Source organism: Lissotriton helveticus, chromosome 11 (assembly GCF_964261635.1).
Source record: "Lissotriton helveticus chromosome 11, aLisHel1.1, whole genome shotgun sequence".
NCBI classification, from domain to species: domain Eukaryota; kingdom Metazoa; phylum Chordata; class Amphibia; order Caudata; family Salamandridae; genus Lissotriton; species Lissotriton helveticus.
In genome coordinates, this window is record NC_136072.1 from 295,746,542 (window position 1) to 295,818,630 (window position 72,089).

Below are 72,089 nucleotides of genomic sequence, written 5' to 3' on the forward strand. Positions count from 1 at the left end.
TCTATCATGTTATTTTGTGAAGTTGCTATGTGCGCCCTGAGTATATAAGGGTATGCCTAGACATGCATCCCATGCTTGCTGTACCACTGGATTCAAGCTAGTCTGGCTGATGAGGTGTGACACCCTGAAACCAGTCCCAGAATGCTTATTTCAGTCCAGGGAGGACCTAGCTTGGCAGTTTGGGATGGACTGTTCCCAGGGTAGCTGGTGCAAGAATGACTTGCACATGACTGGGGTGACATACCAAGGATGATAACAATGGATAAAACCCAGGACTGTGTCTGTAGGTGAGTGTTTAAAATGTTCCAACACTCTGTCTATCATGTTATTTCGTGAAGTTGCTATGTGCGCCCTAAGTGAATAAGGGTATGCCTAGACATGCATCCCTTTCTTGCTGTACCATTGGATTCAAGCTAGTCTGGCTGATGAAAGGTGATACCCCGAAACCAGTCCCAGAATGCTTGTTTCCAGTCCAGGGAGGACCTAGCTTCGCAGTTTGAGTTTGACTGTTCCCATGGTAGCACTTTCAATACTGACTTTCATATGGCTGGGTCCCAACTGGAGTGACATACCAGGGATGATAACAATGGATTAAATCCAGGTCTGTGACTGTAGGTGAGTGTTTGAAACATTCCAACACTCTGTCTATCATGTTATTTTGTGAAGTTGCTATGTGCGCCCTAAGTGTATAAGGGTATGCCTAGACATGCATCCCTTTTTTGCTGTACCACTGGATTCAAGCTAGTCTGGCTGATGAGGGGTGATACCCCGAAACCAGTCCCAGAGTGCTTGTTTCGAGTCCAGGGAGGATCTAGCATGGCAGCTTGGGTTGGACTGTTCCCATGGTAGCAGGTTCAAGACTGATTTGCATAAGGCTGGGTCAAACTAGGATGACGTACCAGGGAATATAACAATGGATTAATCCCAGGTCTGTGACTGTAGGTGAGTGTTTGAAACTTTCCAACACTCTATCATGATTTTTGTGAAGTTGCTATGTGCACCCTAATTGGATCAGGGTATGCCTAGACATGCGTCACTTGCTTCAAGCACCACTGAATCAAGCTAGCCTGGCTGATGAGAGGTGATACTGATAGAGATCGCAGGTCACCCGGCCAACAATTTTCACCATACACGTACCAGGCCCATATTTTTTCAATTTATCATATACATTATTCGGGTGACCTAACAACTCTACTACCAGCAACCCTGGTTCCTTCTTACTTATTTCTATTGTACCCGACTTACCAATCCACTGTTACGGGTACCTATGATCCACAATGGATCAGGGAGCTAGCTGTAAAAGAAAGGCAGGCAAAAGACGAAACCCAACTTATTCCTTTGCATTAAATGATCACAGACAACTGGGAAGTTTTAAAAGTTTATCTAGGAATTAGATTGGGAAATCATCAAGTTTACAGTTAAAAGGCAGTCAATAATCAAGATAACGAAAAGAACATAACCATAGAGAAACAGTGTCAGGGCAACCATTTATGAGTCTATAAGAAAGTTATAACAATGCGATCTACTAAATGGATTTTTAGAAATTTGGATCACGAACTAGACTTTACTGTTTTGGGAAAAAAATACTGCAAGGTAAGGATTGGAAATCCTATACATCTATAGGAGGGGGAAAAATGGAACACGCTATAGTTCTAGCATCTTTACGTAAAATCAGATTTCAGGAGAAATTTATATACCACAGTTAAGTTTCATAAACAGTATGGAGAGAATGTGTTCTAAAAGGTAGGGAAACATAGGAACATGCTAAGGAAAATATACTGTATGACTTTTATAATAGGTTGCGGAAAGCATGGAAAATTAACGTATGCAAAGAAATGTCTTTATTAAAGCAAAGACAGGAAAATAGAAGATGCAGTGAAGAGTTTCGCACTATATTTACCTAGAAAGGTGTGCAGACCAACCCTGGCCACGGATCAGTCAAGGACAGGAAATACCCCAAGGAAGGACAGTCATCTATGGGACAGCAGGTGCAGATTGGACACCACAGGACAGGACAGGAAAACCAGATTAGGATCAGGACAGGACCACCAAGGCACGACCAGCACCCGCAGTTTGGAAGCAACGCCTGCGCTCCACCCTTTCTGCAGCTATCAGTCAAAACCCCGATTGGGTTAGCGAACTCCCCAGCAAAGTGCTCCGCCAGCACTTAAGGTTTAGTAAAACCTTAGAGTCTATGTAAAATTCGGACAGAGTGCTCCGCAGCGCTCTGTATTCAGTCACCTATTGAGTGCGTTGGGTCAGTGACAGGTCAGCTATTCAGACAAGTCGGACAAATTGTCGAGCTAAACCTAGGCTAGTTATACTGTTTTCGGGTCAGTGTACCACCCCCCAAATGTTGCAAGTGTCAGAATCCCCAATTTCGATTGGTCCCCAAGTAGGAAAGGTCAACACACCAATCAGAACAAACTTCTACAAGCTCGTATTTGCATGTTATGGAACCGCCTAGCAGATTTGGGGTTCCCATGACCTATTCTGCAGAATACAATAGGAAAATATACAATTGTATCGAGTTAAGGACAGTTTAGCTCCATCCTTCTGGGTCAGAGGTTGTTTTCTCAGGAGCATCTTGACTGTGACTGCCAGCTGGCTGAGTTCTACTGCTCAAGGTTGCTTTCTCCCTGGCTGCGCGACATGCGCAGTAGGGACCTTCAAGATGGTTCACGTCTCACTCCGACCCCCCATTTATCGCAGTAGATGAAAAGTAAGCGAAAACAAATTAAACATAGGAAATAAATGTTTTGACTACATATCATGAGTAGCTACTTTATATTTCTTACTATAAAAATATACTATGCTATTATGAATTAGTGCAACAGACAATAACACGAGAGCATCTGCGCAAGCTTCACCATGTGAGTTTTCAGACAGCCATTTTAGAGGCGAATACGCATGCGCACATTTTCCCACCAGAACTGCAACTACGTCACTTCACGTGAGTGTGACTAACGCATGCGCAGTAGAAAATTCCCAAGCGGCGGCCATATTAAGACAAGGGTTATTCGTATTAGTGAAAAACATATAAGCAAGCATCACTAAGATACATGCATATCCAAAATAAAGGAAATTAGTAAAACATACGAGTTGTATTACAGGATTATAAATTATTCGAGGTTCTTGACTCAAGCAAGTCGCGTAATATGCGAAATCTTGCTCTATCAATCCTCTCTTTGATGATATTTACTATTTACTATCATCACAACTATTGGAACCAGATGCCAACTTTTCTCACACATGCATTTCTATTTCTTCCAACATCCTATTCAATTTCTCTTTCACATCTTTGTCAGGGTGAGAATTTTTCACCCTTTTGTAAATCTGATTATTCAAGTCTTCTAATTCAAGTTCATCCACACTCCGTTTCACACCTCTCTTATTCACAGCGTATTTCTTTGTGTGTTTGCCGCATTTGCAACAGACAAATATGAGAAAGATGATGAAACCTATCACTCCAATTGGCATCAGTACCTTGAACAATAAACCCTTACCTAAATTAGCAAACCAGTGACCTACAGCGGAGAGACCATCAGTAAGTCTCTTCCAGGCACTATCAACCCCCAATGGTTTGAGTTCCTTTTCCAAATTAGTAATGTTCTTTACGTACTTTTTGATTTGTAAACTTTTGTCCGGTATGTAAGTGCAACAATGTTGCGCTTTCAACATCCGGCAGACTCCGCCCTCTTTTGCTAATAAGGTGTCCAGCTCAAGTCTGTTCTGCAAAACCATTGATCTGATCGCAACCATTTCGGTATTGACCAGCAGGAATCCATGAGCTGTGTCAGTAGACAACACATCCACTATTGTGGATAATTTACAAATTCTGTGTGTATTCAGAACCACTCCCACTCCAGGTATCAGTGCACTAAAAATACTACCCATTATTTCACCTACGCTTTTTCTTTTACTACGCACTAAGCCATTAGTGTTTTCATTGCTTCCAGCAATTTCTTTCACATGGTATATTTTCGGGAAAACAATGCCAAAGTAGCAGCTTCCATACCAGTGATCCGGCAATTTGAAATAAGCCTTGTTTCCACATATATAATAAATTCCGGGAAACACAGGTTCTGACCCATTTTTGAAACCCCAACTTCCAATTACCTTGTAATTGTGCTCACATTGACTGGAACCAATGAAAATGTTAATATAATAACTAGTCTTCTCGCGGTGAAGACAGAGTTTCCCTTTTCTTTCGAAATCCAGCAACAAAGCAGGACCACTCCCACCATTTGAGGTGCTTTCCATGTTTTCAGCCCATTTTGGAGTTTTCTGTCTTTTATCATTTGCCTTTCTTTGGAAACTCTCCCTTCCTTTCTCTGCCATGTTTAAAAACATTTTTTCTTGTTCATGTAATGAGCAGGTCAAGTTATCTCTGTGTGCTTCATTTAAGTCTATAGTACCTATTGTCAGGAAGTATTCTCCCATATAACGTGTAACGTCATTTTTAGTATGTACAGGATTCAGATTTCCACGTATGGGAAGTTCAGAAAATATCACGTCTGAGTTAGAATAGTAGTACTGTAACGGTCCTCTTTTGTAAAATAAACTAGCTAAAATGCTACAGGAAATTCCATAGGTCAAAGGTAGGTGATGATACGTCACGCCTTCAGCTACAGAAGTAGGTAGCTTCATGCAGACATAGCAGTCTTCTATTTCCATAGTTTCTACATAGTGCACTAAAAGATTAGCGAATACATTTAACTGTGTCTGGTTTTTAACTCCATGATAGTGTAGTCCTTCCTCATCTGATGCTTCTAAGTCTTGTTTTGTTTGTCTGAGTGCTTTTTTACGTCTTTCTACACTTCGTGTTGTCAGTTCTTCAGTGTCAGTGGTCACAGTCTGAGTAGGGTCAATATTAGTATTTTTGCTCACCATATAAGGAATGAAAACTGTTAGTCCTATCCAAATTATTAATACTATTGCTATGCTACATATACATACTCTGCAGCACGTTTTACAACAACTGCGTCTAGGCCTTCCATTCACATTTGAATCAGACATTTTCGTTCAGAAGAAGATTTTCTCAACCCCTCTTTGTAACTTTGCACAGGTAGCTTACCCTGCACAACTTCAGGTTGGTTCGTCTTCCTCGGCAGAAAAATCAGCTGTCTGTTCTTCGTCACTTTCATCAGTAATATCAAGATCTTCAAATTCCTCCAACACTAAATATGTCCATTCAGGATCTTGGTATTTTTCGTTCAGTCTTTTTATTCGATCACTCCTTCTTTGTGAACTTTCTCCAACTTGCTCTGCAATACGAGGACTTTTCCTTCTTTCTGCAAGTTTTTCCTCTACTATTTTTATTCTCAGTCTCAGTCTCTTAATATATCTTGGTTCGATATGTTTCTTCTTCTTGAGTCTTTTAGTTGGCACTGTGATTTGGCTGTCTTCTAATGCTCTTTTACTTTCGTTTGTTTGTGGCACTTCTGATTCGTCCCTTCCTGTCTGACTAGTTCCAGGTCTTGTCTCTATTTCTTCTGCCTGGGTACTAAGCTGGCCTTGTTCAGGTGTATTCTTATTTTAACTTTCGAGCTTTTCTGTTTCTGTGTCCTGAACACGTTCTTCTAGTTCTGTCTGATCCTGTTCAAGCACCTCGGTCCTTTGATTTTCTTCTGCTTGAACCTTTTCACTAATTCTTGTCTGTCCCTTTTCAATTTCAGGAGTTTGTGGAGGTGTGTCGATCACTTGTTCTGTCCCTGTCTGACCTTCTTCTTGCTCAGACTTGACGTGAATCTCAATAATCTGAGGATCTTCGCCTGTGCCTATCTCTTCCTCTCTATCCCACTCTCTATCTGCATAGGTTTGACTTCTTGTTCTGATTGGGTCATTAGTCAGGTCGATTATGGGTATCCAATCATCTTGACTGGTGCTCGGTTGTTCGTCATCAGCTACTTCAGGACCAACTTCTGCAGACCCCTCAGCTGGACAACCTTCAGCGTCAGTTTTCTCGTCTGGAATCACCTTTTGTGTATGGCTGGCATGGATCCACTTTGAAACGCCGGCACACTTCACCGCTGTCGTGGTCACCAGTATTATTTGGCGTTGTTTTCCCCACCTCGGTGCAAGGCAACTCGAACGAGTATGTTTCTTGAGTCTAACCCAGTCGCCAGGAACCAATTTGTGGACTTGGAGTTGTTGGATTGGCGACGGCGTCTTCCCCAATCTGGCGAGAGATAGAACGCACTTGGTCACCCAGTTGCTTGCAGTACTCAAGTACCAAATCATCAGAAATGTTTAGCACTTTATGTCCTGGTACCCATGCTTGTCTCATCACTCTTCCCATCAGGATCTCATGAGGGCTCAGGCCTTTTTTCCGATCTGGAATACTTCTAAGTCCCATCAGAACAAGAGGTAAAGCATTTATCCAGTTCATGCCCGTAAAGTCACACATTTTTCCTAACCTTGATTTTATAGTGCCATTTATTTGCTCCACCACTCCAGAAGCCTCTGGACGATATGCACAGTGTAGCACCTGTGTGATCTTGAATGCTTTACAGAGTTGCTCAATTATATCATTCTGAAAATGTCCGCCTCTATCTGATTCAATAGTGACTGGAACCCCAAACCTAGGTATTAATTCTCGTAGTAACAATTTAGCTACAGTTATGGCGTCACTCATTTTAGCAGGGTAGGCCTCCACCCATTTTGAAAACAGGCAGACAATGACAAGGACATATCTCATTCCCTCACAGCGAGGCATGGTGATGAAATCAATCTGTATTCTTACAAAGGGACCTCCTGATTTTCCAATTTTTCCCAATTCGACTACAGTCCTTTTCCCAGCGTTAAACTCCTGACATGTTTAGCACCTCTGGCAGAGTGCCTCTGCTACCTTCCTGAACTTCGGATTGTACCATGTTTGTTGTAAAACCAGAACCATGGCGTCCCTACCAGTGTGTGAATCTCCATGAATCAGTCTGGCCAGAGAAGCAAGCAGATGTCTAGGCAACACAGGCATACCATTTGGGCCCACAATGTCACCATCCTCACTTCTCGGTCGACAACCAAGTTTCTTCCATTTTTCTTTCTCTTTTTCTGGCACCGCATGCTGCCAATCTCTCAACTCTTCCCAGGTAGGCACCTCTTCCAACACCATATGTTGGCAGCTGTTTCCAGGTCCCCCCAGTTTAATATTTACAGACATGCGATTTCTGGCACAATGTTTGGCCACTTCATCAGCAAAGTTATTTCCCAAAGTTACATGGTCAATGCCAGATTTATGAGCAGCGCATTTGACCACTGCCAATTCTTTTGGTAATTGGATTGCTTCCAGTAAATCTTGTACAACTTTCCCATTTCTGATGGGAGTACCTGAAGAAGTCAGAAACTCCCTCTGTAGCCACAATTGGCCGAAGTCATGCACAACTCCATAACAGTACTGACTGTCAGTATATACTGTTATTCTTTTGTTTTTCCCAATTTTACAGGCTCTTATCAATGCAATCAATTCGGCTACTTGTGCAGACTTTACTCCATATAAACAGGAAGCTTCTTTAATGGCGTCTATAGTAACTACAGCATAAGCAGCGCTTAGGCCTACAAGTTCGTGTCTCATACATGAGCCATCCACGAACAGCTCCTCATCTTCTACAGGCAAAGGTACTTCTTTAATGTCTGGGCGTGGTTTAGTGCTGAATTCTGTCAGATCAATGCAGTCATGTTCATCCTCTCCCTCGGCTTCCATAATCATTGAGTCAGGGAGCAGGGTAGCTGGGTTTAGGATATTACACCGAGTAATAACCAAATTTGCAGCACCCACGAGAATCCTCTTGTATTTAGTCAGCCGACTAGGGGTGAGATACTGGGTCTTAGTTCGGGTCAGTAAAATTACAACTGCATGTGGAACATACACAGTTACAGGATGTCCCATGACAATAGATTCACTCTGTTCTAGACTCGTGCAAGTTGCAGCTACTGCTTTCAGACATCCGGGTAATCCAGCAGCCACTGGATCCAAAGTGGCAGAAAAATAGGCCACTGGACGTCTAGTCAGACCATGCTCCTGTGTTAAGACTGACAGTGCACAATTATCTTGTGTGTCACAAAATAGTGCAAATTCTTTAGAATAGTCAGGCATCCCTAAAGCAGGTGCTGTACACAGACATTCTCGTAATTTAGTGAATGCTGTCATGCCCTCATCATCCCATTCCACTGGGTCCTTTGCTCCTTTCTTTGTCATTTTTATCAAAGGTTTTGCCAGGACTGCAAATCCCACAATCCATTGCCTGCAGTAACCTACCACTCCAAGGAACATTCTGATTTCTTTCTGAGTTCGGGGTAACTGCATGTTCCGAATTATTCTGACTCTCTCAGAAGTGACTTTTCTGATGCCTTTTTCTATCTGGTGCCCCGATATTTTACTGATTTTGTACAGAACTGCAATTTGTCTGGGGAAACTTTATGTCCTTTTTCACCTAGGTGATTCAGTAAAGCAATGGTGTCAACAACACAATCTCTATGACTTTTAGATGCCACCAAAAGGTCATCTATATATTGCACCAAGACAGAATTTCCAGGTAACACTAAAGATTCAAGGCACTTTTTCAAAATCTGATTAAAAATAGAGGGACTTTCGGTGTACCCTTGGGGGACCCGATTCCAAACGTACACGTGACTGTCGAAAGCAAATGAGAAAAGAAATTTGCTATCTGGATGCAATGGGATCGAAAAGAATGCATGACATAGGTCTATAACGTTAAACCACTCAGCATCCCAGGGAATCTGATATAGGATCACTGCTGGGTTTGGAACAATAGGACAACAAGGAACCACTATCTTGTTTACCTTTCTCAGGTCCTGCACTACCCTGTACTTGCCACTAGGTTTCTTGATTCCAATTATGGGTGAGTTACATGGGCTACTCATCACTTCTTGTATGATGTTCGCTTCTAGCAGTCTTTTTATTTCAATGGCAACTCGTGCTCTCACTTCTGCACTCATTTTGTATGGCTTGGTATTGGGATAAACTGCATTTTCTTTCATGGCTATTTGTATTGGGTCTACATATGCCATTAATCCTACATCCTTTCCTGTAAAGTCCCATACTTCTGGTTTCAGTGTCTTTTGGAGTTCTTCAGGTAAGTCCTGTATAGTCATTTGTTTAATTTCTGAGTCTGGCCTAATTAACATTAATTTGTATATGCCATCCTCGTCTGGGGTTTGAATTTCGACGCCTTTTGGTGTGCAAAAGATGGTGCAGTTCATTTTGCACAACAAATCACGTCCCAGTAAGTTTACTGGACTGGTATCACAAACTACAAATCTATGCATTTCTTTGAAATTCCCTATTGTGATCTCCATGGGCTCGTTAACTGGGGTACTAATCAATTGATTAGATACACCCACTACTTGGATTGCTTCTCCCGAGAGGGGTAGGTTTGGAACGTCCGCTGTTCTCACAGTAGAACGGGTAGCACCAGTGTCCAATAGAAAGGTGACATCATTTCCATCAACCTTTCCTTCAATGTATGGCCCTGACTGGTCTACCGGCAAGGAGGCGCCAAGAACACACTCCTTGTCCTCCCCTCTCAGGCCCCGTCAGTATTGGTCGTCACAGAGAAAGGTATCATTCAACAAAAACTGCGGAGTTGCTGCATTTCTAAACTCATTGCCTCCCCAGATCTCTATGTCATCACCCTGTGGTGATTTTCCCTTATAATTTGGTTTTGGCGCTCGGGCAATTGACTTGCCTTTACCTGATGCTGAGTCTTTCTTGGTTTTTCATTCTGCGTCTGTGGAGTTAAATCAGGGGTTTGGGTATTATCATGCTGTAAATATGGACACTGGTCTCTCCAGTGCCCGATTTCTCCGCACTGGTGACAGGGAAATTTCTTTTTAGCTTCTTCTCTGCTCATTTTTACCTTGGGCTTCCCTCCACCCCCAGAGCCTTCATTTTGGGTATTCTTATTCATCTTATTCAACTGCTTTTCCTGTTGTTCTGCTAGCTTCACTTGTGCCCACATAACCTTCTCCTTGAGTGCCATTTTCTTATCTGCCATCTCGTCCTCACAGTACTTTGCATACCGTAGGACCTCATCCATTTTCTTAGACTGCCAACAAATCTTATTGTCTTTGATCCACTGGCAAATTTCGGGTCTTAAACCGTTTACAAACCTGTAAATGAAGTGGGTCATGTCCTTCATCTCGATGTTATCTATTCCACTGTAAGTTTTGAACACCTGTAACAGTCTCTCATAAAAGGAGTGCACAGACTCATCCCTTTCCTGCGTAGTTCTATCTATTTTAGTCCAATCAGTTTCCTTTGCAGGCACCTTCATTTTCAGATGTAACATGACCTGGTCATATTTTCTCATTACCTCATCAGAGGGTCCCTATCATACTCCTTGTTGGGCCAATCAATGGCAACCTTGCATTCGGTCCATAAATCCACAGGAACCACAATGTCGAAAAACCCATCCAGGTCTCTCCACAAGCACTTTTGCACCTATACAAACCTTTCCACCTGCCTGTACCTGTCCACAGGCTATTCTCGTAATTTTGGAAAGTCATTGGTAAAGGACACAATATCTTGTCTGGACCATGGAACGTGCACGTATTTTCCACCTGGCACTTCACGCATAGGGTATAACTGCTCAGGTTTGTCAGCTTCTTTTAGAACGAACTCAGAAGTCGTTGTTTAGATCTGGCCTCATCTTTCTTCTTTGCCCATCTGGCTTTCCACTTTTCTACATCTCCCCATTTTTGCAACACTGTCAATAATTCTTTAACCTGCGCCTTTTTTCTGACACATTCATATTTTCCAGATCTTTGTCTGAAAAATCAGCTCTATAGGGTTTCTGCAGTGGCTTTGATTTTGAAATATCGATTCCCATACTGGCTGCAGTGTCTGTTAATTTTTCATGGAGCACTCTGGTGTTTCGGGTAAAACTTTTGCCAATAAACAGCAACTCTTCTTCAGAATAGGTATTTAATCTGTCTAAACCTACATTTCCTGCCATTAGCTCTTCCATTTCTATTCTAAGCTTGAAAATATCTAAAGGTTTCGACTGAGGAGTTTGTTTTTCTAACTCTCGACTCCACCTTTCAATTTCTTCAGGAGTCACCAACGTGACACTCTTGGTACCCGAAGTCGACTCCATTTGAATCTCCCTCGTGTTAAAAGGATTATGTCTTTTCTGTAACCTTTTTCCTGCACCCCTAATAGGCAGATCCATTAGCGAGACCTCGGACTCACATTCACTGGTCTGGTCATCCACAATTAAGGGCTCCGGTCTTGGCTGTGCTACAACTGGAGTAATAACTGGAGTCTTCGGACTTCCCTGTCTATCCCCATACAGCGGAACCACTGGTCCAATAGTTTCCGGGATTGTCAAGGCTTCAGGACTTGTATTTAACTGGGAGATTTTCTGAATTATCTCGGCTCTCTGTTTAGCTAGAGCCTCTCGTTCCCTGTCCTCCAATATCCTGTCTAAAGAATTATCATGTAATACCTGCGGGGTCAAAGTTGGGGCATAACTCGGGGCAGTAGGATGTGTCTCACTTGGTCCTTCACCGTAATTAGGTTTTGGGAACAGACTTCCTGTGCCTAGGGATCTTGGTTCTTCCTCAGACGGGGGTCTTGAGAACGGAATTCCCGACGTTGAAGGCCTTGACTCACCCTCGTAGGGAGGTCTAGAGCAGAAGTCTCTTTCTCCTGAATATCTTGACTCCCCACAAAATGGTGCTCTTTGACAGCTATCTCTAGCACCTAGTGGTCCCAAACCCTCATTATACGGAGGTATTTGACGACTCTCTCCTACACTTACTGATCTGGCCTCTTCCCGGGGAGGAGGTCTCCGTGAATTATCCCCTTCACTAGAGGGTCGGTGTCCTTCATTATAAGGAGGCGGACTTCTCATCAACATGTCATCTAATAATTCATCATCCGACTCCCCAATGGGCACCCAATGTTTGCATTTTTCTGTTCTCTTCTCTCCTGCAGGAGGACCACCCATTGGCATCATGGGAAACAGCCCTTCTACAATCATATTCTGTCTCCATTGTTTCATCTTTTTATCACGGGTCTCTTGTTTTAACTTTGGATACAATTTTGTTAACCCTTTATCCATTTGGGGCTTGTCTCTCTCAAAAGCTTCGATCTCCTATTCCTCTAAAGCTTCGTACTGCGTTAATCTAGGTCTGGGATGTAAGTCATTCATTCGGGTTCTCAAATTAAATAGTGAATGTACCCTCTAACGGAAAAGCCAAAATTCCGTCATCCTTGGTGTATTCCGCCCAGTTTTCCAACCATACACACGAGTGGTACCCTTTATCAAACATCATGAAAGATGTGGGAGTATTAGGTGGCGGAATGACAACACCTTCTCTGGTTTTAATCGGCTTGTCCTTTTTGAAATAATTCTTCACCTTATTTACAAGTGAGTGAGTGAGTGAGTGAGTCATTTTTTGAGCGCTCTTATGCCGAGGCGTCTTGGCGCTGTAAGACGGAGAGATGGGAAAAAGCAGAGTTTAGGGTAGCACAAAGAGCCAGGTCTTCAGCTCTTTTCTGAACTTAGCTATGCTCTTTTCAGAACGTAGTGAAGATGGTAAACTGTTCCAAAGCTTTGGAACTTGATGGGAGAAAGATCTGCCACCCCAACGTGCTCTCTTGAACCTGGGGATGTGAAGAAGATTTTGAGTGCTTGATCTAAGTAGGCGTTCAGGAGTATAAGGTAAGAGAAAATTAGAGAGCTGCTTGGAAGTCTGCCCATACAGAGATTTGTGGGCCAGGCACAGAACCTTAAATTGGATTCTTCTCCTAACTGGAAGCCAGTGAAGTTCTCCTATTGATTTAGAGGTAGGGTGTCGTTTGGGGAGATTAAGTAGAACTCTGGCCGCCGCATTTTGGATGGACTGGAGTCGGTTAAGCTGTTTCTCGCCGGCACCAATATATAGGGCGTTACAGTAGTCTACCCTGGACAAGATTAGAGCTCCGACAACTGTTTTCCTCAAGGTGAAAGGGATGTAAGGCAAGATCTTACGGAGAACCTTCAGAGTGAAAAAGCAAGATGACGTGACCTGGTTAATTTGGGCTGTGCAAGAGAGGTCATTGTCCATGATGAAACCAAGGTTTCTAACCTTGTTGACTGGGGTGGGACAGACACCGGCTTCTGGAGGCCACCATGTATCGTTCCACATGGAAGGATTTTGACCAAACTCGATCACCTCTGTTTTTCCGGCGTTAAGTTTGAGGAAGTGAGAGTTCATCCATGTCTTCACATCCGACAGACAATTCCTAAAGCTGGTGGCAGTGGCTTCTACTGTCTGAGCCAATGAAACCACCAGTTGGGTGTCGTCAGCGTATGAAACTAAGTGTAGGCCATGGGATTTGATTAGTGCGGCCAGTGGTGTGACATAGAGATTAAAAAGGGTGGGTGACAAGGCCGACCCCTGGGGGACTCCACATGGCAGAAAAAACTCCTTGGACATGAGCCCATCCCACTGGATTTGGTGAGTGCGTGCCTGCAAAAAGGAATGGAGCAGTTTTAGGGCAGTATGGGAGATGCCCAACGTTGTTAATCTGTTTAACAGGACGTCGTGATTCACGGTGTCAAACGCCGCTGTCAGATCTAGTAAAATTAGGGCGGTTCTGCCTCCTTTATCCATAGTTTGACGAATGTCCTCAGATGCTACAATCAGAGCAGTTTCCGTTGAGTGACATGCCCTGAAACCATGTTGCGTAGGATCTAATAGCAGGTTGTTCTCAAGGTGTTTTGTTAACTCTTGATTCATTGCAATTTCCAGGATTTTAGCAGGTAAGGGTAGGCAAGATATCGGGCGATAGTTCTTGGCTTCCTTGGGATCGAGGGTCTCCTTTTTAAGTAAGGGTCTGACGCACGCCTTCTTCCAACTGCAGGGAAATTGTCCGGAGTTTATCACTGAGTTGAGAAGGGGGGTTAAGGCTGCGCTAATGATTTCAGGGATCATATGTAAAACCTGGGGAGGACATGGGTCCATCGGTGAGCCCGACTTGGTCTGAAGGAGCAATGTCTTAACTTGGTCACAGCTTAGCTGGGAAAAGCTAGGAAATTCCAGAATTGGTGTCCGTGAAGCTGGTTCATAATGAGCCGTCTCACACGGGGGTAGCGCTCGCAGGTCATTATACACCATCTGAACTTTCTGTTGGAAGAAAGTAGCAATGTTTTCTACAAAATCTTGGTGAGGCTGGAAAGTGATTTCTCTGGGGCTTTTGGCTAAATGAGTAATGGTCTTAAACAATTCCCTCGAGGAGTTTGGTGAGTCTTGAATTTTCTTTGTATAGTACGCCGTCTTAGCTTTCTCGATGGCAAGCTTGTATTCATAAAGGGCAGCCGTATACTCCTTTCTAGACTGAAGGTTGTAGCCATTTCGCCATAGTCTCTCGGCCCTCCTACATTTCAGTTTTATTAATTTAACCTCTGGAGTGTACCATTGTGAGGTTGCCGAGCGAATCCTAGTTTTTTTTACTTCTTCTGGAGCTAGTTTGTCTATTGCTTGTAAGAGCCATACATTAAATTTATGGGCTCCTTCATCGCTGTCTGTGCTTACTACGGTATGTAGGTCTCTATTAAGGAGATTTGTTAGGGAAGCGACTTCTAATTTTTTCCATGGGCGGTATTTAGTCGGAGGTACGAAGTCCTTTCTCCTAGCATTAGACAACGTGGTTGTTAAAGTAAATTTGATAGCAGCATGATCAGACCAAGGTAGGGGTGTTGTAGCGGTGACCTTGATGTGGCGATTACTAGTAAAAATGGAGTCCAAGGTATGACCAGCTGTATGGGTAGGTCCTGTCGTTAGTTGGGTTAATCCATAACTACTGAAGTTATCTCTTAATGTGGAGGAGTCAGGCGAATTACTGTCATCAAGATGAAAGTTGAAATCCCCCAATACTGTAAAGGAGGGGTGATTCGACGTAGACTCCAGGAATGTTAAAAGGGCAGTAATGAAAGGACCTCTAGGTCCTGGGGGGCGGTATAGCAGAAGACCGTTAAATATTTGTTGGTTATTGTATTTAACCGAAAAGGATATGGCCTCAGACGCCAGTCCTGTCTGATGAGTTATATGTAGTTTCAAATTTTTACGGTAAATAATTGCTACTCCACCGCCAATGACTCCTTGTCTATCTACGTGCACTACAGAATAGTCTGGGGGCACTGCGATGTTCCAGTCCGGTCCAGAAGAGTCTGAGGCCCATGTTTCGGTTAGGAAGGCCAGATCAATCTCATTTTCCACAATGAGAGATTCAATTTCATGTTTATGCTTTGGCATAGACCTAACGTTAATGAGTATATTTTTAAGCGTTTTGCTAATAGGTTTAGCACGACAGTGCACGGGCAGTGATTGAGGATTGAAGGAGGTGGGTGGGTGTAGGGAGGTGGGCCCAAGGAATGGGGGTTGTGGTATTTTGTAGCCACAGGATCGACATTTGCTGATGTACAACATACTACTCACAGACGGTTGTACTCTGTGGTGGCAATCGTTACATCTTAATTTCAGAAGTGTTTCTCTGGTGTAACTATATTTCGGGGAAACCGTAGAAAAAAGGCCAGGGGTTATGGCACTGGGCGCTGGTCTGGCGCGGACGGGCGCAGACGGGCTTGCCTTAAGCGCGCCTTCGGCGCGCTGTCGGCGCGCCCGCTGCGCTCGTCCGCTGCGCGTCCGGAAAAGCCTGGGGCTAAATAGGCACATGGGGCTGGTAGGGCAGAAGTCGCGACAACTAGAGCGCGTCTGACCACTCACGCAACACCTAAGATGTCGGCTAGATGACCTGGTAAAATATTAGACAGTGAGTCACCGTGTTATCCCTCCGCAACAAACGGGACTTCCCGCGGCGGACCAGGGATTAGGGTGTCAAGTAAGTAAGCAAACAATTAGTAGCTCAATTGCGTGCAAAATACATTCAATGCGCAGTCAGAATAATACACTGTTAAAATAAAATGATACCAAGTGCATGTTTAAAATTCATCAATTTCCTCAATTAAAAACGTGGTAAAACGTAGCAGTCACGAATTACAATGAGAAGAGTCGTAGCGTTTTAGAAGCGCTGACCGCACTGCTTCTCCGTCTTAGTTAGGGATATTTTTCTCTTATTTCCGTACATAATGTCGGTTTTATGCCCTTTCCACTGATCGTTCTCAAACCCTAAATATCGTGGATCAGGTCTAGTATGCGGTCTATACGAGTGCCACATACGATTTCTGCTAGTGACTCTGTTTACAAATTACTTCCAATCCAAGTGCGTTTTTTATTTTTGTGCAACCAATGAAGAGCATGGTTTCAAATAATCTCGACCAATGGGTGCGCGGCCTTTCGCGAGACAGGTTCTCACGCTTCGGTACTCACCCCTCCTTTACAATTCCAGCTTCGCTACACACCCGCTGCGTCTACCAATCCCAGCGCGGCACAGAGTGACGTCAGAGCAGCTCCGCAACTGACTCCCTCCCTCACAAGGTAACGGAAACTTAATTTATCTCTAAAAGTGCAAGTGCTTTGTTATTTAACAACGAATACACATTCGCCACTGTACCCAAGTGTCTAAACAGCAAAGATTTGTTTCACTGCAAGTAAACTACTTCTATTTACTTTTCATACACTATGGATAGATCTCTTCTGCCTACCCTTCACGCAAGCATTAGGGAACCTGCTACTTCTTTTGACTTATCCACCTCTTTCCGGGATATATACTAAGTCTAAAGTTTCACCAGCGAACCCCTTTGCTATCACTCAAGCTCCGATGAACCTGCTACTCCTTCCGGTGTGGTCCTTACTAGGTTTTTCTCACAATTCAAGTTTTGCCAGTGATCTCGTCGCTATCATTTATTCAAACATACATTCAGAAAAACCCTAGTAAGTGCTTCCAGTTCTGCCTAACCTGCACTAACCTTCCTTAGACCAGTGACCTCAACTCGAAGTGGATTCTCTTCACCACTCGCTATTCAATTCCCCGGGGATTCCCAACAAACATATAAACACTTTACTAACGAGTGGATTAATACATATATCAGTATAATAATAAAACACAGTTTAAAACATTTCATAATTTTTCAAAGCAAACATTTCACGTGAGTGATCAATTCACACAAACTGTTTACCCCTGTAGCAGCAATGAAATGTTATCATAAAATTTTAGCAGCATCCAACTTATCTAGCTTAACTAGTCCTACCTAACTTTAACTAGTCCCTAACCATACCTCTGCTGCCAGAAAATTACTGATAGAGATCGCATGTCACCCGGCCAACAATTTTCACCACACACGTCCCAGGCCCATATTTTTTCAATTTATCATATACATTAATCGGGTGACCTAACAACTCTACTACCAGCAACCCTAGTTCCTTCTTACTTATTTCTATTGTACCCGACTTACCAATCCACTGTTACGGGTACCTATGATCCACAATGGATCAGGGAGCTAGCTGTAAAAGAAAGGCAGGCAAAAGACGAAACCGAACGTATTCCTTTGCATTAAATGATCACAGACAACTGGGAAGTTTTAAAAGTTTATCTAGGAATTAGATTCGGAAATCATCAAGTTTACAGTTAAAAGGCAGTCAATAATCAAGATAACGAAAAGAACATAACCATAGAGAAACAGTGTCAGGGCAACCATTTATGAGTCTATAAGAAAGTTATAACAATGTGATCTACTAAATGGATTTTTAGAAATTTGGATCACGAACTAGACTTTACTGTTTTGGGAAAAAATACTGCAAGGTAAGGATTGGAAATCCTATACATCTATAGGAGGGGGAAAAATGGAACACGCTATAGTTCTAGCATCTTTACGTAAAATCAGATTTCAGGAGAAATTTATATACCACAGTTAAGTTTCATAAACAGTATGGAGAGAATGTGTTCTAAAAGTTAGGGAAACATAGGAACATGCTAAGGAAAATATACTGTATGACTTTTATAATAGGTTGCGGAAAGCATGGAAAATTAACGTATGCAAAGAAATGTCTTTATTAAAGCAAAGACAGGAAAATAGAAGATGCAGTGAAGAGTTTCGCACTATATTTACCTAGAAAGGTGTGCAGACCAACCCTGGCCACGGATCAGTCAAGGACAGGAAATACCCCAAGGAAGGACAGTCATCTATGGGACAGCAGGTGCAGATTGGACAACCCAGGACAGGACAGGAAAACCAGATTAGGATCAGGACAGGACCACCAAGGCACGACCAGCACCCGCAGTTTGGAAGCAACGCCTGCGCTCCACCCTCTCTGCAGCTATCAGTCAAAACCCCGGTTGGGTTAGCGAACTCCCCAGCAAAGTGCTCCGCCAGCACTTAAGGTTTAGTAAAACCTAAGAGTCTATGTAAAATTCGGACAGAGTGCTCCGCAGCGCTCCGTATTCAGTCACCTATTGAGTGCGTTGGGTCAGTAACAGGTCAGCTATTCAGACAAGTCGGACAAATTGTCTAGCTAAACCTAGGCTAGTTATACTGTTTTCGGGTCAGTGTACCACCCCCCAAATGTTGCAAGTGTCAGAATCCCCAATTTCGATTGGTCCCCAAGTAGGAAAGGTCAACACACCAATCAGAACAAACTTCTACAAGCTCGTATTTGCATGTTATGGAACCGCCTAGCAGATTTGGGGTTCCCATGACCTATTCTGCAGTATACAATAGGAAAATATACAATTGCATCGAGTTAAGGACAGTTTAGCTCCATCCTTCTGGGTCAGAGGTTGTTTTCTCAGGAGCATCTTGACTGTGACTGCCAGCTGGCTGAGTTCCACTGCTCAAGGTTGCTTTCTCCCTGGCTGCGCGACATGCGCAGTAGGGACCTTCAAGATGGTTCACGTCTCACTCCGACCCCCCATTTATCGCAGTGCATGAAAAGTAAGCGAAAACAAATTAAACATAGGAAATAAATGTTTTGACTACATATCATGAGTAGCTACTTTATATTTCTTACTATAAAAATATACTATGCTATTATGAATTAGTGCAACAGACAATAACACGAGAGCATCTGCGCAAGCTTCACCATGTGAGTTTTCAGACAGCCATTTTAGAGGCAAATACGCATGCGCACATTTTCCCACCAGAACTGCAACTACGTCACTTCACGTGAGTGTGACTAACGCATGCGCAGTAGAAAATTCCCAAGCGGCGGCCATATTAAGACAAGGGTTATTCGTATTAGTAAAACACATAGGCAAGCATCACTAAGATACATGCATATCCAAAATAAAGGAAATTAGTAAAACCTACGAGTTGTATTACAGGATTATAAATTATTTGAGGTTCTTGACTCAAGCATGTCGCGTAATATGCGAAATCTTGCTCTATCAATCCCCTCTTTGATGATATTTACTATCATCACAACTATTGGAACCAGATGCCAACTTTTCTCACACTTTGTGCATTTCTATTTCTTCCAACATCCTATTCTATTTCTCTTTCACATCTTTGTCAGGGTGAGAATTTTTCACCCTTTTGTAAATCTGATTATTCAAGTCTTCTAATTCAAGTTCATCCACACTCTGTTTCACACCTCTCTTATTGACAGCGTATTTCTTTGTGTGTTTGCGGCATTTGCAACAGACAAATATGAGAAAGATGATGAAACCTATCACTCCAATTGGCATCAGTACCTTGAACAATAAACCCTTACCTAAATTAGCAAACCAGTGACCTACAGCGGAGAGACCATCAGTAAGTCTCTTCCAGGCACTATCAACCTCCAGTGGTTTGAGTTCCTTTTCCAAATTAGTAATGTTCTTTACGTACTTTTTGATTTGTACACTTTTGTCCGGTATGTAAGTGCAACAATGTTGCGCTTTCAACATCCGTCAGACTCCGCCCTCTTTTGCTAATAAGGTGTCCTGCGCAAGTCTGTTCTGCAAACCCATTGATCTGATCGCAACCATTTCGGTATTGACCAGCAGGAATCCATGAGCTGTGTCAGTAGACAACACATCCACTATTGTGGATAATTTACAAATTCTGTGTGTATTCAGAACCACTCCCACTCCAGGTATCAGTTCACTAAAAATACTACCCATTATTTCACCTACGCTTTCTCTTTTACTACGCACTAAGCCATTAGTGTTTTCATTGCTTCCAGCAATTTCTTTCACATGGTATATTTTCGGGAAAACAATGCCAAAGTAGCAGCTTCCATACCAGTGATCCGGCAATTTGAAATAAGCCTTGTTTCCACATATATAATAAATTCCGGAAAACACAGGTTCTGACCCATTTTTGAAACCCCAACCTCCAATTACCTTGTAATTGTGCTCACATTGACTGGAACCAATGAAAATGTTATTATAATAACTAGTCTTCTCGCGGTGAAGACAGAGTTTCCCTTTTCTTTCGAAATCCAGCAACAAAGCAGGACCACTCCCACCATTTGAGGTGCTTTCCATGTTTTCAGCCCATTTAGGAGTTTTCTGTCTTTTATCATTTGCCTTTCTTTGGAAACTCTCCCTTCTTTTCTCTGCCATGTTTAAAAACATTTTTTCTTGTTCATGTAATGAACAGGTCAAGTTATCTCTGTGTGCTTCATTTAAGTCTATAGTACCTATTGTCAGGAAGTATTCTCCCATATAACGTGTAACGTCACTTTTAGTATGTACAGGATTCAGATTTCCACGTATGGGAAGTTCAGAAAATATCACGTCTGAGTTAGAATAGTAGTACTGTAACGGTCCTCTTTTGTAAAATAAACTAGCTAAAATGCTACAGGAAATTCCATAGGTCAAAGGTAGGTGATGATACGTCACGCCTTCAGCTACAGAAGTAGGTAGCTTCATGCAGACATAGCAGTCTTCTATTTCCATAGTTTCTACATAGTGCACTAAAAGATTAGCGAATACATTTAACTGTGTCTGGTTTTTAACTCCGTGATAGTGTAGTCCTTCCTCATCTGATGCTTCTAAGTCTTGTTTTGTTTGTCTGAGTGCTTTTTTACGTCTTTCTACACTTCGTGTTGTCAGTTCTTCAGTGTCAGTGGTCACAGTCTGAGTAGGGTCAATATTAGTATTTTTGCTCACCATATAAGGAATGAAAACTGTTAGTCCTATCCAAATTATTAATACTATTGGTATGCTACATATACATACTCTGCAGCACGTTTTACAACAACTGCGTCTAGGCCTTCCATTCACATTTGAATCAGACATTTTCGTTCAGAAGAAGATTTTCTCAACCCCTCTTTGTAACTTTGCACAGGTAGCTTAACCTGCACAACTTCAGGTTGGTTCGTCTTCCTCGGCAGAATAATCAGCTGTCTGTTCTTCGTCACTTTCGTCAGTAATATCAAGATCTTCAAATTCCTCCAACACTAAATATGTCCATTCAGGATCTTGGTATTTTTCGTTCAGTCTTTTTATTCGATCACTCCTTCTTTGTGAACTTTCTCCAACTTGCTCTGCAATACGAGGACTTTTCCTTCTTTCTGCAAGTTTTTCCTCTACTGTTTTTATTCTCAGTCTCAGTCTCTTAATATATCTTGGTTCGATATGTTTCTTCTTCTTGAGTCTTTTAGTTGGCACTGTGATTTGGCTGTCTTCTAATGCTCTTTTATTTTCGTTTGTTTGTGGCACTTCTGATTCTTCCCTTCCTGTCTGACTAGTTCCAGGTCTTGTCTCTATTTCTTCTGCCTGGGTACTAAGCTGGCCTTGTTCAGGTGTATTCTTATTTTGACTTTCGAGCTTTTCTGTTTCTGTGTCCTGAACACGTTCTTCTAGTTCTATCTGATCCTGTTCAAGCACCTCGGTCCTTTGATTTTCTTCTGCTTGAACCTTTTCACGAATTCTTGTCTGTCCCTTTTCAATTTCAGGAGTTTGTGGAGGTGTGTCGATCACTTGTTCTGTCCCTGTCTGACCTTCTTCTTCCTCAGACTTGACGTGAATCTCAATAATCTGAGGATCTTCGCCTGTGCCTATCTCTTCCTCTCTATCCCACTCTCTATCTGCATAGGTTTGACTTCTTGTTCTGATTGGGTCATTAGTCAGGGCGATTATGGGTATCCAATCATCTTGACTGGTGCTCGGTTGTTCGTCATCAACTACTTCAGGACCAACTTCTGCAGACCCCTCAGCTGGACAACCTTCAGCGTCAGTTTTCTCGTCTGGAATCACCTTCTGTGTATGGCTGGCATGGATCCACTTTGGAACACCGGCACACTTCACCGCTGTCGTGGTCACCAGTATTATTTGGCGTTGTTTTCCCCACCTCGGTGCAAGGCAACTCGAACTAGTATGTTTCTTGAGTCTAACCCAGTCGCCAGGAACCAATTTGTGGACTGGAGTTGTTGGCTTGGCGACGGCGTCTTCCCCAATCTGGCGAGAGATAGAACGCACTTGGTCACCCAGTTGCTTGCAGTACTCAAGTACCAAATCAACAGAAATGTTTAGCAGTTTATGTCCTGGTACCCATGCTTGTCTCATCACTCTTCCCATCAGGATCTCATGAGGGCTCAGGTCTGTTTTCCGATCTGGAATACTTCTAAGTCCCATCAGAACAAGAGGTAAAGCATTTATCCAGTTCATGCCCGTAGAGTCACACATTTTTCCTAACCTTGATTTTATAGTGCCATTTATTTGCTCCACCACTCCAGAAGCCTCTGGACGATATGCACAGTGTAGCACCTGTGTGATCTTGAATGCTTTACAGAGTTGCTCAATTATCTCATTCTGAAAATGTCCGCCTCTATCTGATTCAATAGTGACTGGAACCCCGAACCTAGGTATTATTTCTCGTAGTAACAATTTAGCTACAGTTATGGCGTCACTCTTTTTAGCAGGGTAGGCCTCCACCCATTTTGAAAACAGGCAGACAATGACAAGGACATATCTCATTCCCTCACAGCGAGGCATGGTGATGAAATCAATCTGTATTCTTACAAAGGGACCTCCTGATTTTCCAATTTTTCCCAATTCGACTACAGTCCTTTTCCCAGCGTTAAACTCCTGACATGTTAAGCACCTCTGGCAGAGTGCCTCTGCTACCTTCCTGAACTTCGGATTGTACCATGTTTGTTGGAAAACCAGAACCATGGCGTCCCTACCAGTGTGTGAATCTCCATGAATCAGTCTGGCCATAGAAGCAAGCAGATGTCTAGGCAACACAGGCATACCATTTGGGCCCACAATGACACCATCCTCACTTCTCGGTCGACAACCAAGTTTCTTCCATTTTTCTTTCTCTTTTTCTGGCACCGCATGCTGCCAATCTCTCAACTCTTCCCAGGTAGGCACCTCTTCAAACACCATAAGTTGGCAGCTGTTTCCAGGTCCCCCCAGTTTAATATTTACAGACATGCGATTTCTGGCACAATGTTTGGCGACTTCATCAGCAAAGTTATTTCCCAAAGTTACATGGTCAATGCCAGATTTATGAGCAGCGCATTTGACCACTGCCAATTCTTTTGGTAATTGGATTGCTTCCAGTAAATCTTGTACAACTTTCCCATTTCTGATGGGAGTACCTGAAGAAGTCAGAAACTCCCTCTGTAGCCACAATTGGCCGAAGTCATGCACAACTCCATAACAGTACTGACTGTCAGTATATACTGTTATTCTTTTGTTTTTCCCAATTTTACAGGCTCTTATCAATGCAATCAATTCGGCTACTTGTGCAGACTTTACTCCATATAAACAGGAAGCTTCTTTAATGGCGTCTATAGTGACTACAGCATAAGCAGCGCTTAGGCCTACAAGTTCGTGTCTCATACATGAGCCATCCACGAACAGCTCCTCATCTTCTACAGGCAAAGGTACTTCTTTAATGTCTGGGCGTGGTTTAGTACTGAATTCTGTCAGATCTATGCAGTCATGTTCATCCTCTCCCTCCGCTTCCATAATCATTGAGTCAGGGAGCAGGGTAGCTGGGTTTAGGATATTACACCGAGTAATAACCACATTTGCAGCACCCACCAGAATCCTCTCGTATTTAGTCAGCCGACTAGGGGTGAGATACTAAGTCTTAGTTCGGGTCAGTAAAATTACAACTGCATGTGGAACATACACAGTTACAGGATGTCCCATGCCAGTAGATTCACTCTGTTCTAGACTCGTGCAAGTTGCAGCTACTGCTTTCAGACATCCCGGTAATCCAGCAGCCACTGGATCCAAAGTGGCAGAAAAAAAGGCCACTGGACGTCTAGTCAGACCATGCTCCTGTGTTAAGACTGACAGTGCACAATTATCTCGTGTGTCACAAAATAGTGCAAATTCTTTAGAATAGTCAGGCATCCCTAAAGCAGGTGCTGTACACAGACATTCTCGTAATTTAGTGAATGCTGTCATGCCCTCATCATCCCATTCCACTGGGTCCTTTGCTCCTTTCTTTGTCATTTTTATGCAAGGTTTTGCCAGGACTGCAAATCCCACAATCCATTGCCTGCAGTAACCTACCACTCCAAGGAACATTCTGATTTCTTTCTGAGTTTGGGATAACTGCATGTTACGAATTATTCTGACTCTCTCAGAAGTGACTTTTCTGATGCCTTTTTCTATCTGGTGCCCCAGATATTTTACTGATTTTGTACAGAACTGCAATTTGTCAGGGGAAACTTTATGTCCTTTTTCACCTAGGTGATTCAGTAAAGCAATGGTGTCAACAACACAATCTCTATGACTTTTAGATGCCACCAAAAGGTCATCTATATATTGCACCAAGACAGAATTTCCAGGTAACACTAAAGATTCAAGGCACTTTTTCAAAATCTGATTAAAAATAGAGGGACTTTCGGTGTACCCTTGGGGGACCCGATTCCAAACGTACACGTGACTGTCAAAAGCAAATGAGAAAAGAAATTTGCTATCTGGATGCAATGGGATCGAAAAGAATGCATGACATAGGTCTATCACGGTAAACCACTCAGCATCCCAGGGAATCTGGTATAGGATCACTGCTGGGTTTGGAACAATAGGACAACAAGGAACCACTATCTTGTTTACCTTTCTCAGGTCCTGCACTACCCTGTACTTGCCACTAGGTTTCATGATTCCAATTATGGGTGAGTTACATGGGCTACTCATCACTTCTTGTATGATGTTCGCTTCTAGCAGTCTTTTTATTTCAATGGCAACTCCTGCTCTCACTTCTGCACTCATTTTGAATGGCTTGGTATTGGGATAAACTGCATTTTCTTTCATGGCTATTTGTATTGGGTCTACATTTGCCATTAATCCTACATCCTTTCCTGTAAAGTCCCATACTTCTGGTTTCACTGTCTTTTGGAGTTCTTCAGGTAAGTCCTGTATAGTCATTTGTTTAATTTCAGAGTCTGGCCTAATTAACATTAATTTGTATATGCCATCCTTGTCTGGGGTTTGAATTTCGACGCCTTTTGGTGTGCAAAAGATGGTGCAGTTCATTTTGCACAACAAATCACGACCCAGTAAGTTTACTGGACTGGCATCACAAACTACAAATCTATACATTTCTTTGAAATTCCCTATTGTGATCTCCATGGGCTCGGTAACTGGGGTACTAATCAATTGATTAGATACACCCACTACTTGGATTGCTTCTCCCGAGAGGGGTAGGTTCGGAACGTCCGCTGTTCTCACAGTAGAACGGGTAGCACCAGTGTCCAATAGAAAGGTGACATCATTTCCATCAACCTTTCCTTCAATGTATGGCCCTGACTGGTCTACCGGCAAGGAGGCGCCAAGAACACACTCCTTGTCCTCCCCTCTCAGGCCCCGTCAGTATTGGTCGTCACAGAGAAAGGTATCTAAGCATAGGCGTAAAATCCGTTCCGCTCGCGGATTTTGCGGATTTTCGGCAAATTCGCAATCCGCGAACTCTCGCGAATTTGTCAAAAATCGGTGAATTCGCTCGCGGCGGATTTTTTGCTTGGTGATACAATATTGCGGCGCGCGGCGTGGTGCACGGCGTTCACTTTCCGTCATTAAGCGTTTGCCGAGTTGTTTTGATCGATCATATTTTGCGAGTGCTGCGCCATTTTGGATCTTGCTGCGGGATCCCGCGGGAGTTTGGCGCCCGTGAATACGTAATCGCGGCTTGCCACCTTGCAGAGCACGCCTCGCGAGAGTTCGCAATTGCGAACATGTAGTTGCGGCGGACAGGAACAATCTCGCACTCGCAAAATAGAGATTTTGCAATTCTGCACAAGAAATCCACCAGCAAACAGCATAAACCTTCAGAAAATTATGATTTGTATCAGAATCACTCCTCAGGTTGACATTTGCATGCACTTTGTTTTTGCAAGGAGTCCATTTTTTGGGGGGGAGGAAGGAAGTGCCCCACAGTCTCCAACTTCCTGTTCCTGTCCAGCAGGCTCCTCCCAGTGCTTTCTTCATGTGTTGGTCACTTTCATTTGGACCTTGACCTGGAAGGATTACTTTTTGTGGGTGCTGCTGGATATTTGGATTTGAGGCCTTTTTGACTCTCTTTGGATCACTTTTGGATTAGAAATCAACTTTCACAAGTAAGTTTGTTTGGGGCATTACAGTTGCTGCAACTTCAATTTTGGAACTTTTTCAGAACAATAAATAAAATATATTGTGGGCAGCCACAGTATCCAGTAGGACCAGGTTTGGTTATGGGTGCATGATGCAACTGTTTTGTTGAATTTAAACACCATTGAGGCCATGGATGGGCTGGGATTGTGCTGATTTTTGTGGTTTTTGTCGTTTTTTTGGGGCTGCTGGTGGGGCCCTTTGCCCAGGGGTGGTGAGTGTTGCATGGGCCTAGTCTTTCGGTGGGGTGTCTTCTTGAATTTAAACATCATTGAGGCCATGGATGGGCTGGGATTGTGCTGATTTTTGTGGTTTTTGTCGTTTTTTGGGGCTGCTGGTGTGGCCTTTTGCCCAGGGGTAGTGGTGCATGGACTGAGTGTGCCTGTGGGGTCTCACTCTCTTTAATGTAAACATCCTGGATGGCATTGTATTGTGGTGATTTTTGGGTGTTTTTCGGTTTTTTGGGGGTGTACTGTTGATGTGGACTGGCCATGTGGGTTGGGGTGGTGGCCATCTTGAGTGCTGGTACAGGCAACATGTGCTTGGGGTGCAAGGGGCCATTTTGAAGAGAGGCAGTGTCTGAGGCCTGCACTTATTTTGCCTACTTTTCATCCATTATGCCCAGGGGTAGTGAGTGGTGCATGGGCCTAGTATTTCGGTGGGGTGTCTTCTTGAATTTAAACACCATTGAGGCCATGGATGGGCTGGGATTGTGTGGAATTTTGTGTTTTTTTGACGTATTTTGGGGCTGCTGGTGGGGCCCTTTGCTCAGGGGTGGTGAGTGTTGCATGGGCCTAGTCTTTCTGTGGGGTATCTTCTTGAATTTAAACATCATTGAGGCCATGGATGGGCTGGGATTGTGCTGAATTTTGTCTTTTTTGTCATTTTTTTGGGGCTGCTGGTGTGGCCTTTTGCCCAGGGGTAGTGGTGCATGGACTGAGTGTGCCTGTGGGGTCTCACTCTCTTTAATGTAAACATCCTGGATGGCATTGGATTGTGGTGATTTTTGGGTGTTTTTCGTTTTTTTTGGGGTGTACTGTTGATGTGGACTGGCCATGTGGGTGGTGGTGGTGGCCATCTTGAGTGCTGGTACAGGCAACATGTGCTTGGGGTGCAAGGGGCCATTTTGAAGAGAGGCAGTGTCTGAGGCCTGCACTTATTTTGCCTACTTTTCATCCATTATGCCCAGGGGTAGTGAGTGGTGCATGGGCCTAGTCTTTCGGTGGGGTGTCTTCTTGAATTTAAACACCATTGAGGCCATGGATGGGCTGGGATTGTGCTGAATTTTGTGTTTTTTGTCATATTTTTGGGGCTGCTGGTGTGGCCTTTTGCCCAGGGGTAGTGGTGCATGGACTGAGTGTGCCTGTGGGGTCTCACTCTCTTTAATGTAAACATCCTGGATGGCATTGGATTGTGGTGATTTTTGGGTGTTTTTCGTTTTTTTTGGGGTGTACTGTTGATGTGGACTGGCCATGTGGGTGGTGGTTGTGGCCATCTTGAGTGCTGGTACAGGCAACATGTGCTTGGGGTGCAAGGGGCCATTTTGAAGAGAGGCAGTGTCTGAGGCCTGCACTTATTTTGCCTACTTTTCATCCATTATGCCCAGGGGTAGTGAGTGGTGCATGGGCCTAGTCTTTCGGTGGGGTGTCTTCTTGAATTTAAACACCATTGAGGCCATGGATGGGCTGGGATTGTGCTGAATTTTGTGGTTTTTGTCGTTTTTTGGGGCTGCTGGTGGGGCCCTTTGCCCAGGGGTGGTGAGTGTTGCATGGGCCTAGTCTTTCTGTGGGGTGTCTTCTTGAATTTAAACACCATTGAGGCCATGGATGGGCGGGATTGTGCAGATTTTTGTGGTTTTTGTCGTTTTTGGGGGGCTGCTGGTGGGGCCCTTTGCCCAGGGGTGGTGAGTGTTTCATGGGCCTAGTCTTTCTGTGGGGTGTCTTTTTGAATTTAAACATCATTGAGGCCATGGATGTCTTGGGATTGTGCTGATTTTTTTGTGGTGTTCATGGGGACTGGCCATGTGGGTGGGGGCCATTTTGAGTGCTGCAACAGGCAGGCCCTGGCCATGTGCTGGGAGGCAGGCGGACATTTTGAATGCAGGCAGTGTTCTTAGGTCCGCAACCATTTTGCTTAGCTTTCAACCTTTATGCCCAGGGGTAGTGAGTGTTGCATGGGCCTAGTCTTTCTGTGGGGTGTCTTGAATGTAAACATCATGGATGGCATGGGATTGTGCTGATTTTTCTGTGTTTTTCGATTTTTTGGGGTGTATAACTGAACTGATGTTCCTCTGTCTTCCATTGCTTTTAGGTGCACAAGACTCAAGAGAACCACCAGTGCCAGGAAGAAGTCCGGCAGCGGTGTGTGTGTGCAGCATAACGTCACGCGACGTCACGTCTGGACACAGACAACTCTGCAACTCGTGCAACTGCTGCCTGCTGTTCTGACCTGCTCTGAAGAAGATGGCCCCAAAAAAAGTTACCCGTAGCTCCTCTAGCAAGAAAGTTGCCAGTAAGGAGCAGAAGAAGCAAGTTACCAAGGAGACTGGTGTGCCGGCCGCGTCTTTTTTTGGGAGTAAAAAAAAAAGTATGCCTGCAGCAGCAGCGAGATCTGCTGGGGACCAAGCTGGGAGCAGCACCCCTGCTCCATTGGGCTCAGTGCTACCACCACCACCACGCCAACTTAAGTCCAAGCCCTTCACTGCTGCAGAGGCACTTAGTCTCGTTGTTCAATCACCATCGACCAGTGATGTTGGCTCAACGCAAGAAAGTAGTAGCAATGTCCCTCAATCAACACAGGTTGTTGTAACTCATCTGACGAGTGTTGAACAACCACAGCCGCAACAAAAACCACATGTGCAAGTACAAGCCCAAGTACATGTGGAAGGAGAGGCAGCGCAAGGATATGCGCAAGCAGAGGTGCATGGAGGGTCACAAGTGCCCACAATAGTTGTTCCTCCCGAAGTAGGGGCACATCAGGAAATCGACAATCAAGGCGAGGTATCATTTGAGGAAGCCACTCCTCCTGATGATCATTCATTGTCTTCTATACCCCTAGCAAGGAAGAGATCAAGGGTGGTGTCTACATCTTCTTCAAGCACACCTCCTTCTGATGATACGGATCAAAATTGGGAACCAGCACCACTGCCGTCTGAGAGTGAGGCACACCATGATCTGACAAAGGTAGTTAAGCGTAAAAGGAAGCTCGTCCAAAGTCTCAGAGTTATGGAGTGTGATGAGGCTCAACAAGAAGTGGCGGATACTGCTGCTGATGAAGACTCTGACAACGACAACCCAGTCATCATAAAGGTCACTGCAGCCCCAGCGGGCATGCAGCAAACAGACATTTTGACCCTAGCCCGAAGAGCTGCTGAGCGTGATGATGATGATGTTGTCGACGAGGAGGCAGTGGAAACACCACAATCATTTGAGTTAAGTAGTACACCAACTCGTACCGCTTCCATATTTCTTTCCCGCAAGAAGGGACCTCCTTCCACCTCGACCTTAATTAGTGGCGGTGAAAGTGCACAACGTACTAAAGTTCGGCAATCCACATCCTCCACTTCATCTGGCATTAGCAGCATGACCACCACCACCAGTATCGCCACCTCCTCCGGCCCCCACAGACAATTCAAGTCCCCAGTTTGGGACTTCTTTACTGTTTGCCCAAAAAGGGAAAAGTTCGCCATTTGTAGCATTTGTAAGATTGCAGTTAGTCGTGGTAAGTTTGGTACCAACTATGGTACCGGAGGCCAGAGAGGTCATCTTAGGAGACAGCACGCTGTCCAATGGTTTGCGCACCTGAGGGAGATCGAGGAAGCCTGAATTGGAAGTCAAGAAAATGTTGATGTTTCATCTGATGATGACGAGGAGGAAGAAGATGTGTCAAACACTTCACTTACACCCAGTACCCCTGTCAGAAGCACACCCCATGTGAGACACACTAAGAGTGTTGGAGCGAGTGAGACACCAATGTGAAAAATTTCACCAGCGAGCAAAATTGGGTGAACAAAGTCATTATCATCCCGTAAATGCTTGGTCCAGGGCAACATTAGAACCATGTTTTGTTCAGACGCGCCATATGAACGCAACCACCCACTGACGCGTCTGTATAACACTAAGCTGGCTAAAATGCTAGCTCTGGACCTTCTCCCTTTTTCTTTTGTAGAAGCGGTAGGTTTTCTAGAATTAGTGGCAGCGCTCTGCCCTAAATGGAAGGTTCCTAGCCGGTTCTATTTGGCCCGAGTTGCGGTTCCAGCACTACATGAACATGTGCTGGAGGCGATTGGGGAAGCTTTGCAGAAGAGTGCTGTTCACACTATACATCTGACAACAGACATGTGGACCAGTGGCGCAGGCGCTGATTACATGTGCATCACTGCACACTGGGTCTCTTTTTCAGGGGTTAAAGCAAAGCTAAACGCAGGTGTTGACCCGGACCAAGTTTTTAAAGCTGCTCGGAAACATGCAACACTAGCCATGTTTGGCTTGGAGAAACGTCACACAGCACGAAACATTTTGGACGAGTTTAACAAAAAGGTCTTTCACTGGCTGTCCCCAAAAAAACGCCAGATTGGTTATGTTTCCACGGATAATGGCGCCAATGTAGTTAAGGCCATGGCGCTGGGTGACTATTTCAGAGTGTCGTGTTTGGCGCACTGTATCAACTTGGTAGTTCAAAAATTCTTGAGTGATAAATACAGTCCAGCGTGCGAGGTAATGGCCACCTGCCGAAAAATGTGCAACCATTTCAGCCATTCTTTTAAGGCCCGGAAGCATCTGAGGAGCCTGCTACATCAACGTCGAATGCCAGTGAAAGCACTCATCCACTCATTCCAACACGTTGGAACTCAACCTTCTACATGCTTGAGCGTCTGTATGAGCAGTATACGGTACTCGATCACTATTTCTTAAAACAGGGTACAGCTCAGAAGGACCTGATGATGGATGCGGCGCAATGGGACATAGTTAAAAGCATGACAGAAATGCTTCGTCCTTTTGAGGTCTTCACGCGTGCCGTCAGCAAGGAGGACTGTAATTTGGGAAAAGCTATCCCATTGTTGTGCATGCTGGGGCACCAACTGAAGGCGGTGTCTTCTGAGTTAGAAAAAGATGAAAAAAACAAAGACCCTTTTGTTTTGTCGGAGAAATTATTAGAGCGCCTACGTGGTGATGAACGTCTTAAAATGATCAACTCAGAACAGCATTACATTTGTGGTACTATTCTGGATCCACGCTACAAAAAGGCGCTGGCAGGCCAAGCATTCTTTCCTTTTGCTGATGAAGATGTTAAAAAGTACAAACTTTGGCTAGCCAGGTCAGCCAAGAGGTTTGAAAAAGAACGGCAGGATATTGAAGGAGAAGGCAGTACATCAACATCAGCAGGCCATCCCCAGTCAAAAGAATCCACTTCTGCACCTGTGGCTGTGGCACAAGTGACCTCTCAGCCGTTAAAGACACCGGCAACCGGATCATCTGCACCACACACAAGAGTAACATTGGCTGCTGAAGAGGATTGGCTATCTTGGCTTGGGTATGGTTCTCGAAAAAAGGTCACAGGCACAGCAAAAAGTAAACAAATTGGAGGAACCGTTGAGGACCTTGAGTCGATGGTGCAGGACTATCTGAATGACTCAACAGAGGTCTTTCTTAATGATGAGCCATTGGAGTATTGGCATGGGAAAAACAATTGTGGCCACAGCTCTCCAACTTGGCTATAAACTACTTGTCTTGCCCACTCGCAAGAGTATCATCTGAACGTGTTTTCAGTGCTGCTGGTGGCATTGTAACTCCCAAACGGAGCCGCCTCTCGCCCAAAAATGTGGAGAGGTTAACAATGATAAAGATGAATCAGCACCTCATACCACCAGATTACAAAGTACGAGAAACCACGCTGCATGAAGACGAGGAGGACAGCAACGTAGATGAGGGAATTTGTTCTCTGTTCGGTGACACTGACCGCATCCTGCCTGAATTCGCAGAGTATGATGACGAACTCTTATTCTTATTCCCTGACACCGAGCCCTGAAAATGAGACAATGAATCAATAACTTTCTTTTTTGTCCTTATTCACTTTTATTCCTGTGTGTCTGTCTTTCTTCGTTTTGCACAGTTAATTTAATTCACACTTTAATCACCTAATGACAAAAACAAGCCCATCAGCAGAACTGTCTTCACTTGTTTGCTTATTGATTTTAAGGTGCCGCAGTGTACATTCCTCAGGTACACAAGTTCAGAAGAACATGCTCCTCTATCCTCCTCCTCCAGACTCCTATTTCCCTCAAAGCAGAGGGCTGGATTATGCCCAATGAAGAAAGACTCAGCACTTGTGGGGGTGTTCTACTTCTTTGCGGGTGAGTTGAGGGCTCTGGGGCCATTGCTGTGAAGCTCTAATAACGGATACAAGTGGTTTGGACCAAATATGAGGCGGAAATTTCTTGTCGTTTTTGCTGACTTGCTTGCCTTTGAGGTGCTCTTTGGCGGGGTTCCGGGTGTTTGTGGGTGAGGTTTGGGGTCTGGCAGCACTGCTGCGACAGTCTAATCTAGATTGCATATGCTTTTCAGGAAATCCGTGGTGGAAAACAGGAGTTATGATGATGACCTAGCTGCACAGCGCGTTTGGACCGAAGGCCGAGAGATATTGTAAGTATGAGATTTTGCTTTTTGGCTGTTTGGGGGTGTAGTCGCGTGCTTTTTTGTGGGTGGGTTGGCGGGTCTTGGGGCATTCCTGGGAAGGTCTAATACCGGATAGAAGTGGTTTGGACAAAATCCATGCAGAATTTTTTTTTGCTATTTCTTCTGACATCTTGCTCAATGTAGCGTTTTCGGGGGCCTGTCTGGGGGGCTTCCTGGTGTTTGTGGGTGGGTTTCGGGGTCTCTGTCGGAGCACTGCTGCGACAGTCTAATCTAGATTGCATTTGCTTTTCAGGAAATCCGTGGTGGAAAACAGGAGTTATGATGATGACCTAGCTGCACAGCGCGTTTGGACCGAAGGCCGAGAGATATTGTAAGTATGAGATTTTGCTTTTTGGCTGTTTGGGGGTGTAGTCGCGTGCTTTTTTGTGGGTGGGTTGGCGGGTCTTGGGGCATTCCTGGGAAGGTCTAATACCGGATAGAAGTGGTTTGGACAAAATCCATGCAGAATTTTTTTGTTGCTATTTCTTCTGACATCTTGCTCAAAGTAGCGTTTTCGGGGGCCTGTTTGGGGGGCTTCCTGGTGTTTGTGGGTGGGTTTTGGGTTCTCTGTCGGAGCACTGCTGCGACAGTCTAATCTAGATTGCATTTGCTTTTCAGGAAATCCGTGGTGGAAAACAGGAGTTATGATGATGACCTAGCTGCACAGCGCGTTTGGACCGCAGGCCGAGAGATATTGTAAGTATGAGATTTTGCTTTTTGGCTGTTTGGGGGTGTAGTCGCATGCTTTTTTGCGGGTGGGTTGGCGGGTCTTGGGGCATTCCTGGGAAGGTCTAATACCGGATAGAAGTGGTTTGGACAAAATCCATAAGGAAAAGCCTTTTGGCACTTTTTGTAACTTAGGGTTCGTTAGGGTTAGCCCTAGCAGCAGGATTGCATGTGTTTCGGTGTGTTCTAGATTTTTGCAAATGAGTTCTGGGGTCTTAGAGCACTCTGGAGCGATGATGGCTATGGATACTTTTGCTTGCTTGCAAGTGGTTTGAATACAATCCACGGTGGGTAAAGGGGTATTTGGGCCTACTTTTACTTTCAAAGTACGTTTTGTCACCAGTTTTCTGCTAGGCCTCGTTTTTTGAGATCTGATTGGGGGTCTTCTCCATTTTTGCGACTGGCTTTAGTAAGGGTCCGGGTGGGAGCACTGCTGGGAAGGTCTAATTTTGTTCTAAAACACAGTTTACAGTACACCTAGCTTGAGGGGAAAGATCCGCTAAATTAATTTGGCCATACTTATTTATCCTTCAAAAGGTGACTCAGACAGAGTACGCACTTTCAAAAATATTGTACTGTCTATTAGGAAAATCAAAGTGTGACTTTTTGCACCACACAGCGTACATACCTTATATTTATTTATCAGTGGTATTGTAATAGCGCTTACTGTTTTCCGTTCAATAATTACAGGCCGGGTTTCAGTCTGTGCAATGGGGAAAAAAGATGGAGTCAGGCTTCACATTAACGAGCCGCAATTCAACATCCGCCAGGCAGGCAGTGGACAGGGTGTCTTCTGTCAGTGGTCACCAACATTGATGGACGAAGCGTCAGCTGGAATGGAGGAGTGCCGCTAATAAGAGGAATTGTTTGCTGCATGCAACTTACTTACCAAATTCAACAGGACAACTCCAACAACATACAGATACAGTATCCATTGTTTTCTTCTATGAGTGTGACTGCATTTCTTGGATCTCTCTCTGCTTCTAAATTGATCCCTACAGCCATTCTATAGGTTTTACTTCGGCTAATTTTTAAACCTAATTTAATGTAAGAAGTGTTTCTCTGAGTGCAGAGATAGGCTAGTGAAAACGCTGCAGCCCTGTACTGTCGCATTCTAGTACTACTTACTTTTCAGTAACAATGCATGCAGTAGGGCATGCACTTCCATTATGTCACTTAAAAGATTTGTGGTTAGCTTTAGTTTGTACCCAAAGATTTCTTTATCTTCAATTATTGTTTGTACATGCTGTGCTTTTTTTTCTTCTCTCAACAAAACCTACCCAAAAAGAAACCCCCATTCCCATCCATTTTCCAAACCCTAACCCTCTTCCCCCGGGCTGTGTGGTTTTGCTTGATGTGTGACTAAATGACATCAATAATTCCACACACTTGCTGGGGAGGATAAGGTCATAGCAACAGGCTGGTGAAGGAATCCGAGGATATATTCTAGACTTACTCAGCTTCAGTACTATTCCTTGTAGTAGTAGGAGCCAATGTCAAATAAATTCACCGCAAGTACTAGTTATACTTGCAATACTTTACCATTTGTTAGGCTACATTGTGGCACTGTTCTAGTGTACTGTCACCTGCTATATTCTCTATCGTACCGTAACCGTTGTAATGCTACAGTAAGGACAAACCAGGTTTCGTTTTCTTTTTTTCCATATGCATGCAACTGCCACTGTGTCACACCACTAGTACCACCGCAATGAGGACATTTCATCCGCCCAGGATTGCCAACCTTAATCCCCATTTCCCGTGGAGCCAGCCCTGGGCCTAGCCCTACTTTCAAACACAAATTACAGGTAAGATAAGCGTTTGGTGGGAGGTAGTATAATGGAGTATTAGGACTAGACGAGAGATTGACGGTAGTACTACTAAAGTCCTAGGACTCTTCAGGAAAACAAACTTACTGTTAAACCCCCACCCACCAGACTCAAAAGCAGTAAAAAACAGGTATGGTCAGATAAAGTTTAAAAAAGTATATTTATGTAGCCCTAACAAAATAATCTCCCTCAAGACCCTCCCTAACCCCAACGATTGTCTTTCAAAAGTCCCAAAAAAGAACCCAACTCCCAAATCCCACCCCCCAAAAGTCTCTAAAAAAAGGGCAAGGGACACTACACTACTGGAGGGTGCTGTTGAATTTAGCGGCCAGGGCATCATACTCCTTGCGGAGGGTGGCATGGTCGAAGCGGAGGCCCTCCACCAAGTTCTTGTAGCTATGGACCTCCTGCTCCAGGTAGGACACTCTGAGGGATAAGCGGCGTTGGCGTGCTTTGCAACTCCTGTGGGGGGCAGCTGATGTCTTTGCTGCTCGGCGGTGGCGGTTGGCTTTGGTAGCCCGGCTCCGTACCGCTGGAGCACTGCGCTGGCTGGCAGCCCGTGGGGGCACGGAGGAGGATGCAGCTGTCCCAGTGGAGGATGTTGTGGTTCCACCGGTTGACTGCGTGTCCTCCTCCTCCAGGGCCACCAGCCGCCGATATTCGGCGACAGTGGCATCCAGCCTCCGTTGCCGGGCCATTCGAGCTTGCTCCCTCCGTGATGTCGATTTGGAAGGAGCAACTATATGAAGAAAGATAGACATAGTCTGTAACCAATGCTCCTTAACATTAATAACACAAAGTGATTGAGCCGAAAGTTGTGTCACAGTACAAGTAGCAAATTGAAAGCACAGTACATAACTATTGAGGACAGTATCTATCTAACCTCCCACTTCTGCATCCTTGCTCTAACATTAGTGGGAGTTTAATGAACAAATTCTACGACCACTATGGACTTCCATTACAGTCGACTATGACAGTACACCAGTCTTATTCTTCTTCTTCTCTCTTGTTTAGGAAAATTGGTACGTTATCTTATGCAAGCCGGCAGAATGCCAGCGCAGTGAACTTGCACCCGAGAAAAACAGACGCACACCATGATGAGTGAGACAGACTTGCGTTACTGTACCGGTCCAGTACATGCAGGTGGTGAAGCTATTACTTTTCTATTACGGGTGGCACTGAGAATACTCTGTTACAAGGGCTACTGCTTAATTAATTTAGCTTTCACCCTAAATAATTTGATTATCTATCACTTCACATGGGATGTATTTGATGACATATGGGATGACTTTAGGTGCTTTGCTTATTATTGAGTGAACAGTGATACACCCACCCATGAATGACGTACTACTACGAAACTAAAGTTATTAAGAGAGGTACGGAGTGTCCACCGTAATAACCGGATATATGCTGTGCTTGCAGTTGCAATACAAACTACTGCTAGTATTCATGGTAGTATTTGGACAAATTTACAACTTCTTTTCCTTGCCTTCCCTACACTGGAACGGATGTGCGGGTGCGGTGTTACATGCTCTTCAAGGTAACACTTAGTTCATCCAGTGCAGTGACCATCTACTCTCTCTAGATACACATATGCTATCTAAGAGTCAGATAATACCATGCTCCAGGCATCCATCCATTCAAAGTATATGCACACATACAGTTTCTGTTTCACCCACCCAGGCTGTTCTCCTTCCACCCATCCTTGCTTCATCATTGACCCAGCCATGCACCATACCATATTCTTTCCTTCCCAGCCACCTCGGGGACCAAGCAAACACATATCATTCTTCTTTGCCAGCCATCATAAAATTTCTCGTCCTTCCACACTTACTTACACCCTTCTTTCGCTTTTCGTTCATCCCATCCATCAAGTTCATCTAAGATCTTATTGGGATTCTTCTCACCAAAAACTTCACAGCTAAGTCGAAGTACATTTAGAGGAGGCTACTACCTGGTTGATTTATAATACACCCGTGCAGAAAGCACACTATGCAGTCTTCAATCTCAATAAGTAAGGAATATATAGCTTACCTCTTCCCGCCACCACCGTGTGAACCCTCACAGGAACGTCCGGCACTTGCACCGCCTCCTCCCCAGAGTCCTCCTCCAACACCACCACCTCCGTGCTGGCCCCGCCACCAGATGTTCCACCTACTAAGTACATTTAAGAATGTTAGAATACACCACTCACTACTATATAATATTTGGTCTAGGAGGAATAAAGAAATGTTAAAAAAACGAAATACAATGTAATAATTTGTAACTGTCTACTCTAAAGTAAAAATGTCCCTTTTTCCAGGGAAGGCTGTTGTCTTGCTGCACTTTTTGGCACAACTGATGAATGCTTGCTTTTTATTTTTAACACACACCACTTTTTCTCCTAACAGAAGCTTGACTTCTATGAACACGATCAGGGTCAAGCTCAAGTTCAAACCAGGTGACAGCTCAGCTCGACCACAAGAAATGTGTCCAATTAATCGTTAGCACTAAGCACTTTTCCATTTTCAGTTAAACGTTTACTTTTATGACAAAGTTGATTTTATTAAATGTGTTTACTTTTAATAAAGCTTTTAAACTTAAATAGACTCTGTGGTTTTTGGTCCTCCAGACTAGAGTGGATGAGCTAAAGTTTTTGGAATTTTTGCAAGCATGAGTGCCTCCGACACTTCTTGACTCTGACTCCGTACCTTTGTCCTGCGTTGGATAATCTAATCATCATTGGGGATCAATCATCGGTGACTTTGGGAGCTAAATGACTCTGCCACACTATCTAGTCAGTAAGGAGATTGGGGGTTCTTCAAAGTCTGATATCACTGAGGTATGTGGAAAGAAAGTCTACCTGCGCCTATTATAATTGATAAACAATGCACTATTTAGTGTTCATAGTTCGGTTTGTTCAGATTTGTCCCTGCAACAGTAGTAGAATGGATTGTCCTCCTATCCAAACCAAAAGTAAAGTAGTATCTTATTCTTTCTTGGTGGTCATTCACCTTTTTATTGTTGGCAATTGTCAAAACATAAACATTTAGAAGACTTGAAAATACATTATGGACAATCCCAGAGGACTGCACTCAGTGCATAGAGCTATTGCTGACTAGAATGGGAGTCCAATGGAATTGCCAAATGTGCAATCTTAGTTAGCTACACAGACAGACTAATAAGACTAATCTAGTAATACCACAGGGAGTCATAGTCGAGGCAGGATAAGAATTTAGATCCAGTCTACAAGAAGATCAAAGACGATTTAGAAAAAATGGAATGAGGAACGCTAGGAAAAAATAGGTACTCTATATTGAAATTAAAACTTAATGGGGCCAGCAAAGGAGCCCTCGCCTGCCCGATCCTGGCCTGCATCCTCCTGAACAGCACCCTCCTCCTCCTGTGTCCTCTTGCCCTTGGGGGGAGCTGATGTACAACATGAAAGAAAGAAAGACCAGAAAACATGGATGATATTTGTCAACCAAATCAAAAATTTCAAAAGAACAATAACAAAATATTTTGGCAAAATAGCAAATAGATAGACAACTATTCCACGGGATATATTGACCAATCTCATGTGGTATACTACGTTATTCGTATTGCCTGATTTGCGGACCGTGGACTTTGAAAGTTCCTATGTAACTCACTAAACAGACTACTAAAAAGGTTTGCCTAGGCCTGGCAGGCAGCAGGTCGCAGCACGCGAAGTGACAGACAAAGTCCATCGTGCTTGCAGATCAGTGAATACTCAAACTATCAATCCACCGACCACCACCACTATTTCTTCTTATAGCCATGTGTCTAAAGGAATTACTGGACTTCAGTCTGTTGGGGCTGATTTAGAAGTCCCTTGCGGCTCATTTTCCTCCATTGTTGCGTGACTTTTGTGACGCAGCGGCAGAACAAAAGAGGCGCCATGGTACGGCGTATATATAAAAAAAAAATGACGCATATGGGAGATGCATCACGTTGTAAAGCCCTGCGCCATCAGGGGGCGTTCCGGCGCAAGGGAGGGCGTTCCTGCGCAGGAACAGTGGCTGAGGGAAATCTACAAGATGTCAATCAGTCACTTTTAGGACAATGATGCGTGACTCAAACCATGCGCCTGCTTGAAGCCGACGTACGGCTTGATGCAGCATTGGGGAGATAGGGCACCCCAGAGCATTGCTGGAGCTGCGCCATCGTTGGCACGCAACTCCAGCAATGCGCCGCCTTTACGGCACAGATGCGTAAGGCTTCTGTGACGTTTTGGGCCCATGGGTGGTGGTGGTGGCATGGCGCACAATTACTGCCGCATCCCTACTACTTTGCAGGGATGCTCCGGTAATTGAAAATATGACCCTTAGTGTCTAGCATTACGCAGTTCTTTACACTACACTCATACATAATTTCTCAGGCCAATGAAATGAACACAAAATACAAAACAAATAAGCATAGTAGCAAGGCTACTGAGAAGGAGAGGAGTGCACCTGAAATGCATAGAAGATTTTGAAATATAATTTACCTACAATGTAATCGGCAGCATTATTGCTCTTGGTAAAGAACAAAGATTTGCAAATAACAAAGCCGGATAAAACAGAGTAGTGATGAAATAGCTAGAAATAGCTACTACTACTCACCAAGCCCGGGGACCTCTACGCGAGCACGTCCAGCAAATCGCGTTCCCGGTCCATGACATCCGTCCAGCGGTGGGTGGCCTGGTTATAGGTGCGCCGGAGCCCAGAGAGTTTAAACATGGCCCGGCACACCTTCTCCCACCGCTTCCGGCGCTCCCGGATGCCATAGCCGGTTGCGATCTTGCCGCCTCCCAGGATGGTCTTGGGGAGGCGACGCTGGACGTGGAATATTAGTGCGGCCACCTCCTCCGCACTAAAAATCTCCTGGGCTGTCACTGTCTCCCCCCTCAAACGCCCGCACGGGAGCCGGGCACGGGGTGCGGGACCCTTCCGCTTCTCAGGGTGCTTCCCGGCTCCCTTTACCATGGTCTGGGCAGAAATGAAGTTAAATAATAAAGAAGAAATAGAATAGGGAAGAAGAAAAGAAAAGAGTTTAAAAAAGTAGTTTAAAATTAACAAAAAGTAGCAGAAAACACAAAAATATAGAGCTAGAAAGATAGAGGGATAGATAATAAGTAAAATAGATCAAAAAAACTTCAAACAAGCAAAGGATGGCAGAGATTCAGAGAGGATACAGAAAGCATGCCCAGAACCATAGCAATGAATGAGAAACAAGATGGCCGCGCCCGTTCACGACCGCGTGGGTACGTTCGCGCAAGATTTTCCTTGCGATCACGCGCGAAATTGTACTAGCGAGCCGCACACTTTGCGAGATTACACATAGCGGCCGGAAACGGAATTACGTCACGCAAACAAGATGGCCGCGCCCGTGTACGACCGCTAGGGTAACTTGGCAAACGTATCGCTACAAGCGCCTTGCGAACACGGAAAAAAACACGCGAACATACACGCCGCAAAAAAAGTGTATTTGCACGAATTCGCGGCTTCCGAAATCGATCTCGCACGGATTCGCGCCCCGCAAATCGCGCGAAATTGCAGAAAAACGATTTTAGCAAAAATGAAAGCAATCAGCAGGTGCAAAAGTTCAAACTTAACATTAGTAACCATTCACTCTAGTGCTTCCTGAGGGGCCCCTCGAGAGTTCAGTTGCCTATTTGCAACTATTCTATGACCCTGCTATGACCCAAACAGCAGGCTCATGGAATAGCTACAAGTAGACCATAAAGGTCCTGTGAAAAAAAATTGCACTGCAACAGAAAGCAAATTACAGATAAGGAATGAAGCAGGTGCTAGCCAGACTGGAAGTTTCAAAATTACTGACACATTAATCAACCCCAAATTAATTCATGGCAGTTGAAGAAGGGCAGGTGTGCTTGCTTTCACTGCAACAGAAAGCAAATTACAGATAAGGAAGGAAGCAGGTGCCAGCCAGACTGGAAGTTTCAAAATCACTGACACATTAATCAACCCCAAATTAATTCATGGCAGTTGAAGCAGGGCAGGTGTGCTTGCTTTTTTTCACCCCCATAATCTACAGTGATAAACAAACCTAATGGGTGGCAGTGAGGATGTACCAGAGGGTGGCATGGGTGTACCAGAGGGTGGCAGTGGTGAAACAGAGGGTGCTGTGAACCTGTGATGATAAACCAGACGTAGAAACAACATAGTCGCGGCCGTTGCGAGCCGAAAAGTAAGTTTGCAATTGCGAAATGGTCCACAAATCCTCGCGAACGCTCGCCAACACAAAAAACATAAAAATCCGCTAATCCGCGAGAGTTCGCGGATTTTGCGGATTGCAAATCCGTAAATTCGCAAATTCGCGTACGCCAGATCCGCTAGATCCGCCCATGCTTAAAGGTATCATTCAACAAAAACTGTGAAGTTGCTGCATTTCTATTCTCATTGCCTCCCCAGATCTCTATGTCATCACCCTGTGGTGATTTTCCCTTATAATTTGGTTTTGGCGCTCGGGGCAATTGACTTGCCTTTACCTGATGCTGAGTCTTTCTTGGTTTTTCATTCTGCGTCTGTGGAGTTAAATCAGGGGTTTGGGTATTATCATGCTGTAAATACAGACACTCGTCTCCCCAGGGCCCGATTTCTCCGCACTGGTGACAGGGAAATTTGTTTTTAGCTTCTTCTCTGCTCATTTTTACCTTGGGCTTCCCTCCACCCCAAGAGCCTTGATTTTGGGTATTCTTATTCATCTTATTCAACTGCTTTTCCTGTTGTTCTGCTAGCTTCACTTGTGCCCACATGACCTTCTCCTTGAGTGCCTTTTTCTTATCTGCCATCTCGTCCTCACAGTACTTTGCATACCGTAGGACCTCATCCATTTTCTTAGACTGCCAACAAATCTTATTGTCTTTGATCCACTGGCAAATTTTGGGTCTTAAACCGTTTACAAACCTGTAAATGAAGTGGGGCATGTCCTTCATCTCGATGTTATCTATTCCACTGTAAGTTTTGAACACCTGTAACAGTCTCTCATAAAAGGAGTGCACAGACTCATCCCTTTCCTGCGTAGTTCTATCTATTTTAGTCCAATCAGTTTCCTTTGCACGCACCTTCATTTTCAGATGTAACATGACCTGGTCATATTTTCTCATTACCTCATCAGAGGGAGCACCGGTTACAGAGTCCCTATCATACTCCTTGTTGGGCCAATCAATGGCAACCTTGCATTCGGTCCATAAATCCACAGGAACAACAATGTCGAAAAACCCATCCAGGTCTTTCCACAAGCACTTTTGCACCTTTACAAACCTTTCCACCTGCCTGTACCTGTCCACAGGCTTTTCTCGTAATTTTGGAAAGTCATTGGTAAAGGACACAATATCTTGTCTGGACCATGGAACGTGCACGTATTTTCCACCTGGCACTTCACGCATAGGGTATAACTGCTCAGGTTTGTCAGCTTCTTTTAGAACGAACTCAGAAGTCGTCTGTTTAGATCTGGCCTCATCTTTCTTCTTTGCCCATCTGGCTTTCCACTTTTCTACGTCTCCCCATTTTTGCAACACTGTCAATAATTCTTTAACCTGCGCCTTTTTTCCTGACACATTCATATTTTCCAGATCTTTGTCTGAAAAATCAGCTCTATAGGGTTTCTGCAGTGGCTTTGATTTTGAAATATCGATTCCCATACTAGCTGCAGTGTCTGTTCATTTTTCATGGAGCACTCTGGTGTTTCGGGTAAAACTTTTGCCAATAAACAGCAACTCTTCTTCAGAATAGGTATTTAATCTGTCTAAACCTACATTTCCTGCCATTAGCTCTTCCATTTCTATTCTAAGCTTGAAAATATCTAAAGGTTTCGACTGAGGAGTTTGTTTTTCTCACTCTCGACTCCACCTTTCAATTTCTTCAGGAGTCACCAACGTGACACTCTTGGTACCCGAAGTCGACTCCATTTGAATCTCCCTCGTGTTAAAAGGATTATGTCTTTTCTGTAACCTTTTTCCTGCACCCCTAATAGGCAGATCCATTAGCGAGACCTCGGACTCACATTCACTGGTCTGGTCATCCACAATTAAGGGCTCCGGTCTTGGCTGTGCTACAACTGGAGTAATAACTGGAGTCTTCGGACTTCCCTGTCTATCCCCATACAGCGGAACCACTGGTCCAATAGTTACCGGGATTGTCAAGGCTTCAGGACTTGTATTTAACTGGGAGATTTTCTGAATTATCTCGGCTCTCTGTTTAGCTTGAGCCTCTCGTTCCCTGTCCTCCAATATCCTGTCTAAAGAATTATCATGTAATACCTGCGGGGTCAAAGTTGGGGCATAACTCGGGGCAGTGGGATGTGTCTCACTTGGTCCTTCACCGTAATTAGGTTTTGGGAACAGACTTCCTGTACCTAGGGATCTTGGTTCTTCCTCAGACGGGGGTCTTGAGAACGGAATTCCCGACGTTGAAGGCCTTGCCTCACCCTCGTAGGGAGGTCTAGAGCAGAAGTCTCTTTCTCCTAAATATCTTGACTCCCCACAAAATGGTGCTCTTTGACAGCTATCTCTAACACCTAGAGGTCCCAAACCCTCATTATACGGAGGTATTTGACGACTCTCTCCTACACTTACTGATCTGGCCTCTTCCCGGGGAGGAGGTCTCCGTGAATTATCCCCTTCACTAGAGGGTCGGTGTCCTTCATTATAAGGAGGCGGACTTCTCATCAACATGTCATCTAATAATTCATCATCCGACTCCCCAATGGGCACCCAATGTTTGCATTTTTCTGTTCTCTTCTCTCCTGCAGGAGGACCACCCATTGGCATCATGGGAAACAGCCCTTCTACAATCATATTCTGTCTCCATTGTTTCATCTTTTTATCACGGGTCTCTTGTTTTAACTTTGGATAAAATGTTGTTAACCCTTTATCCTTTCGGGGCTTGTCTCTCTCAAAAGCTTCGATCTCCCATTCCTCTAAAGCTTCGTACTGCGTTAATCTAGGTCTGGGATGTAAGTCATTCATTCGGGTTCTCAAATTAAATAGAATTCTGCCATTGAATGTACCCTCTAACGTAAAAGCCAAAATTCCGTCATCCTTGGTGTATTCCGCCCAGTTTTCCAACCATACACACGAGTGGTACCCTTTATCAAACATCATGAAAGATGCGGGAGTATTAGGTGGCGGAATGACAACACCTTCTCTGGTTTTAATCGGCTTGTCCTTTTTGAAATAATTCTTCACCTTATTTTACAAGGGATATTTTTCTCTTATTTCCGTACATAATGTCGGTTTTATGCCCTTTCCACTGATCGTTCTCAAACCCTAAATATCGTGGATCAGGTCTAGTATGCGGTCTATACGAGTGCCAAATACGATTTCTGCTAGTGACTCTGTTTACAAATTACTTCCAATCCAAGTGCGTTTTTTATTTTTGTGCAACCAATGAAGAGCACGGTTTCAAATAATCTCGACCAATGGGTGCGCGGCCTTTCGCGAGACAGGTTCTCACGCTTCAGCACTCACCCCTCCTTTACAATTCCAGCTCCGCTACACACCCGCTGCGTCTACCAATCCCAGCGCGGCACAGAGTGACGTCAGAGCAGCTCCGCAACTGACTCCCTCCCTCACAAGGTAACGGAAACTTAATTTCTCTCTAAAAGTTCAAGTGCTTTGTTATTTAACAACGAATACACATTCGCCACTGTACCCAAGTGTCTAGACAGCAAAGATTTGTTTCACTGCAAGTAAACTACTTCCATTTACTTTTCATACACTACGGATAGATCTCTTCTGCCTACCCTTCACGCAAGCATTAGGGAACCTGCTACTTCTTTTGACTTATCCACTTCTTTCCGGGATATATACTAAGTCTAAAGTTTCACCAGCGAACCCCTTTGATATCACTCAAGCTCCGATGAACCTGCTACTCCTTCCGGTGTGATCCTTACTAGGTTTTTCTCACAATAGAAGTTTTGCCAGTGATCCCGTCGCTATCATTTATTCAAACATACATTCAGAAAAACCCTAGTTAGTGCTTCCAGTTCTGCCTAACCTGCACTAACCTTCCTTAGACCAGTAACCTCAACGCGAAGTGGATTCTCTTCACCACTCGCTATTCAATTCCCCGGGGATTCCCAACAAACATATAAACACTTTACTAACGAGTGGATTAATACATATATCAGTATAATAATAAAAAACAGTTTAAAACATTTCATAATTTTTCAAAGCAAACATTTCATGTGAGTGATCAATTCACACAAACTGTTTACCCCTGTAGCAGCAATGAAATGTTATCATAAAATTTTAGCAGCATCCAACTTATCTAGCTTAACTAGTCCTACCTAACTTTAACTAGTCCCTAACCATACCTCTGCTGCCAGAAAATTACTGATAGAGATCGCAGGTCACCCGGCCAACAATTTTCACCATACACGTACCAGGCCCATATTTTTTCAATTTATCATATACATTAATCGGGTGACCTAACAACTCTACTACCAGCAACCCTGGTTCCTTCTTACTTATTTCTATTGTACCCGACTTACCAATCCACTGTTACGGGTACCTATGATCCACAATGGATCAGGGAGCTAGCTGTAAAAGAAAGGCAGGCAAAAGACGAAACCCAACTTATTCCTTTGCATTAAATGATCACAGACAACTGGGAAGTTTTAATAGTTTATCTAGGAATTAGATTCGGAAATCATCAAGTTTACAGTTAAAAGGCAGTCAATAATCAAGATAACGAAAAGAACATAACCATAGAGAAACAGTGTCAGGGCAACCATTTATGAGTCTATAAGAAAGTTATAACAATGCGATCTACTAAATGGATTTGTAGAAATTTGGATCACGAACTAGACTTTACTGTTTTGGGAAAAAAATACTGCAAGGTAAGGATTGGAAATCCTATACATCTATAGGAGGGGGAAAAGTGGAACACGCTATAGTTCTAGCATCTTTACGTAAAATCAGATTTCAGGAGAAATTTATATACCACAGTTAAGTTTCATAAACAGTATGGAGAGTATGTGTTCTAAAAGGTAGGGAAACATAGGAACATGCTAAGGAAAATATACTGTATGACTTTTATAATAGGTTGCGGAAAGCATGGAAAATTAACGTATGCAAAGAAATGTCTTTATTAAAGCAAAGACAGGAAAATAGAAGATGCAGTGAAGAGTTTCGCACTATATTTACCTAGAAAGGTGTGCAGACCAACCCTGGCCACGGATCAGTCTAAGGACAGGAAATACCCCAAGGACAGTCATCTATGGGAAAGCAGGTGCAGATTGGACACCCCAGGACAGGACAGGAAAACCAGATTAGGATCAGGACAGGACCACCAAGGCACGACCAGCACCCGCAGTTTGGAAGCAACGCCTGCGCTCCACCCTCTCTGCAGCTATCAGTCAGAACCCCGATTGGATTAGCGAACTCCCCAGCAAAGTGCTCCGCCAGCACTTAAGGTTTAGTAAAACCTTAGAGTCTATGTAAAATTCGGACAGAGTGCTCCGCAGCGCTCTGTATTCAGTCACCTATTGAGTACGTTGGGTCAGTGACAGGTCAGCTATTCAGACAAGTCGGACAAATTGTCTAGCTAAACCTAGGCTAGTTATACTGTTTTCGGGTGAGTGTACCACCCCCCAAATGTTGCAAGTGTCAGAATCCCCAATTTCGATTGGTCCCCAAGTAGGAAAGGTCAACACATCAATCAGAACAAACTTCTACAAGCTTGTATTTGCATGTTATGGAACCGCCTAGCAGATTTGGGGTTCCCATGACCTATTCTGCAGAATACAATAGGAAAATATACAATTGTATCGAGTTAAGGACAGTTTAGCTCCATCCTTCTGGGTCAGAGGTTGTTTTCTCAGGAGCATCTTGACTGTGACTGCCAGCTGGCTGAGTTCCACTGCTCAAGGTTGCTTTCTCCCTGGCTGCGCGACATGCGCAGTAGGGACCTTCAAGATGGTTCACGTCTCACTCCGACCCCTCATTTATCGCGGTGCATGGAATGTAAGCGAAAACAAATTAAACATAGGAAATAAATGTTTTTACTACATATCATGAGTAGCTACTTTATATTTCTCACTATAAAAATATACTATGCTATTATGAATTAGTGCAACAGACAATAACACGAGAGCATCTGCGCAAGCTTCAAAATGTGAGTTTTCAGACAGCCATTTTAGAGGCGAATACGCATGCGCACATTTTCCCACCAGAACTGCAACTACGTCTCGTCACGTGAGTGTGACTAACGCATGCGCAGTAGAATATTCCCAAGCGGCGGCCATATTAAGACAAGGGTTATTCGTATTAGTAAAACACATAGGCAAGCATCACTAAGATACATGCATATCCAAAATAAAGGAAATTAGTAAAACATACGAGTTGTATTACAGGATTATAAATTATTCGAGGTTCTTGACTCAAGCAAGTCGCGTAATATGCGAAATCTTGCTCTATCAATACCCTGAACCCAGACCCAGAGTACTTGTTTCTAGTCCAGGGAGGACCTAGCTTGGTAGATGGGTTTGACTGTTCTCGTTGGAAGCAGGGTCAAGACTGATTTGTATATGGCTGGGTCCAAACTGGGGTGACTTACCAGGGAAAATAACAATGGATTAAACCCAGATATGTGACTGTATGTGAGTGTTTAAAACGTTCCAACACTCTGTCTATCATGTTATTTTGTTAAGTTGCAATGTGCTCCCTTTTTGGATAAGGATATGCCTAGTTGTGGGTCCCTTGCTCGTTGCACATCTGGATTCAAGCTAGCCTGGCTGATGAGGGGTGATACCCTGAAACAAGTCCCGGAATGCGTGTTTCCAGTCCAGGGAGGACCTAGCTTGGCAGTTTGGGTTGGACTTTTCCCATGGGAGCAGGTTCAAGACTGATTTGCATATGGCTGGGTCCAAACTGGGGTGACGTACCATGGATAATAACAATGGATTAAACCCAGGTCTGTTATTGTATGTGAGTGTTTGATAAGTTCCAACACTTTGTCTATCATGTTATTTTGTGATGTTGCTATGTTCGCCCTAAGTGTATAAGGGTATGCCTAGACATGCATCCCTTGCTTGCTGTACCACTGGATTCAAGCTAGTCTGGCTGATGAGGGGTGATACCCTGAACCCAGTCCCAGAATGTTTGTTTCCAGTCCAGGGAGGATCTAGCATGGCAGTTTGGGTTCGACTGCTCCCATGGGAGAAGGTACAAAACTGGTTTGCATATGGCTGGGTCCAAACAGGGGTGACGTAACAGGGATAATAACAATGGATTAAATCCAGGTCTGTGACTGTAGGTGAGTGTTTGAAATGTTCCAACACTCTGCCTATCATGTTATTTTGTGAAGTTGCTATGTGCGCCCTAAGTGTATAAGGGTATGCCTAGACATGCATCCCTTGCTTGCTGTACCACTGGATTCAAGCAAGTCTGGCTGATGAGGGGTGATATCCCGAAACCAGCCCCAGAATGCTTATTTCCAGTCCAGGGAGGACCTAGCTTGGCAGTTTGGGTTGGACTGTTCCCAGGGCAGCAGGTGCAAGAATGACTAGCATATGACTGGGGTGACATACCAAGGATGAGGTTTGCATATGGCTGGGTCCAAACAAGGGTGACGTAACAGGGATAATAACAATGGATAAAATCTAGGTTTGTGATTGTAGGTGAGTGTTTAAAATGTTCCAACACTCTGTCTATCATGTTATTTTGTGAAGTTGCTATGTGCGCCCTAAGTGAATAAGGGTATGCCTAGACATGCATCCCTTTCTTGCTGTACCACTGGATTCAAGCTAGTCTGGCTGATGAGGGGTGATACCCCAAAACCAGTCCCAGAATGCTTGTTTACAGTCCAGGGATGACCTAGCTTGGCAGCTTGTGTTAGACTGTTCCCATGGCAGCAGGTTCAATACTGACTTGCATATGGCTGGGTCCAAACTGGGGTGGCATACCAGGGATGATAACAATGGATTAAACCCAGGTCTGTGACTGTAGGTGAGTGTTTAAAACATTCCAACACTTTGTCTATCACATAATTTTGTGAAGTTGCTTTGTGTGTCCTAAGTGTATAATGGTATGCCTAGACATGCATCCCTTGCTTGCTGTACCACTGGATTCAAGCTAGTCTGCCTGATGAGGGGTGATGTCCAGAAAACAGTCCCAGAATTCTTGTTTCCAGTCCAGGGAGGACCTAGCATGGCAGTTTGGGTTGGACTGCTCCCATGGGAGAAGGTTCAAAACTGGTTTGCATATGGCTGGGTCCAAACAGGGGCGACGTAACAGGGATAATAACAATGGATTAAATCCAGGTCTGTGACTGTAGGTGAGTGTTTGAAATGTTCCAACACTCTGTCTATCATGTTATTTTGTGAAGTTGCCATGTGCGCCCTAAGTGTATAAGGGTATGCCTAGACATGCATCCCTTTCTTGCTGTACCACTGGATTCAAGCTAGTCTGACTAATGAGGGGTGATACCCCAAAACCAGTCCCAGAATGCTTGTTTTCAGTCCAAGGAGAATCTAGCATGACAGTTTGGTTTGGACTGTTCGCATGGGAGAAGGTTTAAAACTGGTTTGCATGTGGCTGGGTCCAAACAGGGGTGACGTACCAGGGATTATAACAATGGATTAAACCCAGGTCTGCGACTGTATGTGAGTGTTTGAAATGTTCAAACACTCTGTCCATCATGTTATTTTGTGAAGTTGCTATGTGCGCCCTATGTGTATAAGGGTATGCCAAGACATGCATCCATTGCTTGCTGTACTACTGAATTCAAGCTAGTCTGGCTGATGAGGGGTGATACCCCGAAACCAGCCCCAGAATGCTTATTTCCAGTCCAGGGAGGACCTAGCTTGGCAGTTTGGGTTGGACTGTTCCCAGGGCAGCAGGTGGAAGAATGACTTGCATATGACTGGGGTGTCATACCAAGGATGATAACAATGGATAAAACCCAGGACTGTGTCTGCAGGTGAGTGTTTAAAACTTTCCAACACTCTGTCTATCATGTTATTTTGTGAAGTTGCTATGTGCGCCCTAAGTGAATAAGGGTATGCCTAGACATGCATCCCTTTCTTGCTGTACTACTGGATTCAAGCCAGTCTGGCTGATGAGGGGTGATATCCCGGAACCAGTCCCAGAATGCTTGTTTCCAGTCCAGGGAGGACCTAGCTTGGCAGTTTGGATTAGACTGTTCCCATGGTAGCAGGTTCAATACTGATTTGCATATGGCTGGGTCCAAACTGGGGTGACATACCAGGGATGATAACAATGGATTAAACCCTGGTCTGTGACTATAGGTGAGTGTTTAAAATATTCCAACACTCTGTCTATCATGTTATTTTGTGAAGTTGCTATGTGCTCCCTAAGTGTATAAGGGTATGCCTAGACATGCATCCCTTGCTTGCTGTACCACTGGATTCAAGCTAGTTTGGCTGATGAGGGGTGATACCCCAAAACCAGTCCCAGAATGCTTGTTTCCTGTCCACGTAGGACCTAGCTTGGCAGTTTGGGTTGGACTTTTCCCATGGTAGCAGGTTGAAGACTGATTTGCATAGGGCTGTGTCCAAACTGGAGTGACGTACCAGGGAAAATAACAGTGGATTAATCCCAGGTCTGTGACTGTAGGTGAGTGTTTGAAATGTTCCAACACTCTGTCTATCATGTTATTTTGTGAAGTTGCTATGTGTGCCCTAAGTGTATAAGGGTATGCCTAGACATGCATCCCTTTCTTGCTGTACCACTGGATTCAAGCTAGTGTGGCTGATGAGGGGTGATACCCCAAAACCAGTCCCAGAATGCTTGTTTCCAGTCCAGGGAGGATCTACCATGACAGTTTGGTTTGGACTGTTCGCATGGGAGAAGGTTCAAAACTGGTTTGTATATGGCTGGGTCCAAACAGGGGGGACGTACCAGGGATTATAACAATTGATTAAACCCAGGTCTGTCACTGTATGTGAGTGTTTAAAACATTCCAACACTTTGTCTATCATGTTATTTTGTGTAGTTGCTTTGTGTGCCCTAAGTGTCTAAGGGTATGCCTAGACATGCATCCCTTGCTTGCTGTACCACTGGATTCAAGCTAGTCTGGCTGATGAGGGGTGATACCCTGAACCCAGTCCCAGAATGTTTATTTCCAGTCAAGGGAGGACCTAGCTTGGCAGTTTGGGTTGGACTGTTCCCATGGAAGCAGGTACAAGACTGATTTGCATATGGCTGGGTCCAAACTGGGGTGACGTACCATGGATAATAACAATGGATTAAACCCAGGTCTGTTACTGTATGTGAGTGTTTGAAAAGTTCCAACACTTTGTCTATCATGTTATTTTGTGAAGTTGCTATTTGCGCCCTAAGTGTATAAGGGTATGCCTAGACATGCATCCCTTGCTTGCTGTACCACTGGATTCAAGCTAGTCTGGCTGATGAGGGGTGATACCCTGAACTCAGTCCCAGAATGTTTGTTTCCAGTCCAGGGAGGATCTAGCATGGCAGTTTGGGTTGGACTTCTGCCATGGGAGAAGGTTCAAAACTGGTTTGCATATGGCTGGGTCCAAACAGGGGTGACGTAACAGGGATAATAACAATGGATTAAATCCAGGTCTGTGACTGTAGGTGAGTGTTTGAAATGTTCCAACACTCTGTCTATCATGTTATTTTGTGAAGTTGCTATGTGCGCCCTAAGTGTAAAAGGGTATGCCTAGACATGCATCCCATGCTTGCTGTACCACTGGATTCAAGCTAGTCTGGCTGATGAGGTGTGATACCCCGAAACCAGTCCCAGAATGCTTATTTCAGTCCAGGGAGGACCTAGCTTGGCAGTTTGGGTTGGACTGTTCCCAGGGCAGCTGGTGCAAGAATGACTTGCACATGACTGGGGTGACATACCAAGGATGATAACAATGGATAAAACCCAGGACTGTGTCTGTAGGTGAGTGTTTAAAATGTTCCAACACTCTGTCTATCATGTTATTTTGTGAAGTTGCTATGTGCGCCCTAAGTGAATAAGGGTATGCCTAGACATGCATCCCTTTCTTGCTGTACCACTGGATTGAAGCTAGTCTGGCTGATGAGAGGTGATACCCCAAAACCAGTCCCAGAATGCTTGTTTCCAGTCCAGGGAGGACCTAGCTTAGCAGCTTGAGTTTGACTGTTCCCATGGTAGCACTTTCAATACTGACTTGCATATGGCTGGGTCCAAACTGGAGTGACATACCAGGGATGATAACAATGGATTAAACCAGGTCTGTGGCTGTAGGTGAGTGTTTGAAACATTCCAACACTCTGTCTATCATGTTATTTTGTGAAATTGCTATGTGCGACCTAAGTGTATAAGGGTATGCCTAGACATGCATCCCTTTTTTGCTGTACCACTGGATTCAAGCTAGTCTTGCTGATGAGGGGTGATACCCGAAACCGGTCCCAGAATGCTTGTTTCGAGTCCAGGGAGGATCTAGCATGGCAGTTTGGGTTGGACTGTTCCCATGGTAGCAGGTTCAAGACTGATTTGCATAAGGCTGGGTCAAAACTAGGATGACGTACCAGGGAATATAACAATGGATTAATCCCAGGTCTGTGACTGTAGGTGAGTGTTTGAAACTTTCCAACACTCTATCATGATTTTTGTGAAGTTGATATGTGCACCCTAATTGGATCAGGGTATGCCTAGACATGCGTCACTTGCTTCAAGCACCCCTGAATTCAAGCTAGCCTGGCTGATGAGAGGTGATACCCTGAACCCAGACCCAGAGTACTTGTTTCTAGTCCAGGGAGGACCTAGCTTGGTAGATGGGCTTGACTGTTCTCGTTGGAAGCAGGGTCAAGACTGATTTGTATATGGCTGGGTCCAAACTGGGGTGACTTACCAGGGAAAATAACAATGGATTAAACCCAGATATGTGAGTGTCTATAACGTTCCAACACTCTGTCTATCATGTTATTTTGTTAAGTTGCAATGTGCTCCCTTTTTGGATAAGGATATGCCTAGATGTGGGTCCCTTGCTCGCTGCACATCTGGATTCAAGCTAGCCTGGCTGATGAGGGGTGATACCCCGAGACCAGTCCCGGAATGCGTGTTTCCAGTCCAGGGAGGACCTAGCTTGGCAGTTTGGGTTGGACTTTTCCCATGGGAGCAGGTTCAAGACTGATTTGCATATGGCTGGGTCCAAACTGGGGTGACGTACCAGGGATAATAACAAAGGATTAAACCCAGGTCTGTGACTGTAGGTGAGTGTTTAAAATGTTACAACACTGTCTATCATGTTATTTTGTGAAGTGGCTATGTGCACCCTAAGTGGAAAAGCGTATGCCTAGACATGCATCCCTTGCTTGCTGTTCATCTGGATTTAAGCTAGCCTGGCTGATGAGGGGTGATACTCTGAAACCAGTCCCAAATGCTTGTTTCCAGTCCAGGGAGGACCTAGCTTGGCAGTTCGGGTTGGACTGTTCCCATGGGAGCAGGTTCAAGACTGATTTGCATATGGCTGGGTCCAAACTGGGGTGACGTACCAGGGATAATAACAATGGATTAAACCTAGGTCTGTGACTGTAGGTGAGTGTTTGAAATGTTCCAACACTCTGTCTATCATGTTATTTTGTGAAGTTGCTATGTGCGCCCTAACTGTATAAGGGTATGCCTAGACATGCATCCCTAGCTTGCTGTACCACTGGATTCAAGCTAGTCTGGCTGATCAATCAGTGGTGATACCCCAAAACCAGTCCCAGAATGCTTATTTCCAGTCCGTAGCTTGGAAGTTTGGGTTGGACTGTACCCATGGGAGAAGGTTCAAGACTGATTTGCATATCGCTGCGTCCAAACTGGGATGACGTACCAGGGAAAATAACAATGGATTAATCCCATATCTGTGACTGTAGGTGAGTGTTTGAAACGTTCCAACACTCTATCATGTTTTTTTGTGAAGTTGCTATATACGATCTAATTGGATCAGGGTATGCCTAGACATGCCTCTCTTGCTTCATGCACCACTGAATTCAAGCTAGCCTGGCTGATGAGCGGTGATACCCTGAACCCAGACCAAGAGTACTTTTTTTCAGTCCAGGGAGGACCTAGCTTGGTAGATGGGCTTGACTGTTCTCATTGGAAGCAGGGTCAAGACTGATTTGCATATGACTGGGTCCAAACTGGGGTGACTTACAAGGGAAAATAACAATGGATTAAACCCAGATATTTGACTGTATGTGAGTGTTTGAAATGTTTCAACACTCCGTCTATCATGTTATTTTGTGAAGTTGCTATGAAGGCTTGTGAAGTTGCTATGTACTCCCTTTTTGTATAAGGGTGTGAGAAGTTGGCCTGGTATATGATGTTCAATATTCTAGTGAGCACCTTGTACCAGTCCAAACAACCCTTATGGTGATGGTTGTAAAGTCAACCTTATAGACTAGCTATCCTAGAGGCAGCATGGACACGCAGTCCTAGGCTAAAACTTCAGAGATAATAATAACATGAGCGGGAAGTTCCCATTACTCTAAGGGACCAAGAAATTCCAGTATAAACAAATGCCCGCAGAAACGCTGCTTATTATCAAATCATTTTATTCTCATATATGTTTTTATACGAAAAGACTTCATTACTTAAAAAAAAATTCATGTAGTGTTAGCCCAGAACAACAAAGAGCAGTTAAAACATTATGTACAGTAATCATTCATACCCTCAGGCATACACACATCCAGCCATCACCACGTACATCAAAAGAGGAAAAAACTACAAAACACATTTAAGACCAACAGATAGAGGAAAGCGCCGACGCGCGTTTCGGAAAAAGTACCACCATAGAGGATTCCTTCATCAGGGCGCAATTAAAGTTTTACAATTCAATTTCAAATTTTCTGGGCAACAAACAGCATATCGTAGCGTATCTGTCGGGTCCCAAATACAGTTATTCAACGGGAAGCCAGTTATGTAAACAACCCAGTACACGGAAGTAATGAACATGTACAATGTTGGGAATACTCAAAATTTTTTAAATATTCACATGAATCTGGTCGGAGGCAGCAGACCGATAGAGTTTAACACACTGGAACAGGTCAGGTGAGGTCTGTACTCGTAATATAAGGATATTTTTAATGAAGTGTAGCGGAGCTCTCGTACGTGTCTTCGACAGCAACCGACCAATAGGGATTACACACTCTGGAGCAAGCCAGGTGGAGTCTGTGGTCGCGTTAAAAGAGTATGATTTGAGAAATATAATGGAGCTCTCGTAAACGTCTGCGGCCCTCTGAAACCGGAAGGAAGGAGCATGTGAAGCAAGCTGTTTTACCATATGTAACCCCCTTGAATACCAAATGAAAGGACACCACACAGTTATATATAAAATATATATATGTATTTATTATAAACACAACCCCTCAGAACTCTTTATGAGGTCAGAGGCTAAAGCACATAACAAGATACCTAATTATCATACAATAAGTTGCACAAAATACAGTAGAGCCCTAGGGGCACGTAAAACCATATACTAAAATAGTGGTATAAGAACCACGTCACGAACGTAGGATAGGCCTAGGGCCTAGGGAATCGCTGGGGCTACTCTGTACTAACGAGAGTCAGGGATCAGGAGGCCCACGGGATACGTGTACAGTGTCTATTCACACACGCGAGTTACCATAGAGTTATATTGGGAACGAAAGAAATGGAAACTAGTTCTTTTAGGACACTTCCGGATGGACTAGGAGAAAGCTACTTAAAACTAAGACACTAGGATAGTCAATACCCACAGGAGCACCGAAGTACTCACGTTACCTCACCCACAGGAGTGTGTTGGGTTTCGTCGCTGATTCCTATGGAGACCTGTAAAAAGATGCTGCAGGCGACCAGGAGAGAAGTGTCCGGGTGGATCCAAGGGCGGATCGAGGATGTAGAGTACCTGAAAGCAGAGGGGACAGAGTCTGGGTCACTAGCCAGTGACAAGGAAGGAACCAGGAAGGAACCAGGCGATGTCGTGAAGCAATCAGGTGATGTAGTGAAGCTTGACTCTGCAGCAACGTGGACCAGGAGGCGTCGACGATGACCAGGAGCTGGATACGGACTGTCCCATGAAAGATCTCGCTGTTGGCGGCGTCGGCTTCCGTGGAGAAAAAGCACTATTATTTGTTGTCTAGTCTTTTTCTTTTTTCTTCTCCTGTCTTTTTTTTCCACTACACGAGAGAGAGTTGCCAATGATGATAATTGGGTACACTGGAAATTTTCAACCAGCAACCTTATTGGCAGTTCTACCGTGAGGGATTCTCTCTCGTTTCCCACATATTTTCATTTTCATGTATGGTGGGCTCTTCGGATGGTAGCGAATGTAGTTTGAAACATTTTAGAAATTACACTAAGATTGGGGCACATAAGTGGACTACATATGAGTTGGGTATTGTAAAAATTGAACAAACCCATCCTTCTGCCACAACAAGAACAGATAATTAGTGTTTCGAGGGTGAGGCCATATTTTTCCATACATATGTTGTACTGCACCATAGGATGAATTAGACCAAATTATAAGAGCTCGATGATAAAATGAATGGTGGAGTGTTCAAAAAACTGACTGGGCTAAATTTCATATTGTGTGTAAGTAGTTGTCGCAGCCAGCAACACAAACATGTGGCAGGGCCTACAGAAGTACTACAGCCAGGATTAGGATTCTAAGTGATAGATAGCATCCATTAAGTCAAAATGTTTTAAAAACGTGTTGTTTATGGCTTCCACATTAAGCTACCAAATCTACCTAAGTTATTATAAACCAGCTTAAGAAAATACACTATTACCAGTCCCAGTCATAGACACCTGGGAAATTCTTCAAATGCTCTAAAGGCTTGATTGTATTTTGTATCTGGAAAAAATGCATTTTATTATGTGGATTGATTTCCTGCAACTGACGATCAAAGCTTTTAGCCCACTAAAGAAGCATGTCATGGAAGAATCTCAAGAGCTTAAAGAAAAAACTGCCCTGCCTCCTTCTAGATTGACAAACATTAACTGAGGAAATCTCTTAATGTCAATTTTTAACTAGCATTGGATTCAGGTTGATTACATTGGCAGGACAAATGACTTTTTGACAATTATTCCTTTGGACTTTTTCCCATCAGTAGCCGTGAAATCTCTATCCAATTTTTGCTTGTCTAATTGGGAAATATTAATCCCTCCATACCATATGTTGATCCTCCCGATCTCCTGTGACTGGGGCCTCGCTTCCAGTTTTGTTTTCTTCTTTCGCCATCACCTTCTTCCATCTGCCACCTTCCTCTCCTTTATCTACTCCTCCTCTGATATACAGACACCAACCCCATTCATTCCTCTTCCTTCTAGTTTTCCAGTGATTTATATTTCTTTGATGGGAAGGATAACTTAATTCTTCATACCAGTCACTGGCCACACTCCGCCCCCTTAATTTGCATATTTAGGGTTTGATTTAGAGCTTGGCGGATGAGTTACTCCATCACAACATGCCAGATATCCTCTTCACCTTATTACAAGTGCCACAGGATATAATGCACTTGTAATCAGACTGAAGGGCTATCCGTCGCGTTTGTGATGAAGTAACCTGCCCGCTAAACTCTAAATTTGCAAATTTAGAATTTTACAGTTTTGTTAGGACAGTGGTCTCTCCCTTATTCTCTGGCATCTCCATTTATATTTCCTTTCTCTCCATCCTTACCATTTTCCCTTCTACCTGTCTTCCCAAATGAGGTTGATGGAGCAAGAATTCGCACGTAAAGCGGCTTGCTTGTATTCATGAACCTCGAATAACCTTAATGAACTAATTCAACCTTTTTTGTGTTACTAATATTGCACATTTTACATTACACAGGGTGTCCCAGAGACGCTTGCCTATGTGTTTATTAACATTAACAACGCTTGTCGTTAAAATGGCCGCTGCTTGGCGGGGTTCTCTTCTGCGCATGCTTTGGTCACACTCACGTGACGTGATGTACTCGCAGTTCTGGTGGTAAATGTTTGCTCATGCGCAGTACAGCTAAAATGGCCGCTTTGTCTTCTCATATGCTCCGTGCTTGCAAAGCTGCTTTTGCAAAGTTGTTTGTTTTGCATTTACCCTAACGCTATAGTTATTATAAAGTAAGGGGTATAGAGTAGCTATTCATGGTATACAGTGTATTCATTTTTTCTGTATTTCTAAATTGTTTTCGCGTACTTTTCATGTATCGTATTATATGGGGCCCGAGGAACACTCGTGATTCCATATTGAACAACCTTTCTGCGCATGACAGTCTTCTGCCGGTGGCATTGAAAACTTGCCAACCCGAAGTCCCAGCCAAGATGTGCCTGGGAAGATGCACCTTCGCCTAGCAGAAGAAGCTGAATTGTTTTCAATGTATCATATTTCATAGATGTACTATTGTAATAAGAGAGTTAGGTCATGGGAACCCCAAATACAAATAGGCGGTCCCAGATCATGTAAATGTAGGCTTGTAGAAATAAAATGTGATTGGTGTGTTGACCTATCCTACTTGGGGACCAATCGAAATTGGGGATTCTGACACTTGCAACATTTGGGGGGTGGTACACTGACCCGAAAATAGTATAACTAGCCTAGGTTTAGCTAGAGAAATTGTCCGACTTGTCCGAATAGCTGACCTGTCACTGACCAAACGCACTCAATAGGTGACTGATACAGAAGGCTGCGGAGCACTCTGTCCGTAATTTCCATAGACTCAAGCGGGGTTTTGGAAACCTTAAGTGCTGGCGGAGCACTTTGCTGGGGAGTTCGTTAACCCAATCGGGGTTCTGACTGATAGCTGCAGAGCGGGTGGAGCGCAGGCGTCGCTTCGGAACTGCGGGTGTTGATCTTACCTTGGTGGTCCTGTCCTGATCCTAATCTGGTTTTCCTGTCCTGTCCTGGGGTGTCCATTCTGCACCTGCTGGCCTACTGGTGACTGTCCTTCCTTGGGGTTCCTCCTGTCCTTAACTGACCCGTGGCCAGGGTTGGTCTTCACACCATACTAGGTAAATATAGAGCTGAGACATCTATTCTGCATCTCCTATTTTTCCTTTCTTTGCTTTAATAAAGTCATACTCTTGCATATTTGACCTTCCATGTTTTTCGCACCACTAAATGAGCAGGTCATATCTTATTGTTGTTATTTTATCATATTCCATTGTCTTACCCATCCTTTAAGTACATTCCTTTTTAGTTCGTGAATATATAGATGTTCCTTTTATTTACCCATCCTTTAGTAAATTCAAGTAATTGCACTGTTTTATTAGTATGGTTTATCCTTACTTTACCTATGGTTCCTCTTCATGGGGAAATATTTCACTGTGAAATTCTAGTATGTTCCTTATTTTTCCCGTCCTTCAGACAACATACTGAGTCTAAACTCTGAAACCTATTTTAGTATGTTTTCTGTTCTTACCTTCCTTTAGATTCATAATGGTTGGCTTGATTTACTTTCTATATGGATATGTGCTCTTTATAATCTTAGTCATTGATAGTTTAATTGCTGTTAACCTCATGCTTCCTGAAATTGAAGAAAAGTAGATAAAGGTTTTAATACTTCCAGAGTCTGTGATTATTTTATGAGTGCAAATATAAAAAGGTATTTTGGTGTCTGCCTTTCTTTTACAGCTAGCTCCCTGATCCATTGAGATCATAGGTACCCATAACAGTGGATTGGTAAGTCGGGTACAGTAGGAATAAATAGGAAGGAACAAGGGATACTGGTAGTAGAGTGTAAGGTCACCTGATTAATAAATATGGTAAATTGAAATATATGGGCCCGAGACGTATATGGTAAAATTGTTGGTTAGGTGACCTGCGCGCTCTATCAGTATTTTTCTGGTAGCAGAGCTATGGTTAGGGACTAGTTAAAGTTAGGTAGGACTAGTTAAGATAGGTAGGTAGGTTATATGCTGCTAAAAGTTCATTTGCTGCTAAAATATTGTTCAATCGTACTGTTTTAAATTGTTGTGAAATTGCTATGAAATGTTTTTAATTGTTTTTCTTGCTGCTATATTGATGAATGTACTAATAAACTTGTTAGTGATTGTTATATGTTTGTCTGGAATCCCCGGGGAATTGAATAAGCGGGTGGTGAGGAGAATCCACGCCGTAGTGAGGTCAGTGGCTTGAGGAAAATTGGTGCAGGTTAAGCAGAACTGGAAGCACTAATTAGGGTTTTCTGAATGTATGATTGAATAAATGGTAGCAAAGAGTTCGCTGGCAAAACTTCTATTGTGATATAACCTAGTAAGGGTCACACGGAAGGAGTAGCAGGTTCGTCTAAGCTTGATTGATAGCAAAGGAGTTCACTGGTGAAACTTTTGGCTTAGTATATATCCCGCAGTGGATGAGTCGAAGAAGTAGCAGGTTCACTAATGCTTGTGTGAAGAGTAGGCAGAAGGGATCTACTCGCAGTATTTGAAAAGTAAATGGAAGTAGTTTACTTGCAGTGAAACAAATCTTTTCTTTCTCGACACTCGAGTACAGTGGCGAATGTGTTTACGTTGTTAATTAAACTGAGCACTAGCACTTTAAAGGGTAGAGAACAAAGCGTTTCTTACCTTGTGAAGGAGGGAGTCAGTTGCGGAGCTGCGCTGACGTCACTCTGTGCCGCGCTGGTATTGGTAGAGACCGCGGGTGTGTAGCGGAGCTGGAATTGTAAAGGAGGGGTGAGTGCCGAAGCATGAGAACCTGTCTCGCGAAAAGGCCGCGCACCCATTGGTCGAGGTTATTTGAAATCGCGCATTTGATTGGTTGCACGAAAATAAAAGACGCGATTGGATTGGAAGTGATTTTGTAAACAAAGTCGGATGCAGAAAATCGTATGTGGCATACGTATAGGCCAGAGACTAGACCTGATCCAAGACATTTAGGGTTTGAGAAGGATCAGTGGAAAGGTCATAACACCAGCATTATGTACGGAAATAAGAGAAAATTGACTCTTGTAAACAAAGTGAAGAATTATTTAAAAAAGGACAAGCCTATCAAAACTGGAGAAGGAGTTGTCATTCCGCCACCTAATACTCCCGCATCTTTCATGATGTTTGATAAAGGGTACCACTCATGTGTATGGTTGGAAAATTGGGTTGAATACACGAAGAATGACGGAATTTTGGCTTTTCCATTAGAAGGTACATTCAATGGCAGGATTCTATTCAATTTGAGAACCCGAATGAATGATTTACATCCCAGACCTAGATTGACCCAGTACGAAGCCCTAGAGGAATGGGAGATAGAGGCTTTTGAGAGAGACAAGCCCCGAATGGATAAAGGGTTAACCAAATGGTATCCTAAAGTACAACAAGAAACCCGGGAGAAAAAAATGAAACAGAGACAGAACATGATAGTAGAAGAATTGTACCCTATGATGGCTCTAGGAGAACCCATGGGAGAGAAAAGGACAGAGAAAACAAAACATTTAGTGACCAGTGGGGATTCAGATGATGATTATTTGGACGAAATATTGATGAAGAACCCACCTCCTTATAATGAGGGGTTAAGACCCATAGGTGCCAGAGATACCTGTCTAAGACCACCTTTTAGTGGAGAGTCAAGATATTCAGGTGAAAGAGATTTCTGTCCAAGACCTCCTTACGAGGATAAGACAAGACCCTTAAGTACAGGAAATCCGTTCTCAAAACCTAATTACGGTGAAGGACCGAGTATGACGCATCCTACTGCCCCAAGTTATGCCCCAACTTTGACTCCGCAGGTATTGCACGAGAACTCTCTGAAAAGGGTATTGCAGGAAAAAGAGCGAGAGGCTCTAGTCAAACAAAGAACAGAATTAATTCAGAAAATCTCCCAGCTAAATACAAGTCCTGAAGCCCTGACCATCCCAGTAACTATTGGACCAGTCGTTCCTTTGTATGGGGATAAACAGGGGTGTCCAAAGACTCCAATTATTACCCCAGCTGTAGTGCAGCCGAGAAAAGAGCACTTAATTGTAGATGATCAGGTGAGTGAATGTGAATCTGAGATTTCTTTAATGGATTTACCGATCAGGGAACTAGGAAAGGGGTCGCAGAGAAGAAACACTCTTTTCGCTTCAGGAGAAATTCTAATGGAATCAACTTCAGGTACTAAAAATGTCACTGTAGTGACTCCTGAAGAAATTGAAAGATGGAGTTGAGAATTAGAGAGACAAACTCCTCAGTCAAAACCATTAGATATTTACAATTTAAGAATAGAATTGGAAGAACTGATGGCTGGAAATGTGGGGTTAGACAGACTAAATACCTTTTCGGAAGAAGAACTGTTGTTTATCTGTAAGAGTATCACCCGTAATACCAGGGTGTTCCATGAGAAATTAATGGACACCACGGCTAGTTTGGGAATAGATATTGGGAAATCTAAAGCATTACAAAAACCCTACCGAGCAGAGTTTTCAGACAAAGATTTAGAAAATATGAATGTGTCAGGAAAAAAAGTACAGATCAGAGAATTGTTGAACCTGTTGCAAAAATGGGGAGAATTAGAAAAGTGGAAAGCCAGGCGGGCAAAGAAAAAGAAGGAAATTAGATCAAAACAGATGACTTCTGAGTATGTTTTAAAAGAAGCTGACAAGCCAGAACAATTATATCCTATGCGAGAAGTGCCAGGTGGAAAGTATGTGCACGTTCCATGGTCCCGACAGGATATTGTGTCCTTTACCAATGACTTTCCGAAATTACGAGAAAAACTTGTAGAGTGGTACAGACAGGTAGAAAGGTTTGTAAAAGTCCAAAAATGCCTTTGGAAAGATCTGGATGGGTTTTTCGATATCGTAGTTCCTGTAGATTTGTGGACAGAATGTAAAATTGCCATTGGTTGGCCTAGTGAGGAATTCCCGAGGGACCCTCTCACAGGGGCTCCTTCTGATAATGTAATGACAAAATACAACCAGGTAATGTTGCATCTGAAGGGAAAAGTGCCTGCAAGGGAAACTGATTGGACCCAAATAGATAGAACTACCCAGGATAGAGATGAAACTGTGCATTCCTATTTTGAACGACTTTTACAGGTGTTCAAAACTTACAGCGGCATAGAAAACATTGAGATGAAGGACATGACTCACTCCATTTACAGGTTTGTAAACGGTTTGAGACCTGAAATTTGCCAATGAATCAAAGACAACAAAATCTGTTGGCAGTCTAAGAAAATTGACGAGGTATTAAGGTATGCCAAATATTGCGAGGATGAGATGGCTGACAAACGAAAGGCTTTAAAGGAAAAGGTCATGTGGGCACAAGTAAAACTAGCAGAACAACAAGAAAATCAGTAAAATGAATAATAATACCCAAAATCAAGGTTCTGGGGGTGGAGGAAAGCCTAAAGTGAAATTGAGCCGAGAGGAAGCCAAAAAGAAGTTCCCCTGTCACGGGTGCGGACAGATAGGGCACTGGAGAGACGAGTGTCCATACGCACAAAATGATAACCCCCAAATTAATGATTTAAATCTACAGACGCAGAATGAAAAGCCAAGAAAGACCCAGCAACAGGTAAAACAGAGTCAGTTGCCCCGTGCACCTAGACCGAATTTTAAGGGTAAAGCACCGCAGGGTGAAGACATCGAGGTATGGGGAGGAAAGGAGGTTAGAAATGCAGCAACTTCCCAATTTTTGTTGAATGATACTTTCCTCTGTGATGAACCTTATTGACGGTGCCTGAGGGGGGAGGACAAGGAGTGCGTGCTTGGCGCCTCCTTGCTGGTAGACCAGTCAGGGCCATACATTGAAGGAAAGGTTGAAGTAAATGATGTCACCTTTCTGTTGGACACTGGGGCTACCCGTTCTACTGTAAGAACAGCAGACGTTCCAAACCTACCCCTCTCGGGAGAAGCGATCCAAGTATTGGGTGTATCTAATCAACTGATTAGTACCCCAGTTACTGAACCCATGGAGATTACAATAGGGAATTTCAAAGAAATGCATAGATTTGTTGTCTGTGATTCCAGTCCTGTAAACCTATTGGGACGTGACTTGTTGTGTAAAATGAACTGTACCATCTTTTGCACACCAAAGGGCGTCGAGATACAAACCCCAGACGAAGATGGAATATACAAATTAATGCTAATAAGGCCTGACTCAGAAATCAAAAGACTGACAATAAAAGACTTACCTGAAGAACTTCAACAGACAGCGAAACCAGAAGTATGGGATTTTACTGGAAAAGATGTAGGAATAATGGCAAATGTAGACCCAATTAAAATAGCCATAAAAGAAAATGTAGTTTACCCGAATACTAAACAATACAAGATGAGTGCAAAAGTGAAGGCAGGAGTTGCCATTGAAATAAAAAGATTGCTAGAAGCAAACATCATACAAGAAGTGATGAGTAGTCCTTGCAACTCGCCCATAATCGGAATCAAGAAACCTAGTGGGAAGTACAGGGTAGTGCAGGACCTAAGAAAGGTAAATAAAATCGTTGTTCCTTGCTGTCCTATTGTTCCGAACCCAGCAGTGATTTTGTATCAAATTCCCTGGAATGCTGAGTGGTTCCCCGTAATTGATTTATGTCACGCATTCTTTTCAATCCCATTGCATCCAGACAGCAAATTTCTATTCTCATTTGAATTCGACAGTCACGTGTTCGTTTGGAATTGCGTCCCTCAGGGGTATACAGAAAGCCCCTCAATCTTTAATCAGATTCTGAAAAAGTGCCTTGAATCCCTGGTTTTACCTGGAGAATCAGTTTTGGTGCAATATATAGACGACCTCTTAGTGGCGTCTAAAAGTCAGAAAGACTGTGTTGTTGGCACCATTGCCTTACTGAACCACTTAGGTGAAGGAGGGCATAAAGTATCACCTGACAAACTACAGTTCTGTACCTCTTCAGTAAAATATCCGGGGCACCAGATAGAGAAAGGTATCAGGAGAGTTACTTCAGAAAGAATTAGGATAATTGGAAACATGCAGTTACCCAACACTCAGAAAGAGATCAGAATGTTCCTTGGAGTTGTAGGAGACTGCAGACAATGGATTGTGGGATTTGCAGTCCTATCAAAACCATTGATAAAAATGACAAAGAAAGGAGCCAAGGATCCAGTAGAATGGGATGAAGAAGGCATGACAGCATTTACTAAATTACAAGAATGTCTATGTACAGCCCCAGCATTAGGAATGCCTGATTATTCAAAAGAATTTGCACTATTTTGTGATACACGAGACAATTGTGCACTGTCAGTCCTGACCCAAGAGCATGGTTTGACTAGACGTCCAGTAGCATACTTCTCTGCTACTTTGGATCCAGTGGCTGCTGGATTGCCTGGATGTCTGAAAGCGGTAGCTGCAAATTGCATGAGTCTTGAACAGAGCGAATCTATCATTATGGGACATCCTGTAACTGTATATGTTCCACATGCAGTTGTAATCTTACTGACCAGAACTAAAACCCAGTATCTCACACCTAGTCCGCTGACTAAATATGAGAGGATTCTTGTGGGTGCGGCAAATGTAATCATTACTCGGTGTAACATATTGAATCCAGCAACCCTATTACCAGATTCACTAATTACAGAAGCAAAGGGAGAGGTCGAGCATGACTGCATTGACCTGACTGAGTTTAGTACCAAACCACGCCCAGATATCAAGGAAATGCCCCTGCCTGTAGAGGATTACGAGCTGTTTGTAGATGGCTCATGTCTGAGACATGAGAATGGAGGCTTAAGTGCTGCCTATGCTGTAGTCACAGTATCACGTGCTGTAGAAGCATCCTATCTATTTGGAGTAAAGTCTGCACAAGTAGCCGAATTGATTGCATTGGCAAGAGCCTGTAAAGTTGGGAAAAATAAAAGAGTAACCATATATACTGACAGTCAGTATGGTTACGGGATTGTGCATGACTTCGGCCAATTATGGCTACAAAGGGAGTTCCTGAGTTCTTCAGGTACTCCTATCAGAAATGGAAAAGTGGTACAGGAATTACTGGAAGCAATCCAGTTACCAAAGGAATTGGCGGTGGTCAAGTGTGCTGCTCACAAATCTGGCGATGACAATGTGACAGCAGGTAATCGATATGCTGACCAATTGGCCCAACATTGTGCAAGACATCAAATGTCAGTCAATATCAAATTGGGGGGATATGGAAACAGCTGCCAACATATGTGTTTGAGAATGTGCCGACATGGGAGGAACTGAGAGATTTACAGAGTGCAGCAGGACCAAAGGAAAAGAGAAGATGGAGAAAGTTTGGTTGTCAACAGAGGAACGAGGATGGTGTCATTGTTTGCTCTGATGGTATGCCTGTGTTGCCTGACAGCTTGCTTGCTCCTATGACCCGGTTAATACATGGAGATGCACACATTGGTAGGGATGCCATGGTTCGTGTTTTCAAACAGACATGGTTCAACTCGAGATTCAGGAAAATAGCAGAGGCACTCTGCCAGAGGTGCTTGACATGTCAGCAATACAATGCTGGGAAGAAAACAGTAGTTTCCTTGGGAAAAATTGGGAAAGCAGAAGGTCCTTTTATAAGATTACAAATTGACTTCATTCAGTTATCCCCTTGTAGAGGAATGAGATACGTCCTTGTCATTGTATGCCTGTTTTCAAAATGGGTAGAGGCTTACCCGGCCAAGAGAAATGATGCCATCACTGTAGCCAAATTGTTACTGAAGAACTAATACCTAGGTACGGGGTTCCAGTCACAATTGAATCAGACAGAGGTGGGCATTTTCAGAATGAAATAATTGGTCAGATCTGTGAAGCATTGAAAATTACTCAAAAACTGCACTGTGCATATCGTCCAGAGGCTTCTGGAGTGGTGGAACAACTGAATGGCACTATCAAGTCGAGACTAGGAAAGATGTGTGAATCTACTGGCATGTACTGGATAGAGGCTTTACCTCTTGTCCTAATGGGGATCAGAAGCATTCCAGACCGAAAAACAGGCCTGAGTCCCCATGAGATCCTGATGGGAAGAGTAATGCGACAAGCATGGGTACCAGGACACAAACTGATAAGCATTTCTGATGATTTGGTACTAGAGTACTGCAAGCAACTGGGTGACCAAGTGCGTTCTATCTCTCACCAGATTGGGGAAGACGCCGTCGCCAGCCCAGCAACTCCAGTCCATAATCTGAATCCAGGTGATTGGGTGGCACTAAAGAAACACACCCGTTCAAGTTGACTTGCACCGAAGTGGGGAAAACCAAGACAAGTGATTCTGGGGACCACAACAGCGGTGAAGTGTGCCGGTGTGCCAAAGTGGATCCATGCCAGCCATACGAAAAAGGTAACCGAAGACGAAGAAACTGACGCTGAAGGTTGTCCAGCTGAGGGGTCTCCAGACGTTGGTCCTGAGGTAGCTGATGACGAACAACCGAGCACCAGTCAAGATGGATGGATACCTGTAATCGACCTGACATTTGATCCCATAAGAACCAGAAACCAAACATACTCAGACAGAGAGTGGGATAGTGAGGAAGAGACAGGAATAGGAGGAGACAATCAGATTATCGAAATCCATGTCAAATCTGATGAGGAAGAAGATCATATAGGGACAGAACAGGTGATCGACACACCTCCAAGAACTCCTGAGATTGAAAAGGGACAGATAGAAATTAGGGCAAAAGTTCAAGCGGAAGAAAATCAAAGGTTCGAAGTGCTTGAACAGGATCAGATAGAATTAGACGAATGTGTTCAGGACACAGAAGTTGAAACATCTAAAAGTCAAATCCAGTCAACACCTGAACAAGGCCAGCTTAGCAACCAGGCAGAAGAAACTGAAATAAGACCTGGGACTAGTCAGATAGAAAGGGAGGAAGAATAAACAGAAGTGCCACAACAAAATGAAAACAAAAGAGCATTAGAAGAAAGCCAAACCACAGTGCCAGTTAAAAGATTCAAGAAAAAGAATAGAGAACCAAGGTACATCAAAAGATTGAGACTAAGACTAAAAACAGTAGAAGAAAAGCTTGAGCAAAGAAAACAAGGCTCCAGTAAAACAGAACAAACTGGCGAGAACTCCAAGCGAAGAAGTGACCGAATAAAAAGGCTGAACGAAAAGTATCGGGGTCCTGAATGGACTTACCTGGTGTTGGAGGAATTTGAGGATCTTGATATAAGTGACGAAAGTGATGAAGAATTGACTGCTGACCAGTCTGCCGAAGAAGAAGAACCAACCTGAAGTTGCCCAGTGTAAGCTACCTGTGCAAAGTTACAAAGAGGGGTGGGAAAGCTTCTTTTGAGCGAAAATGTCTGATTCAAATGTGAATGGAAGACCGAGAGGAAGTTGTTGTAAAACATGCTGCCAAGTATGTTTATGTAGTGTAGCAATAGTACTGATCCTTTGGATAGGACTAACAGTAACCCTTCCTTCTATGATAAGTAGGAACCCAAGTTTGTACCCAAATAATAATTTACCTGACGACACTGTAGAATTACACACTAGAATTACACCACGAAGAGTAGACACTTTGGATGAGGAAGTATTACACTTAAACAAGATTAAGAACAAGACTCATTTAAACGTTTTCGCAAACCTGTTATTGTATTATGTAGAAACTATGGAAATAAACGACTGTTATGTCTGCATGAAGCTACCTACTTCTGTAGCTGAAGGCGTGACTTATCATCACTTGCCCTTAACCTATGGAATTTCCTGTAGTGTACTAACTAGCTTATTTTACAAAAGAGGACCTTTACAGTATTACTATTCAAACTCTGACGTAACATTTTCTTAACTTCCTGTTCGAAGAAACCTGAACCCTGTACATACGACTAGAGATGTAGCTAAATTCATGAGTGATTATTTTCTAACTGTAGGAAAAATTAATATAGATGATGCACATAAAAATAACCTGACCTGTTCTTTACATGAGAAGGAAAAAGAGTTTCTGAACATGGTAGAGAAAAGAAGAGAGAGTTTCCAAAAGAAAGCCAAAGACAGGAACCATAAAGTTCCTAAATGGGCAGAAAGTATAGGGAGCACCTCAAATGGTGGAGCAAATGCTGCTATGCTCCTTGATTTCGAAAAGAAGGGGAAGCTCTGTCTTAAAAGGGAAATGACTAGTTATTATAACAATGTTTTCATTGGTTCCAGTGAATGCGAGCATAATTACAAGGTAATTGGAGGTTGGGGTTTCAAAGATGGGACAGAGCCTGTGTTTCCTGGAATTTATTTTATTTGCGGGAACAAGGCTTACTTCAAATTGCCCGATCATTGGTACGGGAGTTGCTATTTTGGTATTGTCTTCCCAAAGATATACCATGTGGGGAAAATCACTGGAAGCAATGAAGAAACTAACCAATTAGTACGCAATAAAAGAGAAACTGCTGGTGAAATTGTAGGAGATATTTTTAGCGCAATAATACCTGCAGTGGGAGTAGTTCTGAACACAAACAAAATTTGCAAATTGTCAACAGTAGTAGATCGGCTATCTACCGACACTGCTGGAGGTTTTCTGATGGTCAATACCGAAATGGTTGCGATCAGATCAATGGTTTTACAAAACAGGCTTGCTCTTGACACTCTATTAGCGAAAGAGGGCGGAGTCTGCAGAATGTTGAAAGCGCAACATTGTTGCACTTACATACCTGATAAAAGCGTAGGAATCCAAAGGTATGTGAGGAACATTACTAATTTGGTGAAAGAACTCAAACCACTGGAGGTTGACAGTGCCTGGAAGAGACTTACTGATGGTCATTTCCGCTGTAGGTCATTGGTTTGCAAATTTAGGTAGAGGTTTATTGTTTAAAGTACTGATGTCAATTGCAGGAATAGGTTTTGTCATATTCCTCATATTTGTCTGTTGCAAATGTCGCAAACACCAAAAGAAATATACTGTGAACAAAAGAGGCGTGAAACGGAATGTGGATGAACTTGAATTAGAGGAACTGAAAAATCAGATTTATAAAAGGGTGAAGAATTCTCACCCTAACAAAGAAACCAAAGATAAGTTGAATCGAATGTTGGAAGAGATTGAATTGGGCAAAATGTGAAAGTTGGCATCTGGTTCTATTGATTTGTGATGATATAAAATATCATCAAAGAGGGGATTGATGGAGCAAGAATTCGCACGTAAAGCGGCTTGCTTGTATTCATGTACCTCGAATAACCTTAATGAACTAATTCAACCTGTTTTGTGTTACTAATATTGCACATTTTACATTACACGGGGTGTCCCAGAGACGCTTGCCTATGTGTTTATTAACATTAACAACGCTTGTCGTTAAAATGGCCGCTGCTTGGCGGGGTTCTCTTCTGCGCATGCGCTGGTCACACTCACGTGACGTGACGTACTCGCAGTTCTGGTGGGAAATGTTTGCTCATGCGCAGTACAGCTAAAATGGCCGCTTTGTCTTCTCATATGCTCCGTGCTTGCAAAGCTGCTTTTGCAAAGTTGTTTGTTTTGCATTTACCCTAACGCTATAGTTATTATAAAGTAAGGGGTATAGAGTAGCTATTCATGGTATACAGTGTATTCATTTTTTCTGTATTTCTAAATTGTTTTCGCTTACTTTTCATGTATCGTATTATTTGGGGCCCGAGGAACACTCGTGATTCCATATTGAACAGCCTTTCTGCGCATGACAGTCTTCTGCCGGTGGCATTGAAAACTTGCCAACCCGAAGTCCCAGCCAAGATGTGCCTGGGAAGATGCATCTTCGCCTAGCAGAAGAAGCTGAATTGTTTTCAATGTAACATAATTCATAGATGTACTATTGTAATAAGAGAGTTAGGTCATGGGAACCCCAAATTCAAATAGGCGGTCCCAGATCATATAAATGTAGGCTTGTAGAAAGGAAATGTGATTGGTGTGTTGACCTATCCTACTTGGGGACCAATCGAAATTGGGGATTCTGACACTTGCAACATTTGGGGGGGTGGTACACTGACCCGAAAACAGTATAACTAGCCTAGGTTTAGCTAGAGAAATTGTCAGACTTGTCCGAATAGCTGACCTGTCACTGACCCAACGCACTCAATAGGTGACTGATACAGAGGGCTGCGGAGCACTCTGTCCGTAATTGCCATAGACTCAAGCGGGGTTTTGGAAACCTTAAGTGCTGGCGGGGCACTTTGCTGGGGAGTTCGTTAACCCAATCGGGGTTCTGACGGATAGCTGCAGAGAGGGTGGAGCGCAGGCGTTGCTTCCGAACTGCGGTTGCTGGTCTTACATTGGTGGTCCTGTCCTGATCCTAATCTGGTTTTCCTGTCCTGTCCTGGGGTGTCCATTCTGCACCTGCTGGCATACTGGTGACTGTCCTTCCTTGGGGTTCCTCCTGTCCTTAACTGACCCGTGGCCAGGGTTGGTCTTCACACCATACTAGGTAAATATAGAGCTGAGACATCTATTCTGCATCTCCTATTTTTCCTTTCTTTGCTTTAATAAAGCTATACTCTTGCATATTTGACCTTCCATGTTTTTCGCACCACTAAATGAGCAGGTCATATCTTATCGTTGTTATTTTATCATATTCCGTTGTCTTACCCATCCTTTAAGTACATTCCTTTTTAGTTCGTGAATATATAGATGTTCCTTTTCTTTACCCATCCTTTAGTAAATTCAAGTAATTGCACTGT